The sequence below is a fragment of the Dendropsophus ebraccatus genome, chromosome 7 (assembly GCF_027789765.1).
Source record: "Dendropsophus ebraccatus isolate aDenEbr1 chromosome 7, aDenEbr1.pat, whole genome shotgun sequence".
NCBI classification, from domain to species: domain Eukaryota; kingdom Metazoa; phylum Chordata; class Amphibia; order Anura; family Hylidae; genus Dendropsophus; species Dendropsophus ebraccatus.
The window spans coordinates 118,215,886-118,287,974 of NC_091460.1; positions in this window are offsets into that span (position 1 = coordinate 118,215,886).

Genomic DNA, 72,089 nt, shown 5'->3' on the forward strand with positions numbered 1-72,089 from the left:
TTATTTAGAGGGCTTGACAATAACTAACAGAGACAGTTTGGATTCCTGTCGTCAGCATAAGGTAGCAGTGTACAGAAGCTGAGCATTATCTTTGCTTTTATACTGCCATTGGATCTTTAAATAAACATACATTTTAGTCATTCAACATAACCAGAGAAGGCACTATTCCAGACTGTTTATGTTGAATTGCTTTTTTGTATGCTCTTCTTGTGTTGTGGGGATATTTTATTTAGTTTCCTCATTAAATGAACTTTTAACCCTCTAAGTATGTAGCCTATTTTGGACTCCAGGGCACAGCCACAAATCAAGCATGTGCCACTTTATGTTGTAAGAACTTTAGAATGCTTTTACTTATCCATATATTTATGAGATTTTATTTTATTTTACTAGTAGATTTAGTTTGATGTCTTTTTATGTTTATTTTTAACACTGTCTGCGCCATCCCCGCTCTCTAGCTGATGCAGCGTCTTCTGAACGTTACTAGTGATGAGCGAATACTGTTCGATCGAATAGATATTCGATGGAATAGTAAGGTATTCGATCTATTGAATACCTTAAATTCGCTAAATATTCGATAAATATTTGATAAGCGTTCAAATCTCCCAGCTTCCGTTTTTTACCTTCAAGTGGTCGAATAGATGTTTTTCAATAATCGAATACTTGTTCCCATAGACTTTAATGGGATTGAATATTCGGGAGATATTCGTACGAATATCGAATATTCGAATATTTCACTATTCGCTCATCACTAAAGGTTACACGTCTACTCCAGAATGAATGGCAGCTGGAGGAGGGGGGCAACAGCCTTAAGATCCTGCATCGGCCGGAGAGAGAGCAGGACAAGCAGAGGCTGCGTGGGGCGGGCGCAGACAGTGTCATAGACACACCTCTGTCAACCCAGGGATAAAGAGTGTTTTGTTTTTGTTTTGTTTTTTCTGGATGTTGTCTGAAAAATATGGATACAGCCAATGACTATATCCATGTTTTTTACATAGCCTTAGGGCTTTATCCAACTTCAGCAGCCACCGCTAATCAAATGCTGAACGATTGGGTTCGGATGGACTCGAGCATGCTCGAGGTTCGCTCATCTCCAGACGGTATGTATGCACTCGTGTGATCTGCACTGGGACACCCTTTCTTATTAAGAACATGTATAATAGTTAAAACTCTTATAACATTAGTATTGCATTACATTATTTCATAAGCAATGGAAAGATCTCTTATCTTATATGTTAAAAGTCCCATAGGGGGACTAAATTTCTAATTGAAAAAAGTTTAATGAAAGTTTTAAAAATGTAAAAAAAAAAAAACAATTAATAAAAAAAATTAAAATGCCCCCTTTTCTTTTTTTTTTTTTTTTTTTATAAAAACAAATCTAAACTACACATTTGTAGTAAATTTAAAAATTTACAATAAATAAAGAAGCATTATCAGAATTGCTTTTATTGGAATTGGATTCAAAAGCCGTAAAAGCTACAGTTTACACCACAAAGAAAGGCTGCTTACACAGATGGAAAAATAAAATCAGTAAGACATATAAAGCATTCTGGTAACAACAGCTAAGTAATGTGAATACAGCTGTGAAAAAGGGGTCATGTGGTTCATTATAATGCTCCAACAGGCACAAAGGGTGCATTATAATGCTGTGAGGGGGCATGGGGGGGGGGTATTATAAAAGTGTGGGACATTAAGAGGAGAACTATAAGGCTATGTTGACACTACGTAAAATAACCGCCATTGTTTTCACTGGCCAGACTTTTGCGACCAAAACTACGATCGTACGGGCTAGTCGTAAAACTACGGCCGTTGTTTAATTTTGATTCCGAGCATGTTTATAAACGGGATGAAACAGGTCATTTACTTTAAATACTGTGCCCAGCCTGAGAAACCACTCAGAAATGTTTTTACATCAAAATCAAGTTTAATTCCGCAGATATAAGTTTTACGTTCGTGGCCGCATTGAAATCCACGGCCGTTGTTGCAGTATTACCGGCCGGAAATAATTTACATGTTCATATTTCATGGGGCCGTATAAACAACAGCCGTTATCTGATACGTAGTGTGAATTCAACGGCCGTAGTTACATTGCATTGCAGTTATTATAGGGACCTCAAAACAACGGCCGTAGTTTTGCGGCGCGGACAATGGCCGTTATTTTACGTAGTGTGAACATAGCCTTACTGTGTGACGCCTATTACTAATTGGTGGTACTAAAAACATCATTGTGTTAGTGTGTGTTGGCACCATTACTGTGTGGCGTACAAAAGTTCAAACTATTAAGTGCTTTCAGGAGAGGCAACATGGCGATCTTTAACTGTGTGACGCACAGGCCTCACTTTTAATTTTGCTTAGGGCCATACTCAATCTAAAAGCAGCCCTGAGTGTAGAGAGGATTGATGTTTGAAGGTAAATAATGATCACACCAAGTATTGATTTAATTTAGATTATTTTCTGTTTATTCACTTTTGCATGAATTTTGTTAACTGCTAAAATAAAACCAGAAAATAACAGCACCAAAATTTCCACATTTGCCTCAAGCTTTCACACAGTATGGTTTATAGTACTATAGCTTTCAAAGACAATATTTCTGAATTTACATAGTAGTAGAGCAAAGGAAATTTAAGCAAAACCTTTTAATCAAATGTTCTATTAATTTAATTTAATCAAATGTTAATTAATTGTTCTGAAAAACACTGCTTAAAGTTCTAAAGTTATAACTAGGGATTGTCCGAACCGAGTTCGGTTCGGGTTTGTACAAACCCGAACCCTCGGTAATGATTCCCACTGTCTGTCCGCTCTGTGGAGCGGGCGGATCCAGCGGGAGGACCGCCTGGAAAACTGGGATACAGCCATAGCCATAGACTGTATCCCAGTTTTCAGGGCGTTACTCCCGCTGGATCCGCCTGCTCCACGGAGCGGGCAGACAGCGGGAAACTGCTGCTGAGCCTTCGGGTTAATGCGAACCCAAACCTCGGCAGGTTCGGACCATCCCTAGTCATAACAAATTACTTTTGCAAATAGAAAAAAGGAAAAATTCATTAGCAAGTTTCTTTTCAGAACAACAAATGCAAGCGGAAAGGATTAGAACAAATAGAAGATCATTGTAATAACTATGGTTTTAAATTTGTAATGTCACTGCCAAAAGGAGGCAAACCTTTACAAGCATTCTGTCTATTCAAATAGGGAATTCTACTAAACGTAACTTTTAATACTTGTTTTTGCCTTCTTACTGCACAACTAATTAGTAAATAAAGATACTTTTTTTTTTAATTATATTTTAATATTTAAACATTTAAAGCGACACTGTACCCACAATCTGCCCCTCTAAAACCACTTGAACTTTTGGGTAGCTGCCTCGGGTCTGTTCGGTAGGTGATGTAGTTGTCCTAAAAACACTCTACCATCTAGCAAGTGACCGACCGTTCCTCTGCCATAGCACAGCAGGGGCTCACCACAGAATTACTTTTAAAAACTTGCAACCCTGTGTTAAATTGGCATGTCCTAGAGTGTCCATGCCCTAGGCTTGCACCGCCTATTATATATTTGTGGGAAAATTGCAAATCTCCCTTTGCAATGCTGATGTGCTTTAAAGGGGTTGTCCAGCGAAAATCTTTTTCTTTCAAATAACTGGTGTCAGAACGTTACATATATTTGTAATTTATTTCTACTAAAAAAATCTCATGTCTTCCCATACTGCTTCTGTGTGTCCTGCAGGAGGTGTTGTTTTATTTTCAGTCTGACACAGTGCTCTCTGCTGACACCTCTTATTGAGACAGAAACTATCCAGAGAAATAGAGGCTTTCTATGGGAATCCCCACAAGATTTTAGGGCAAGAGTCCATGCTATACAGTATATACTATATAAATATATACAGTACTTAGCTTTTTTTATTGTTTTATTTCATTGGCATCATGCATATTCCCATTATGAGAAAAAATGGTAAAACTACCCTATGGTAATATGATGGTGACATTAATTCTGAGACACTTTCACATGTCCATTTCCAGCACATTAACCCTGTAAGGACCCATGACTCCCCAGTACGCAATGGGAGCCTGTCACTTAAGGACCCAAGACGTACCAGTACACCAGTGGGTCAGGCAGCGCTATGAAGTGAGGTCAAGAACTGAGCTCACTTCATAGAGCATGGGGACTGGCTGCTACCGTGTTTCCCGAAAATAAGGCAATGTCTTATATTATTTTTTGATCCCAAAGATGTGCTACGAAAAAGAATTCACGCTTCTTGTTAAACCAAAAAATTGCATTTATTATATACTGTACTATAGTTGTCATCCCAAACCAGCATAAATCAGACACCCCAACATCTCCCACCACCTCCTCCAGCGGGGGTCTTAATTTTGGGGGATGTCTTATTTTGGGGGGACGCCTTATCAGCAGTCGGGTCCTCACTGTTAATGGCAGACCAGCATTTAAAACAGTGACAGAAGCGCAGCTAATAAGGTGTAATGGGGTCCAGATCACTTTTACTGACTGCTGGGGGTCTCTTACCTTCCTCACAGCAGTCATTTTAGCGATCAATGCATAGTGTCTGCCACAGGCAGACTCTATGTAACTATCGCAAATAACACTGATCAATGCTATGCTATTGCATAGCATAGATCAGTGTCAATAATCTAATGTAAAAATGTTAAAGTCCCCTAAGGGAACTTAAAAAGTGTAAAATAAAAGAATGTAAACTGTGACTGTCACTTAAGAAAACTTTTGACATGTCACAGAGACATGTCAAAAGTTTTGATCACTTCGGGTCTGAGTGTTCAGACCTGTACCGATCAGGAGATAGAGCTGGGAGAAGTTGTGCCGATCAATTGGGCTCCATAGAGCTCCATTGTAAGTCCAACTGTTCACATGTCACATGCAGCGTGTCCCCCACCTCCGTCTCCTGATCGGTACGGGTCTGAAAACTCAGACCTGGACCGTTCAAAATGTCTCGAAAGTTTTCTGAAGTGACAGTGACACTTTAACATTTAAAAAAACATGACATAGCCCCTCCTCCACTAAAAGTTTAAATCACTCATTTTATCAATAAAAGATATAAAAATAATAAAATACACAAACATACTATATAACGTAGCATGTGTAATTGTTCTATCTATTAAAATAATATTGTCCCTGCATGGTGAACAGCATAAACAAAAAGCAGTAAAGAACGCCAGGATTGGTTGTTGTTTTTTTTTTATTACTTTTTTTTTTTTAATTAATAAACAACAAAAGTTTTACTGTTAAAAAACAAAATAGCAAAACATTAGAAAAGCTATGTAACTATGCATATTCTTGTATTCAGACTGACCTGTAGAATAATGGTATCACGTTGGTTTTACCTTAAAATTCATTACGTAAACATGGACACCCCCCCCCCCCCACACACACACACACACACACACACACACACACACAAAAAAATTGGCGGAATTGTATTTTATTTCCATAAATAATATTTATTCATCATTAATTTTATGGTAGATTGAAAGGCGCCATTACCAAGTACACTTCTTTCTGGGCCAAAAAAACACAAGCCCTTCCATGGCCCTGTAGATGGAGTTATGGAGTCTTAAAAGGCGAGGAGGAAAAAAAGGAGAAACACAAAATTGAAAATTATTGTGGGTATTACGGTATTATGGCATTTTAGGCTCTGTCCTTAAGGGGTTAATACAATTTCTAAATGAAGCATAAAAACATAGACAGGCTATGTTCACACAACGTCAAAAATTGAGAAAAGGCGCCCAATTACAATATAAAAAAAGTCCGTTTTTGCCACAATTTAACTGGACTGCTATGGCAATGCATTGAAGTCAATGAGAAGACGGACTTCCAAAGCACACAGTGTATTGAATAATGGACGTTTTTGCTGCGGACGTCAAAATAATGATCATTATTTTTGCACGTCTTTTGCAAACACCGGACGTTTCTTATTAGTTGTTTACACACAGTTTTTCTTTTTTCACTGTTCTTTCTCCATTTTTACTATTAAATTCAATGGACTTTTCAATTAAGTAGGGGGAGGCCAGGCTCCTAAATAACTTCCATTATTTTAGACTCAAAATGACGGACGTAATTTTAAATAGAGCTGAAAAAACATTGTGTGAACATAGCCACATGCTGCACATTTATGCATAATAAAAAAAAAAATACTTATCAGCTTATTTCAGATTAATGGCTTTTTTATTTTGTTTTTTTGGAGAGAAATAGCATCAAAAGCTATGAGTTAATTTATTGTGATCTATAATGGTTATCCTTCTAGAATGCTCATCAAGCTCCGCAAGTGCCATTCTTCTCATTATTTAAATTCAAATCAAGCAAATTACACACTCATCAGCAATGATAGGCTATTCTGTGAGCCTGCAAACTCGCCATATTAATAGATATTGTATTGAATATGGGACATAAAAATCATGAACAGCAGAACAGCCTGATAATGCAGAACCATTTGGATGTAATTTGAGCCCCCCCCCCCTCAGGTAATTTATTTTTTATGTTTTATAGAGCTCAAAACAATGTGCTACATGTCCAGAGAGATAAAAATTAAAATGAACAGAATGCCAAAAAACTATATAGCTACAAGATCATTACTAAGAGTAAGAAGGATCATTGCAATAGACTCCCAAACTCCTTGAGCTCTAAAATACCTGCATAATGCTTGCTCCAGAGCCACTACCCCACTGATTCTCTACAGGGATTCCAGGTACATCATTCCTGCAGGGAAATAAACAATATATATATATATATATATATATATATATATATATATATATATATATATATATATTAGAAACATGTACTCTGTGCCATGGGAAGATCACAGATAACACTGATCAATACTAAGCAATGGCATAGCATTAACCAGTGTGTGCAATCTAATGATTGTATGTAATAGTCCCCTAGGGGGACTTAAAAAGAGTAAAATATATATATATATATATATATATATATATATATATATATATATATATATATATATCATAAGAGAGCATGAATTCCCATCTACACACATATGATACTAATAAAAACTAGAGATCATGGTGCACAAAATGACTCTCCAACCAGCCCTGTAAGTGGAAAAATAAAAGCATTATAAAGATGCAAATCCAACCTCTTGGGCCCTCAATATCACAAAAACAAGACTTTTCTCAGTGTTGTTGTTTATGCAACTGCTTTAATGTCGTAGTATTACCACAGCCACACAGGATCATGCTGGGAGTTGTAGTTCTACCTTAGCCACACAGGATCATACTGGGAGTTGTAGTTTTACCACAGCCACACAGAAGCATGCTGAGAGTTGTAGTTCTACCTCAGCCACACATGAGCACTAACACACATATACATATACTCACCCACACAGCAGTAGCAGTGGAGGGTGACACTCTGAGCAGAGGATCATACTCCTTATCTGTCTCCATCAGGCGGGGGCAGGGGCGCCGCAATGATGAGGCGACCTGAATCGTCTGCCTCAGGCGGCGCCACCAGCTATCTTCATGGGGGCGGCATTCAGTGGCAGATTATAATATGAGCGGTTCGGGCGGCCGCCCACATTATAATCCGCCACTGACTGTACCCAGGGCCGCTTTAACCAGAGGGCACATGGTGCACGTGCACCGGGCCCACTGGTTAAAGGGGCCCCCCCCGAGCAGGCCGGCCGTTGCTATGTGCGACCAGTGCGGTCGCACAGGGCTCCAGCCACCAGCCTGTCAGGGGGGAGCGCCATGGATGGGTAATCTACTTACCCCTCCATGGCGCCCCCTGCAGGCCCCCCCTGTCCGCCGCTGCCCCCGTCCGCTGCTGCTGCGGCGCTTCAGCGCTGCAGCAGCAGCGACACTGACAGAGAGAGAGCCATTGGCTCCCTCCCTGTCAGTCACTCACTCTTGTGGCCGCACTTCCTGCGGTCACAAGAGGCCGCGCTCTCCCTCTAGCGCCCGACGTCACTGGAGCGTCGGCGCGAGGGTAAGGGGAGTGCAGCCTCTTGTGACCGCAGGAAGTGCGGCCACAGGAGGGAAGAGAAGAGGAACGCGTGGACCTAGGTGAGTAAGTGTTTGTTTTTTTCAATGTTATATGGGAGGGGGAGCTATATACTATTGGGGAGCACAGGGGGCTATATACTATGGGGGAGAACAGGGGGCTATATACTATGGGGGAGAACAGGGGGGCTATATACTATGGGGGAGAACGGGGGCTATATACTATTGGGGAGCACAGGGGGGCTATATACTATGGGGGAGAACGGGGGCTATATACTATTGGGGAGCACAGGGGGCTATATACTATGGGGGAGAACGGGGGCTATATACTATTGGGGAGCACAGGGGGCTATATACTATGGGGGAGCACAGGGGGCTATATACTATGGGGGAGCACAGGGGAGCTATATACTATGGGGGAGCACAGGGGGCTATACACTATGGGGGAGCACAGGGGAGCTATATACTATTGGGGAGCACAGGGGAGCTATATACTATTGGGAAGCACAGGGGGCTATATACTATTGGGGAGCACAGGGGAGCTATATACTATGGGGGAGCACAGGGGAGCTATATACTTTGGGGAGCACAGGGGGCTATATACTATGGGGGAGCACAGGGGGCTATATACTATGGGGGAGCACAGGGGGCTATATACTATGGGGGAGCACAGGGGAGCTATATACTATGGGGGAGCACAGGGGGCTATACACTATGGGGGAGAACGGGGGCTATATACTATTGGGGAGCACAGGGGGCTATATACTATGGGGGAGCACAGGGGGCTATATACTATGGGGGAGCACAGGGGAGCTATATACTATTGGGAAGCACAGGGGGCTATATACTATGGGGGAGCACAGGGGGGGCTATATACTATTGGGAAGCACAGGGGGCTATATACTATTGGGGAGCACAGGGGAGCTATATACTATGGGGGAGCACAGGGGGCTATATACTATTGGGGAGCACAGGGGGCTATACACTATGGGGGAGAACGGGGGGCTATATACTATTGGGGAGCACAGGGGGCTATATACTATGGGGGAGCACAGGGGGCTATATACTATGGGGAGCACAGGGGAGCTATATACTATGGGGGAGCACATGGGGCTATACACTATGGGGGAGCACAGGGGAGCTATATACTATTGGGGAGCACAGGGGAGCTATATACTATTGGGAAGCACAGGGGGCTATATACTATTGGGGAGCACAGGGGAGCTATATACTATGGGGGAGCACAGGGGAGCTATATACTTTGGGGGAGCACAGGGGGCTATATACTATGGGGGAGCACAGGGGAGCTATATACTATGGGGGAGCACAGGGGAGCTATATACTATGGGGAGCACAGGGGGCTATATACTACTGGGGAGCACAGGGGGCTATATACTATGGGGGAGCACAGGGGGCTATATACTATGGGGGAGCACAGGGGGTTATATACTATTGGGGAGCACAGGTTAGCTATATACTATTGGGGAGCACAGGGGCTATATACTATTGGGGAGCACAGGGGAGCTATATACTATTGGGGAGCACAGGGGTCTATATACTATGGGGGAGAGCACAGGGGGCTATATATTATGGAGAGCACAGGGGGGCTATATACTATTGGGGGAGAACACAGGGGGGCTATATACTATTGTGGGAGAGCACAGGGGGGCTATATACTATTGGGGGAGAGCACAGGGGGCTATATACTATTGTGGGAGAGCACAGGGGGGCTATATACTATTGTGGGAGAGCACAGGGGGGCTATATACTATTGTGGGAGAGCATAGGGGGGCTATATACTATTGGGGGAGAGCACAGGGGGGCTATATACTATTGTGGGTGAGCACAGGGGGCTATATACTACTGGGGAGAGTGCACAGGGGGGCTATATACTAATGGGGGAGCGCACAGGAGGGCTGTATATAACTGGAGGAGCACATGAGGGTCTATATACTACAGGGACACCTTAAAACTATGGAGGCACAGAGGGGTGTAACTATGTAGGGGTACAGAGGGGTGTAACTACTGTATAGGGGTATAAGGGACCTAACTACTGTATGTGTTGGAGCCTAAAATATTTGTCTGGCAGATTCTGGAGAGAAGATTCACAGCCAGGAGAAGACTTCAAGGTGGCCCAGGCTGGATGGAGAGAAAAAGAAAAGGTGACAGACTCTGATCGGAGAAGACGCCTCCGGTGAGTCACTGGATGTAACTGCACTCTGTTATAGGCTTGTACTGATAGGGGTCATGGTATGGCGGTATTATGTAATGGTATCAATGGTGATATCTTTCTGTTTTGTTTAGTGCAGTTTTTATGTAATATGTAATCACTGTATGGTGGAAATAGTGTTATAAGGTAACTACTGTATGTATTGGGGCTCTTGATACAGTGTGGGGGCAAATTCAGTACATTATACAATGTGCAGAAAGGTAAGGGGGGGCCCACTCTTGAGGGCTGTGCACTGGGCCCACCAATGTATTAAAACGGCCCTGACTGTACCATGTACTGGAGCCCCCCCGCCCCCGGGCAGTATCTGTAATGAGATGCTGTGAGCGGGGGAGACTGTATTCATAAGCGCCGCGCTGTACTAAATCAGCCGCGCGGTGCTGATACTACAGCGCGGCGCTTATGAATACAGTCTCCCCCGCTCACAGCATCTCATTACAGATACTGCCCGGGGGCGGGGGGGCTCCAGTACATGCATTCCACGTCCGTGATCCGTCAGGATCACGGAACGTGGGAATGCAGCCTTAGTCCCCCGGCTGATGTGCGGCTGCCCGGGGTGTCCCGTCCTGTCCCCGGCAGCGCGCGCATCAGAGAGCTCCCCGTGCGCCGGAAGTCACAGGCACAGGCGCACGGGGAGCTCTGTGATGCGCGCGCTGCCGGGGACAGGACGGGACACCCCGGGCAGCCGCACATCAGCCGGGACCAGACCAGAGAGGCTCGACGGGGGAACGGAGGGCAGGTGAGTTGTGTGCTGTTTTTTGTTTTTGTTTTATCTGCTGTGCAGGGGGGGGGGGGAGAGGGGGACCATCTATAAGGTAGGGGGGGGGAAGGGGGCCATCTATAAGGGAGGGGGGAAAGAGGGGGACGATCTATAAGGGAGGGGGGAAAGAGGGGGACGATCTATAAGGGGGGGGACCATCTATAAGGGAGGGGGAGAGGGAAGAGGGGGACCATCTATAGGGGGGGCCATCTATAAGGGAGGGGGGAAAGAGGGGGACCATCTATAAGGGGGGGGCCATCTATAAGGGAGGGGGGAAAGAGGGGGACCATCTATAAGGGGGGGACCATCTATAAGGGAGGGGCGGGAGGGGGACCGTCTATAAGGGGGGGGAAGAGGGGGACCATGTATAAGGGGGAGAGGGGGACCATCTATAAGGGAGGGGGAAAGAGGGGGACCATCTATAAGGGGGCATCTATAAGGGAGGGGGGAGAGGGGGACCATGTATAAGGGGGGGAGGGGGACCATCTATAAGGGAAAGGGGACCATCTATAAGGGAGGGGGAGAGAGGGAAGAGGGGGACCATCTATAAGGGGGGGGAAAGAGGGGGACCATCTATAAGGGGGGGGAGAGGGGGACCATCTATAAGGGGGGGAGAGAGGGAAGAGGGGGACCAACTATAAGGGGGGGGGAAGAGGGGGACCATCTATAAGGGGGGAAGAGGGGGACCATCTATAAGGGAGGGGAAAGAGGGGGACCATCTATAAGGGAGGGGGGAGAGGGGGACCATCTATAAGGGAGGGGGGAGAGGGGGACCATCTATAAGGGGGGGAGAGGGGGACCATCTATAAGGGAGAGGGGACCATCTATAAGGGGAGGAAGAGGGGGACCATCTATAAGGGGGGGAAGAGGGGGACCATCTATAAGGGGGGAAGAGGGGGACCATCTATAAGGGGGGAAGAGGGGGACCATCTCCTAAAAGATCAGCACCCTCCTCTCCTGACATCCTCTGTGCTGCTGGGACTTCTCCTATAGGATTAGCACCCTCCTCTCCTGACATCCTCTGTGCTGCTGGGACCTCTCCTATAGGATTAGCACCCTCATCTCCTGACATCCTCTGTGCTGCTGGGACCTCTCCTATAGAATTAGCCCCCTCCTCTCGTGACATCCTCTGTGCTGCTGGGACCTCTCCTATAAAGTCAGCCCCCTCCTCTCCTGACATCCTCTGTGCAGCAAGGGACCAAACATTATGTTTATTGGGGACAGCAGTGGGGGGGGGGGCAGTAGTGGATTATAATGTGGGCGGATTGACGGGGGGGGGGCGTCATTCTATAGTTCGCCTCGGGCAGCAGAGAGGCTAGAATCACCCCTGGGCGGGGGATGGTGCCAACTACAGGAACATGTCTGGGGGAGAGAAGCTTTCTCCTTGCTGTGTCTCAGAAAGGCTGCTGTGCAGAGGCGGGGGCCAGATTAAATAATTGTGCCCCCTATAATTAACCACCAGATGGCCCCCTAGGCCATCACCTACTCCTGCCTACCCTTTGTCCTGGCCCTGATCATCGACAAGGATTGGATCTTGGATTTCTTACAGAACACACTGTGATAGGTCAGAACATATAATCAATTATAAACAATGAACCCATTATAGAACTTTCACTTTCAGCTGAACCTGAGTAGTGTACTAAGAAGCAGTTAGTAGTTTCACACTACAGTTATCTATCATAGTGCATACACATATACAGGATAACGACCTATACCTGCTAGAAGACAGTGGACCCATCACTGGGAAACTGCAATAACACTTCTCCTCCCCTCGTGTTTTGCAGCTAAGAGTGTCACTGTTGTTGTAACTTCCTAAGTCAAAATCAACAGTAGATGTGATATAAAGCAAGTTTGCAATTTACATTTATTTTTTTATTTTTGTTATGATGGAAAATTTGGAACTTCCTGTTTTTTGACAGTTTTTTCTTTGTCTTTCAAAAAACAGGAGACAGTCAGAAAACAGGAAGTGTATCCCAGGTTAGCTGAGCGCTCACAGAGAGAAGGCAGTCATGTGATTGTTGGACACAGTAAACTGTGACTCTCTGTACTGGCTGAGATTCCTGTGTGTAGTCTGTTTTTTTTTTTTTCAACCAGCACAAGTCAGAAAATCTTCCTTCTGGATTTCTGGTAAGTTCAGCTTTGTTTTACAGCATGATAACAACTAAAAAAAATAATGAATGTATATTGCAAACTTGCTTTATATGACATCTACTGTTGATTTAGATTTTAAAAATTATAACAACAGTGACAATTTAACCCCTTAGGGACCAAGCCTGTTTGGGCCTTAATGACCAGGCTCATTTTTCAAAATCTGACCTGTCTCACTTTATGCGCTTATAGCTCAGTGATGCTTTAACGTATGCTAGCGATTCTGAGATTGTTTTTTCGTAACATATGGTACTTTATGTTAGTGGCAAAATTTGGTCACTGTCTTGTGTGTTTTTTGTGAAAAACATCAAAATATAATGAAAAATTTGAAAATTTTGCACTTTACGAACTTTGAAATTCTTTGCTTCTAAAAAAAAAAAGGCACATGACAAAAATTAGTTAGTAAGTCACATTATCAATATGTCCTCTTTATTCTGGCTTCATTTCGTAAACATATTTCACTTTTTTAGGGTGTTACGGGGCTTAGAAACGTATCAGCAAATTATCAAATTTTCATGAAATTTCCAAAACTGATTTCTTTAGGGACCAGTTCTTTTTTGAAGTTGATTTAGGAGGCTTGTATACTGGAAACCCCCATAAGTGACCCCATTTTGGAAACTATAGTCACCAATGAGATATTTTTTGTCCGTGAAATGTATTCTTGTTCATCACAGTATGTTATTTATCTCCTAGAATGCCCATGTCACCTGCAGTATGTGGGACGCACCATTCAGACGGTGCGGTGCCGCATGAACAAGCATCGAGCTAATATTAAAAATTCATTTTTATTGCATAGTGTCTCTCGACACTTTTTTCTTAAGCATAATTCTGACCCTAGTAGTTTGAGACTCACTATTTTGGAACGTATAGGAGAGAATGTTCCCAATAGATACAAGCAGCTCATTAATAGGGAATCGTACTGGATTTTTAAACTTTGCTCTTTGTCACCAGATGGCTTAAATGAGACACTAGAAAATACGAAGGTATAATTTTTTAACTTTATATACTTATTTTTAAATATATATATATATATATATATTAAAAAAAAAAAAAAATATATATAATTTTTTTTTTCAAATTTTTTTTTTTTCAAATTTTTTTTTTTTTTTTTTTTATACATTTTCTACACATATTATTTTTATTTATATACATATTCGTTTTATATACTCTTATATATTATTGTATTTCAATGCAATGTAGTATATAGCTATATGCCTTTCTTTATTGGTGTTACAGGTGTCTGTGTTGATTGAAGTGGGAGGTTCTGAGTCCTCCCCTTTTGATGTCATCTTGGTTTGTGATATATAGTGCTGTTCTGTTTTATCAGTATCATGACTCTTGAGAAAGGAACCGGTGCGGTTCCGAAACGCGTTGAGTCTCCACAATAAAATATATTTTTATTACTCACTGTGCCTCGATCTCAAGTTGGACCTGCGCCCCATAATCTGTGTAGTCTGGAGTTGGAGGTTGTTTGCATCATTTTGGAAACTAGACACCTTAAAGAATTAATCTAGGGGTATAATGAGCATTTTAACCCTACAGGGGCTGGAGGAAAGTATTCACAATTAGGCCGGAAAAAAATGGAAAATAGAAATTTTCCAATAATATATTTGTTAAGATTAAAGTATCTCATTTTCATAATAAACATGAGAGAAAATGCACCCCAAATTTTGTAATGCAGGTTCTCCTGAGTAGAACGGTACCCCATATGTGGGCGTAAACCACTGTATGGGCACACAGCAGGCCTCAGAAGGAAGGGAGCACCTATTAGCATTTCCAGTTCAGATTTTGCTGAAGAAATTTCTGAGCGCCAGGTGCGTTTGCAGAGCCCCTGTAGTGTCAGCAGAATAGAACCCCCCCAAAAGTCACCCCATTTTGGAAAGTACACCCATCAAAGAATACATCTTGGGGTGTGGTGACATTTTGACCCCACAGGTATTAGAGGAAAGTATTCAAAAGAAGACAGTAAAAATGAAAAAATAGAATTTTTCCAATAATATGTTTGTTTAGTTTGAAATTTCTCAATTTAACGAGGAACAGGGGAGAAAACTCACCCCAATATATGTAAGGCAGGTACTCCTGAGTAGAACGATACCCCATATGTGGGCATAAACCACTGTGTGGGCACACAGCGGGGCTCAGAAGGGAAGGAGCGCCAATTAGCATTTCCAGTTCAGATTTTGCTGAAGAAATTTCTGAGCGCCAGGTGCGTTTGCAGAGCCCCTGTAGTGTCAGCAGAATAGAACCCCCCCAAAAGTCACCCCATTTTGGAAAGTACACCCATCAAAGAATACATCTTGGGGTGTGGTGACCATTTTGACCCCACAGGTATTAGAGGAAAGTATTCAAAAGAAGACAGTAAAAATGAAAAAATAGAATTTTTCCAATAATATGTTTGTTTAGTTTGAAATTTCTCAATTTAACGAGGAACAGGGGAGAAAACTCACCCCAATATATGTAAGGCAGGTACTCCTGAGTAGAACGATACCCCATATGTGGGCATAAACCACTGTGTGGGCACACAGCGGGGCTCAGAAGGGAAGGAGCGCCAATTAGCATTTCCAGTTCAGATTTTGCTGAAGAAATTTCTGAGCGCCAGGTGCGTTTGCAGAGCCCCTGTAGTGTCAGCAGAATAGAACCCCCCCAAAAGTCACCCCGTTTTGGAAAGTACACCCATCAAAGAATACATCTTGGGGTGTGGTGACCATTTTGACCCCACAGGTATTAGAGGAAAGTATTCAAAAGAAGACAGTAAAAATGAAAAAATAGAATTTTTCCAATAACATGTTTGTTTAGTTTGAAATTTTTCAATTTCTTGAGAAACAGGGGAGAAAACTCACCCCAATATATGTAAGGCAGGTACTCCTGAGTAGAACAGTACCCCATATGTGGGCATAAACCACTGTGTGGGCACACAGCAGGGCTCAGTAGGGAGGGAGCGCCAAGCATTTTCAGTGCATGATTTTCCTGAAGAAGTTTCTGAGCGCCAGGTGCGTTTGCAGTGCCCCTGTAATGTCTACAGAATAGAACCCTCCCCCCCAAAATCACCCCATTTTGGAAAGTACACCCCTCAAGGAATTTATCTTGGGGTGTGGTGACCATTTTGACCACACAGGTATTGGAGGAAAGTATTCAAAACTAGACCGTAAAAATGAAAAAAATTGAATTTTTTCAATAACATGTTTGTTTAGTTTGAAATTTCTCAATTTCACTAGGAACAAGGGAGAAAAAGCACCCCAAAACTTGTAACGGAGGTTCTCCTGAGTACAATGGTACCCCATATGTGGGCATAAACCACTGTATGGGCACACAGCAGGGCTCAGAAGAGAAGGAGTGTCATTTTAGTTACAGGCAATATGTGGGTGTTATTTGGGGTGGTAATAGACAATCTCAGGGTGTTTACTGGCTATCTGAGGTGGCAGCAGGCAATCTGGTGGGGTTATGGGCAATCTGGGGTGGTTACGAGCAGTCTGTGCCAATCTGGGGTGGTTACGGTCAATCTGGGGTGGTTACGGTCAATCTGGGGTGGTTACGGTCAATCTGGGGTGGTCACAGGCAATCTGGGGTGGTCACAGGCAATCTGGGGTGGTCACAGGCAATCTGGGGTGGTTACTGGCTGTATGGGGTGGTTATGGGCAATCTTGGGGTGTTTACTGGCTATCTAGGGGTGGTTACTGGCTATCTGGGGAGGTGACGGGCAATCTGGTGGTGTTCACTGACTATCTGGGGATGCAACTGGCAATCTGGGGTGGTGACGGGAAATCTGGGGTGGTGACGGGAAATCTGGGGTGGTTGTGAGCAATCTGTGGTGGTTACAGGCAATTTGGGGTAGTTACAGGCAGTCTGTGGCAATCTGGGGTGGTTACGGGCTGTCTGGAATGGTTATGGGCTATGGGGGGGGGATACGGGCAATCTGGGGAGATTACGGGCAATCTGTGGAGATTACGGGCATTCTGGGGTGGTGACAGGCAATCTGGGGTGGTTATGGGCTGTCTGGGATGGTTATGGGCTGTCTGGGATGGTTATGGGCTGTCTGGGATGGTTATGGGCTGTCTGGGGTGAATACGGGCAATCTGGGGTGGATACGGACAATCTGGGGAGGTTACAGACAATCTGGGGAGGTTACAGGCAATCTAGGGTGGTTACAGGCAATCTGGGGTGGTTACGGGCAATCTGGGGTGGTTACGGGTAATCTGGGGTGGTTACGGGTAATCTGGGGTGGTTACAAGTAATCCAGGGTGGTTACGGGTAATCCAGGGCACTTGACTTTGGTGACAGGCGTAAAAAAGTGCCGGCACCATTTGGAACAAGCGATCAGTGGTATATAGTATATACCGCTGATCACTTGTACTAGGACCACACCGGGTGGTCACCGATCATTGCCCCATGCTCTCCGCCACCTCCTGTGGTGGAAAGAATGAAGCTTGGATCATTTTTAGGAATCCATCACTGTGAACAGAGTCTGTTCACAGTGATGACGGCGGCCATCTTGGATCAGATGGCCGCCCAGGGAGGGGAGGGTCAGTGGCCAGGTCACTAGGGTTAATTCTGGGGATGGGGGGACATGTTTTCATCTCCTCTCACTGTGGATTCACGGTGAGAAGAGATGAAAGCGTTCAGCTGCGCTGGCAATGCCTGTTACCGGTAGCCGCCTTTATACTGATAATAACGGCGATCACCGGTGAGGGGACTGGCCGGGACTGACCCCACACTCTCCCCCAACCCCTCAGCTACCTCCGATAGCTGAGAGGAGGGGGCTGCGGGCATTACCGGCGCCGCTGCACTATTCTGCACCATCGCCATAAAGAGCTGATGGCAGAAAAATAGAGCCCATTAGTGATCGCCGTAAAAATCCGTATCGGCGGTCACTAATAACATAACACATGTATTCTCTGGGTCGCTACGGTTACGGCGATACCACATTTGTATAGTTTTTTTTAACTATTACCGCTTTGGCGCAATAGAAACCATCTTCCTAGCCAAAACCCACAAAAACTGTCCCTGCATTGCAAGATCCATAGCGTTCTCATCTTTTGCGCAACAGAGCTGGTTTTGGGCTTATTTTTTGCGGGAAGATCTGTAGTTTCTATTGATACCAAGTTTTATATGTATATGACTTTTTGATCTCTTTTATGACGTATTTTCTAAAGTGGATTGATAAAATACAGCTATTCTAGTACTGTTTTTTTTATTTTTTTTTTACAGCGTGTGTCGTGCAATATAATTATTGACATAGTTTTATAGATTGGGTTGTTACGGACGTAACGATACCAAATATGTATAGGATTTGTGTTTTTGATCACTTTTATGTAATGTTTTATAGTGTATGGGGAATGTAATGCATCTTTATTATTGGGGGGGCTGGGGGGGGGGCTGTGTTGTGTTTGGTGCACACTTTTTTTCACTTTTTTTTACTTTTACACTAGTGTACATTACTGTACACTAGTGTAAAATACTTAGATCACTGATACAATACATTGCAGTACCTGATGTACTGCAATGTATTGTATCATGCCTCATGCTGACAGGCAATAGCCGCGGCCACCCCTGTCAGCATCAGGCATCTCCATGGTGACCCCGGGGACCTTCATTAGGACCCCGGAATCACCATGGAGACATCGGGACCCCGGACGGCGCCGCGGGACATCGCGATCATGTAAGTGAACCACGGCGCCGTCCGGGATCCACCGGGACCCGTTAGATGCCGCTGTCATGGTTTGACAGCGGCATTTAACAGGTTAAACTGCCCGGAGCGGAGAATCCTCCGCTCCGGGCAGTTACAGGAGGGTGTCAGCGGTCACACTGACCGCTGATCACCCGTCCTGCAGCCGCCGTCGGGCGGTAATTTATTCCGATGCGCCCGCCGTTAAAAGGCGTACGCATCGGAATAAAGCCCATTAGTGGCCGCCGTGAAAAGGCAGCATGGCGGTCACTAAGGGGTTAAATTATCCAACAAACATGTTGGGCGGCTAGCACATTTTCTTATGCTGCAGCCATGTTGGCTGCTGGTTTAGCAGTGATTGGCTGGCTGCATCAGGTGACCTGCGTGTATATAGACACAGGTCACCTAATGGTCTGTTCATTTGTGTTCTGTTAGATGAGAGGGAGAGTTGCTGAAGCACTGTTCACACTGTAGGTTGCACACTGCATGTGGTTTAAGTACAGACAAAAAAACAAAACAAAAAGTGCAACAGCAACCCACAGGTGCAAGTGCTTACCATACATACAGAAATGTGGTCCTTTTTTTGAACCACGGCCTGGGTTCATGTGCACAAAACTGGTATATTTCCAGGCACTAGCTCAGCATAAAGCCCTGCTCGGTATTATGCTGAGCTGATGCCTGACAGCTAACTGCTCCGGAACGGTGCCGAAGAAAAAGGTAAGAAACATACCTTCCTCCCCTGCATCTCCTGTGCAGTAGGAACATATCAGCAGGTTAGATTCATCTAACCTACTGATAGTTCCCCTTTAACGTGAAATTTAAAAAAAAGTTTATATTCATCACCACTAAAAAGTACAATTTCTGCCATATAAATCAAAGTTTCACAAAGCAGAAATAAAGTAAATAAATAAAACTGTGCTCAAATTCAGAAGCAAAAGCAAAAGAAATGTAGCTGACCATTAAGGCCTCTTCAGTTGTGATCATTAAGGAGTTAATGACAAATTCTAAATCGTGATCTCATAATTATCTCTCCTCTGAAGAACCTATTAACTACCACTTGTTCTATTTTAAACATCATTTCCCTGTAGTCTTTTTAAATCCACAACCACTTGCACTCAAGTACTAAATTGTTCAAAACAAGGTTAATGACTTGCATTTTTTTTTCAAATTCATTATAACTAATTGAAAGATTATGTTTAATGACCACCAACTATGGCCCTATGGTATCGTTCAATTTTATTATACTAATAATTCATAAACCAATTTTAATTTTTTCGAAACTCATCTCTTAACCCTGTAATGCATTTCTGTACATCATGGTGTGCAGAGATTTGGCGCACCATTATGTACAGTGTTGTTATGACAATTCAGTGGGCTCAGAAGCCGCTGATGGTGCCGGCCGCTGCAGTTTAACCCTATAGATGCAGCCGTCAGTACTGACAGCAGCATCAATAGGGTTGACAAAAGGAGGGTGCTCCCCCTGCAATCATATGTGTGCCAGAGCAGCTGGAGTTCAAATCATATTAAGAGCCTAAAAGGCAAAGGAGATTACAATTGTCTTAAAATAACAAACATGATTCTCTTTATTCCTCTACTGCCATAGCCCTTGTTCTTCTTATTCCTCTACTGCCATAGCCCTTGTTCTTCCAACTTGTCTTTGCCTAACTGGCTGCCATGATGATGTGCCTGACATTAATGCTGCAGCCAATCACTGGCCTCAGCAGTTTTATGCTATACACAAATAAAGAAAGAAAGAAAGAATTTATATATTTTTATTATTATATATATTTATTTAACTTATAACATAATTTTTCATATGTTGCCGCCCATAAACAATTAATTCCATACTTGTTATTATCTATTCAGTCTCCTTCCTCCAATTCTGAGCTGCTGCTTTCTGCTGAAGACACAAAAACGGTGTGAGATTTTCTCTCTGTCTCCCCCTCCTTCCTCCTCCCTTTAGACAGCTGTAAACAAGTCCCTGGGATGCTGTATCTGCAACTGTCAAGCTTCTTTGTAAGGAGGGTTAATCTGAGGTCAAGTTACTGATGAACTCACTGTGATTATCTCTCTGGCATTAAAAAATTGGTACAACGTTGCAGATTGGGACTTGCTTACATCAGCCGTCTTTGAATGGAAGGGGGAGGAGGGGGAGAGGGAGAGAAAAGCTCACACACAGTTTTCTGTGTCTTCAGCAGAAAGCAGCAGCTCAGAACTGGGGGAAGTAGACTGAATAGATAAAATAAGCATGGAATGAATTATTAGTCTCACCATGGGCAACATACTGTATGAAAAGTTATGTTTGAGTGGAAACTGTGCAACTTATGTAGAAAGTAAACAAAAACCAGTGAAGAGATACTGATCAGCAGTGCTGGAGCAGCAGGGAATTTAAGAGAGAATGGATGATACTGTTACTTTAAAGCACTTCAGACATTCATTTATTTATGTGTTTATTTTTTCAGAACTTGGAAAACTTAGCAAAATCTCAGGATACTTTCCAGCTTTAGCAATACCCAGTTGATACTTGGCATTAGCATATGGCGTTATACATAAATAAAACGTCATTTTCTCAGTTATGCTTTCGAGGTGTCAGAAAAAGTGGTAGTCCCTTTAAATTTTACCACCTTGAAAGTGTTATGACACCCTTGCATGTGCTACCAATATTTCATTATTTGTAATCACTAGGCATATATTGTCTATAAAATAATAATAATTATTATTATAATAATAATAATAATAATAATAATACTTATTATTATTATTATTGCAATATTTCTATGTTGCCTTTATACGAAGTTGAGAGAAATCTTCATTGGATTTCAATGTAGATGAAACTAGGTAAAAATTCAAGAAATTCCAAAAAACTGTTTGCATCTGCTTGACAAATTATCTAATATGTGTGAGGATATATTATATATATAAAAAATTTTTCCTAATATCCATTTACATAAGGCAAAGTATGGGGCTTCCTGCAGATGTTTCTACTTCTTTATTTGCAGCTGGTTAATACAGCAGTGTATTTATATCTCTTTGTGCAGGATGAGTGCTAGAACACGTTCCCCACTCAACAGTGTGGGAGATGTGAAAGCCAAGAATATGTTAATTAGCATGCCATGATTATATGGGATCACAGAGAAGAGCGATCCTGAAAATAAGCCATTAGTATTAGTTCTATTGGATATTTTTAACTAAAATAACAATGAACACATTTTTACTAGTATGTATAATACTCTAATAGGTAAAATGTAATAATGTAGAGGAAACTTTTCATCACTTTCATGCTGCCTGAACTACAAGTTATCAGGGTGGTCTTCAATGGCTTCACCCTGCCACACTAGTTTTGATTGATAGAGCTTACCTATATCCAAATAAAGACAGATCTATCATTCACGGCTGTTGGGGAAGGGATAAGCCTCTGGACACTATTCCAAGGACTCGTGGCTCAGGCAGCATGAAAGTGATGACAGTTCTATTTAACCCCTTAACGACGAATGACGAATATTTATGCCATCTCGTCACTAGGGGAGTTCAGAGGGGGGCCGCGCCTCAATCCCAACTGCTATCTGCAGCCCGGAACCGCAGCCAATCTAAGCAGGTGCGGCCAATCACTGCACCCCTTTAATTGTTCCTATTCCGTTGGATCCAAAAGTGTTTCTGTTTAGGTTTCTAGACAAGGTATTATGGCAGTGTTGTTTCAAACAACTGAAGTTTTATATCAATTCTAATATATTCTGTGTAACACATATTGCAAGCTTGCCGTACAGAGAACAGCAACATTCTAACACTTGGATGCATTTTACAATAGACTCTATGGCTATGTTCACACTACGCATGTTTGAGGCTGTATAGCAACCAAAACAAGGAGTGGATTGAAAACACAGAAAGGCTCTGTTCACAAAATGTTGTAATTGAGTGGATGGCCGCCATTTAATGGCAAATATGTGCTGTTATTTTAAAACAACGGCTGTTATATTGAAATAATGGAAGTTATTTACTGTTATATGGCGGCCATCCACTCAATTTCAACATTGTGTGGACAGAGCCTTTCTGTGTTTTCAATCCACTCCTGGTTTTGGTTGCTATGAGGACCTGACATGAGGACCAAATACAGCCTCAAATATACTGTGTGTGAACCCAGCCAAAATCTGCATCTGTTGCTTCCATAGAAATGGAATATGTTGACAGTTTTCCATTTGGTTTGAGTCATTGCCTTGCTTATGGTAATTTTCTATGCAATTCAACGATGCATTCACAATCTTGCTACAATTATGGGTGTATGTCAAATTGAGATTCCTCATGCTGTGATGAATCTCTTTGTTTCTTTTACTATCATGGAAGCCATTTATAGCAGGGCAGTAATATATCATTTGAACTTTCCTTCTCAATCATTTTGATTCAAAATAATTAGACAGAGATTTGTTTTTTAGAATTTCAAAAATAATTTTTGTATGATGACGCAGGGTGGCAAAAAATACCAGATGTAGTTTGCCTTGTGACCGCATTGGGAGCACATATAGAAAGCAGTAAAACATATGCTAGAGTGCACAATGTCATTGAAATTGGTTTTGTCAAAATATTATAAGCGTGCTCTGTGCTTCTAGCATAGTAACAGACAAAATGAAATAATGTATACTAGAGATGAGGGAACCTGGAGCATGCTCGAGTCGATCCGAACCCAAACTTTCGGCATTTGATTAGCGGTGGCTGCTGAACTTGGATAAAGCCCTAAGGCTATGTGGAAATCATGGATATAGTTATTGGCTGTATCCATGTTTTCCAGACAACCTTAGAGCTTTATCCAAGTTCAGCAGCCCCAGCTAATCAAATGCCGAAAGTTTGGGTTCGGATCGACTCGAACCCAAACCCGGTTCGTTCATCTCTAATGTATACGTTGCAGTGAAATGATAGAAGGGATTTAATCAAATTCGGGAAATGATGAAATGATTGCACTGTTCCATCATTTCCCTAGGAAATGGATCAAATCACTGACCCCTTTAAGGGAAATGATGGAATGAACTCTATCATTTCCCCTGCAACATAGAATTTGCTTACCGTTTCGCCTCTCTTCTCCCACCAGCCTGTCTGCTCTGCTTCCCGTCCACCTCCGCCGCCTCTTTTCTCCCCGTTCCACTCATTTTCCCTGCTACACGCCTCCTTGCTCCATCAGCCCGTATGCTCCGCTCCACATCCGCCGCCGTATGCCTGCTAGGAGGTGTGTCGCTCTTTTCCCCCGCCCCCCTCCAGTCCTGTCCGCTCCGCCCTGCGACATGCCTCCTGCTCCCCCGGCCTGTCCGTTTTTCTCCCTGTCCGCCCCAACGCCAGGAGGTGTGCCGTTCTTCTCCCCGTCTGCCCCCAGTCCTGTCCGCCCCACTGCCATATGCCTGCCGGGGAGGTGTGCCCCAGCCGCCTCTGCTGCCATATACCTGCCGGGAGTTCCCATCCGCCCCCGCTGCTATATACCTGCCGGGGAGGTGTGCCGCTCTGCTCCCCCAGCCACCTCTGCTGCCTTATGCCTGCCGGGAGTTCCCATTCCCATATGCCTGCCGGGGAGGCGTGACGCTCTGCTCCCCCATCCGCCCCCGCCACCATATGCTTGATGGGGAGGTGTGCCACTCTGCTCCCCCAGCCGCCTCTGCTGCCTTATGCCTGCCGGGAGTTCCCATTCCCATATGCCTGCCGGGGAGGCGTGACGCTCTGCTCCCCCATCCGCCCCCGCCACCATATGCCTGATGGGGAGGTGTGCCACTCTGCTCCCCCAGCAGCATCTGCAGCCATATGCCTGCACCTCCCCCTCACCCTCTATATGAGGTGGCTCATTTACGGAGGTGGCCAGTCGGCTGTATGTGAAAGAGAGAGCAGGATGGCAGCAGGCAGTCAGAGCAGAGCAAGGAGAGACTAATAGAACCATATAGGGACAGAGAGAAGAGCATAGGAGGGCTGATTGTGGGTGATTGTTAAAGCTGCCAACCAAGTGTCCAGTTTACCAAGTAACTGGGTGCCTATAAGAAGACACCGTCCATATTATTTACTCACTGAACACTGTAAACTCCTATTGAGTCCAATTTACTGGGATCAGTGAATCGAGTGTGCTCTTTACATAATCAGTGCTCGCACTCCACTCCTACTCTGTTATACAAGTTGGGTTTCGTTAGATTGGGTAATTGACTGGCTGATTGCCATTTTTTTTTTTAAATTGTGATTTTTCAGTTTTTGACACTTTTACAAGAACATGTGTTAACAAATTCTCCCTTCTGTAATAGTCCCAGTACTGTAGTTACTATAGTTTGGCTGTTTTATTGAAATTCATTAAGATTTTATTTGTGAATATTAACAAATCCGACCCAAAATTCATGAAGCTCCCAAAACGAATTTGCGGCGGCTTTGGTCATCTTTTGTCAGCAGTCCTTTCCAATGCCAAGCTATAAGCCTACTTGTTAAGATGTAAATGAGGCTTAAAGTGACACTGTCACCCTTTTTTGCATTATGACTTCTGTACACAGGTGTAAAGGGTAAATTTAGCAGCTCTCATACCTTATTTTATATCATACGTCATGGTGTTTTGCTAACTCTTAAGCCAAAAGGTTCAGATACGTATTTAAAGAAGGCGACCAATTAAGATACAATGCAATTTTATTAAACAAATGATTAAAAAGATCTATAAAAAGGATTATATACAGATGATTTATCAGAAATACAATAACCAGGTGTTCTTAGTATGAGATTGCGTACACTTTTGCATAGATATAAATACAAAGGTTAAGTACTTACAATATCATTAGTGCATAGTCACATCATCTGTCCTTCTAGTATCAGCCACACGCAAAGCCGCAAGTGGCCAAAAACAAACATCAGCCGCAAATCGGCGCAAGACAGAGAACAAATCACTACCAGTAACATAACGATACTTCATCTGTCATAGAACTTCAACTGGGGAGAGGCTTCCAGCGATCTGACAGAGACCAAGTCCTGGGCCTACACTATGGAAGCGTCCTTACCATAGGTCCAAACCTCTCTCCCAGATGGCTGCAGCTCTCAGGTTTTATACACAGTTAGAATCAATAACTTCATACACTTTAGTGCTGCCCTAAGTTTAGAATACACAGATCTCTGTCCTGTTTGTTTGTATTACCTCATGTTAAAGAATAGAATGGCCAGTTCTAATCCTTAAGAGGACAATACTCACACAATGGGACAATGCACAGATTAATCCTAAAGCAATGATATGAGGTTTTCTTGTTTAGATGATACTATGCACTATACTATATTCTGTTGAATCTCTAAGGCTGGTCAAACGTTTTGTTGGTTCTGCAAACTATCTCCATTGAAACAGTAAAAGCCTTCTTCAAACTTGTTGGATGACCTAGAAGTCTCATGTATACAATCATCTAGGTCATCCATCAGTGAAGGACCTTTAAAGATGTGAAATGGAGAATGACACATAAAATGGCCGCCAATATGCTTCAAATAGCCACCATTTATACCTAGCATTACACATGGTTCTTGTTTCAATAAAAAGTGATCTTTTATCATCTGCAGATTGTGCTACCTGGGCGGGGCTTCATGGCCACAGCGCCACTTAACCCCACAAAGAGGGGGTGACAGTGTCACTTTAAGTGCCCAGTGGTATTGCCCAGCATGGTAAGAGCCAAGGGTTAGCTAACCCATCTCTAACCCATCTTTTTCTTACTTCTCCATGTCCCCTGCTGTCCTCCAGGCTTTACCTCGCTCACTGCAGCCACCGCTGAAGTTTCTAAACCCATCTGAGCAGTGACCGGCTGCTCAGCCAATCACTGGCCAAGATGGGATAGCGGAGGCCAGTGATTGGCTGAGCAGCCTGTCACTTCACAGATGGCTTGACTCGTGGCTGGGGTAAGCAGGGTAAAGCCAGGAGGACACAGGGCCCATGAAGAGGTAAGAACTTTATTATTTTCCATATACTTTCATCAGCCGCCGACCGCACACTTCCTATTACACAGTGGCTGATAATTTTTTTTCAAGTAGCTGAAAGACAATGATCAGCTAATGATCGGCTCTTCAGCTGATCGTTCACTTTATTGCTCGGGGCGATATTTGCCGGATTCTGCCGGATTCAATTATCTGCTCTGATTGAGCAGATAATTGCCCCGTGTATTAGGATCCATGCTCCCTGGGTACTTGAGTCTCATATTAACAAGAATCTTAAACTGGAAAGTATTATTGAGACAAAATGCTCGAAATCATGATAAGAAGCCCCATCTATTTAGGTGCCTATCTACACCTCTGTTTTGCTGCTTGCCTTAAAGGCAATGGAGATCTTTGCACTGATTTCTTTTTAGTGGTAATTTATTTCCTGTATACAAAATAGAGCAATTTTCTAAGTAGTCTTCATTAAAAATGTCCTACCATTTAGCTGCTAACTAAAAAAAAAAAAAAAGTCAGTCGGAGTCAGATAACAGCACAACAGAGATTGTAGAAGCAAGATTAAGCACATTTCTGAATAAAAACCAAGCCCAGACTAGTCCATCAGATTGCTAGATATAGAAGCCAGCCAGCATCAAAACAGTAGTGTAGATAAGCACATAATAGATACGGCTTCTTATCAGGACTTTGAGCATATTTTTAGTTTATCTCCATACAACTTTCCAGCACTAAAGACCCTATTACACGGAGCAAATCTGCCCAATCAGGCCGATTCAGCAGATTATACCTCCATGTAATAAAGACAACGATCAACGATCATATATACTACTGACCTCACCATAATAGCACAACACTATTCACTGTATAAAGTAATTGTAATACTGACATAATATCATATTCTATACTAAGGGGACGTGTATAAGTTGGAAATAGATACATAAGCACTATTCACGATTCCATGACGTATGTAGGGTGGTGATGCCAGTACACAGCACTATAACTATACATCCATAGCTGGAAACAGGTTATGCTGATGCATAGAGAAAGAGTTCTATATTTGTTATGCTCATATATGTGCAGACACAAACACTCAATTATAATAAACACACCCACACATGACATTGACAGTGAGTCATGAACCTATATAAGTGGTAGTCACCAAGATGGAGGTTGGGTTGGATCAGGGCTGTACAGAAGGTATGAGCCCTATGTCACAAGAAGGATCCAGAGCCTTCAAGGAGAAGGTTGTGTCGCATGGAGAATCCATGAGGGAAGCGTGAAGGAAGGAATGTCCCCAGGATGCTTGAGTGAAGCAACAGCTGCCTGAAGCTCGTTTGTAAGACAAACCCTTCACTTCAAAGGACTCTCATATGAACTATGGACACTAGACACTAAGGGCTGTAAAACATTTCTCTGATATTCTTTTCTATTCAATTCTGTAACTTTCACTACTTTTAAAGAAGAAGCAATAAATCTCCATTTTATAAAGAAACCTCTCCTACTGCGGCGAGCCATAAACTACAGGTGCCAACGCCATTTTCTAGACTGAAGAAATGATCAATGACTGATCATTGTTTTAAAACATGTTGGAAAATCATCGGCCACCAACTGTGGCCAATGGCTGATGAAGAGTAAAAAAAAAATAATAAACTTTATTCATACCTGTCCATGTTCCCTGGTGTTCTTCAAGCTTTCTGCCCGCTCCTCGCAGCCACCATTAGAACTTTAGAGCCTGTATCTGCAGTGGCAGGCCATTCAGCCAATCACTGGCCCAGCACTGTCCTGTCTTGGCAAGTGATTGGCTGAGTGGCCTGTCACTGCAGAGACAGATGTAGAAGCTTTCACGGCAGTTCCTGACTGATAGCAGGAAAAAGCTAAAGGGTCACCCGGGAGTGTGGAGAGGTAAGCATTTTGTATTATTTATATGGCAACGGCTTCAAAGAAATCGCTAATGGTATATATACAACCCTTGTTGTGCCATAGTCGAACCGTGTAATAGGCTCTGTAAGCAAGTACTGATGTAGAAGATCGACACTCGCTTATCTGGAATATTGTGCCATGTAATACAGCCCAAAGATTCAACTTATTTTGCTAATAGACTCAGTTACCCAGGGGGCGTCTCTAGCATGGTAAGAGCCCAGCCTTAGGGTCCTATTACAAAGGGCGATTATCTGCCCAATCAGGCAAGATGAGGCAGGTATTATCTCGCGCAATAAAGACAACGATCAGCCAAGGTGTCGGTCATCAGCTGATCGTTGTCTTTCAGCTACTTCAAAAATCAGGCAGCTGATGAAAGTATATACAGTAGCAAATATTAAAGTTATTACTTTTCCACGCTCTTCAGTGAGCGTTCCACGGTGGACTTTCACAAACTGAATGACACTTGTCTGACACTTTGTAACTGAGTAGCTATCACCTTGAGGCCTTCAATACAGTCATGGCCAAAAGTTTTGAGAATGACACAAATATTATATTTTTACATGATCTGCTGTTCTCTGGTTTTTATGTGTGTTTGTCAGATGTATTTATCACATACAGAAATATAATTGCAATCACATTATGAGTAACAAAGGCTTATATTGACAGTAAGAATGAGTTAATGCAGCAAGTCAATATTTGCAGTGTTGACCCTTCTTCTTCAGCACCTCTGCAATTCTCCCTGGCATGCTCTCAATCAACTTCTGGACCAAATCCTGACTGATAGCAGTCCATTCTTGCACAATCAATGCTTGCATTTTGTCAGAATTTGTTGGTTTTTATTTGTCCACCCGTCTCTTGATGATTGACCACAAGTTCTAAATGGGATTAAGATCTGGGGAGTTTCCAGGCCATGGACCCAAAATCTCTATGTTTTGTTCCCTGAGCCATTTAGTTATCACCTTTGCTTTATGGTAAGGCGCCCCTTCATGCTGGAAAAGGCATAGTTGATCGCCAAACTGCTCTTGGACAATTGGAAGAAGTTGCTCTCTCTGTGAGAGAGACGATTCCCTTGGCTGAGAAGCAACCCCACACATGAATGGCTTCAGAATGCTTTACAGTTGGCATGAGACAAAACTGGTGGTAGCGCTCACCTCGTCTTCTCCGAATAAGCTGTTTTCCAGATGTCCCAAACAATAGGAAAGGGGATTCATCAGAGAAAATGACTTTACCCCAGTCCTCAGCAGTCCACTCCCTGTACCTTTTGCAGAATATCAGTCTGTCCCTGATGTTTTTTCTGGAGAGACCAGGCCTTGCTCCAAGAGTCTCCGCCTCACAGTGCGTGCAGATGCACTCACACCTGCCTGCTGCCATTCCTGAGCAAGCTCTGCACTGCTGGTAGCCACATCCCACAGCTGAAACACTTTTAAGAGGCGGTCCTGTCGCTTGCTGGTCTTTCTTGGGTGCCCTGGAGCCTTTTTGGCAACAATGGAACCTCTCTCCTTGAAGTTCTTGATGATGCGATAGATTGTTGACTAGATGCAATCTTTCTAGCTGCAATACTCTTCCCTGTTAGGCCATTTTTGTGCAGTGCAATGATGACTGCACATGTTTCTTTAGAGATAACCATGGTTAACAGAAGAGAAACAATGATGCCAAGCACCAGCCTCCTTTTAAAGTGTCCAATGGTGTAATTCTTACTTAATCATGACAGATTGATCTCCAGCCCTGTCCTCATCAACACCCACACCTGTGTTAATGGAGCAATCACTGAAACGATGGTAGCTGGTCCTTTTAAGGCAGGGCTGCAATGATGTTGAAATGTGTTTAGGGGAATAAAGTTCATTTTCTAGGCAAATATTGACTTTGCAAGTAATTCCTGTTAAGCTGATAACTCTTTATAACATTCTGGAGTATATGCAAATTGCCATTTTAAAAACTGAAGCAGTAGACTTTGTAAAAATTAATATTTGTATCATTCTCAAAACTTTTGGCCATGACTGTAGGCTAAAATTATAGCAAAAGTGTTCCTGACAATGTTCTGAGAATCCATCAATAGAATATAGAATGCTATATGGCATACCGTAGTTTACCCTTTTGCACTGGATACAGATCTTATTGAATACATAGATATATGAATGAGCGTGTAACGACAGTTTTCAGTATTAATAGTAAACAATTCAATTCTGCACTTACAAACAAAATTCAGAAGCCTACAATTATATTTGAAAGCTCACTAAGCCGTAAATAATTCTTATCTGATCCATAGCCATGCATGACTATTCCTGTTTTGACAATCACCGTAAACACAAAACTGTACATATATAGCGGTACGGTTTTCCGTACAGAAGTGCAGAAAGTGCTTACTAATTGAATTTTTATTATATATTTTTGGATTTGTAAGGTATTTTATAAGGTCACAGTCAGGGTGTATGCCTATTAGTAAATCCATTAGACTAGGGCCTACCGTACAGCAAGCACAGATATCTGCCCCAGCTTTGGAGTAAGTGTACATGATTTACACTTGGTAGCAGGTATACATCACGATAAATCAGGTGGTGGAAGAGCCACCACGCCTCCTCCCTGCCTTGCTGTGCCCCCTTACCTGCCCATCAGGCAAGCCATATTGGTGCTAGAGATGAGTGAACTTGCCGGATTTCTGGTTCATATGAACCAGAAATCTCGGCGTCTGATTCCCGCTCCCAATGCCAATGGCTGTATCCCAGTTTTCCAGGCGTTCCTTACGCTGTATCCACCCGCTGCACGGAGCGAGCAGACAGCGGGAATCAGACGCCGAGATTTCTGGTTCATACCAGAAATCCGGCAAGTTCTAATTGGTGCCATATATGAAGAATCTACAACATGTAACTTGTGTAAGTCATGTAGTTTTTGTGTGACAGATTTGCATGAAAAATTCTGATGCCTGTGGAATCCCCCTAATGGGATGAATTAGATCCAAGTTTCTCCCCACTAGACCGCTAGTTCCGACCAGTTAGCCTCATAGACTTGGGAGTGTATCATGCTGCTGCCATGCTTTATCTCCAGATCACAGAGGGTCTGACCAGTGAGACCCACTATGATCAATGATTCTTGTTTCATGAAATGTTATATGTAATGTATGCATCAAGGGGTAGTCCAGCGATTTTTTTTTTCTTTCATATTAACAGGTGTCAGAAAGTGACAGAGATTTGTAATTCACTTCTATTAAAAAAAAAAAAAAAAAAAAGTCTCTTCCAGTATTAGCTGTAAGTGGTGTAATCTTTCCAGTCGGACACAGTGCTCTCTGCTGCCACCTCTGTCCATGACAGGAATTGCAGAGAGCAGAAGCAAATCCCCGTAGAAAACTTATCCTGCTCTCCAGACAGAAAATAATTCTCCACTTCCTGCAGGACGTACAGCAGCTGATAAGTACTGGAAGACTTGAGATTTTTTTAATAGAAGTAAATTACAAATCCCGGGACTCTCTGGCACCTGTTCATCAGAAAGATATTTTTTTTTTTTTTTTGCTGAAGTAAAGGGGTTGTCCAGCGAAGATCTTTTTCTTTCAAATCAACTGGTGTCAGAAAGTTATATAGATTTGTAATTTAAATCTATTAAAAAAATCTCCAGTCTTCCCATACTTTAGGCTGCTGTATGTCCTGCAGGAAATGTTTTATTTTCAGTCTGACACAGTGCTCTCTACTGACATCTCTAGAGAAGGAGAGGCTTTCTATGGGAATTAGAGATGAGCGAACCTGGAGCATGCTCGAGTCGATCCGAACCCGAACTTTCGGCATTTGATTAGCGGTGGCTGCTGAACTTGGATAAAGCCCTAAGGCTATGTGGAAAACATGGATATAGTCATTGGCTGTATCCATGTTTTCCAGACAACCTTAGAGCTTTTTCCAAGTTCAGCAGCCCCCACTAATCAAATACCGAACATTCGGGTTCGGATGGACTCGAACCCGAACTCGGTTCGCTCATCTCTAATGGGAATCCTTATAGAAAATCTCTCCTGCTCGGGACAGTTCCTGTCTCGGCCAGAGATGTCAGCAGAGAGCACTGTGTCTGCCTGGAAACAAGACAACATTTCCTGGAGGACATACAGCAACTAATAAGTATGGGAAGACTGGGTATTTTTTAATAGATTTAAAGTACAAATCTATATAACTTTCTGACACCAGTTGATTTAAAAAAAAATAATAATTCGCTGCACAACCTCTTTAAAACTAGAATATAAAAACATATCACATTATCTTGGCTTTCTATTCAATGCAATGCTCTTAGTATCTACAACACACCTGAGTGGGATGCATTTTCTCGCCGTTTTGATTCCAACACCTACTAATATTGATACGTAATTCAGTTGAGAGCTTTTGTGTCACCTAGCATATTTTTTTTGCCTCCATTAAAGCTTTTCATTAATAGTGCATCTCTCCACATTTGAGGGTTTCACAGCATGTCGCTCCGTCCTTTGTCTACACCAACTACTTCAACTCAAATGGTTCCCCCATTACAGTTCTCAAAAGAGAGGAATAAAACAACCAGATGATGTAAGTAAGTGCTCCTCTAAACCCGACCTGCCTCCTTTAGTGTAAGAAAGCCTGCAGTACTTTGCTGAAATGCATAGACCATCATCTTTTCTAATGTTAGTCATCAGCTTGGCTTTGAAGATAGAAAACTAATAGTGCGCGGTAGTACCCATCTCTATAGTTGTCAAACTGTTTGAAGATCTAATGTAATTTACTCTTATTTATCTATCCATTACCTGTATTGTTTGCAGGTCCCTTAGAAGTTTTTATTTAATGCTTGTTAAGTTTATAGCTGTTCATTTTAGTGTTATTAAAAAAACTCCATCCTAAGTACTCTCAGATAGTTTCTGACTTGTTTACTACTGCAGACTGAGTTAAGAAGACTCTTGTGTTTAAAATAATTAATCCATTCCCGTGTATCAAATTTTGGGAAAATTTGTAACTCTTGCAGTCCTATACCCTTAGGGTGCGTTCACACGTACAGGATCTGCAGCAAATCTGCAGCAGATTTGATGGCACAGATTTGAATCTGCAGCAGATCCGCAGCAGATTTGAGGGCCAAGAGTTACTTTGCATTTAATCTGCAACTTCAAATCTGCGCCATCAAATCTGCTGCAGATCTGCTGCAGATCCTGTACATGTGAACACACCCTTAGGGTAAATTCAGACGCGCGGATCCACCAGGAGTTTCACGCACGAAATCCGCAGCTTATCCACAATACACGTATTATTCTGATTATTATTAATACGTGTATTTATTGCGGATTATCTGCGGATTTCGTGCATGAAACTCCAGGCGGATCCGCCCATGTGCCTTCACACACACCGGATCTGCAGCAGATCCGCAGCAGATTTAATGGTGTAGATTTGATGCTGTGTTCAGTTATTTAGATCAAATCAGCTGCGGATCCGCAACAGAAAATTCACTGCGATACGATGTGTGTGAAGCTACCCTTAAAGGGGTTGTCCGGCGATAAAAAATTATTCACAGAATAACACACATTACAAAGTTATACAACTTTGTAATGTATGTTATGTCTGTGAATGGCCCCCTTCCCCGTGTTTCCCCCCACCCACGCTAGACCCGGAAGTGTGGTGCATTATACTCACCGCATGTCGTGTCGTCCACGGTCTCCGATCGTCAGCAGTGACGTCTTCTTCGGGAGCTTGGCGGATCTTCCCGAGTGCCGGCCACCCTCTGCAGCGTCATCCGAAGCTCAGCCGCGATTGGCTGAGCATAACTGTGCTCAGCCAATCGCGGCTGAGCGGCTGATGACGCGGCCACGTCATCAGCTGCTCAGCCGCGATTGGCTGAGCACAGTTATGCTCAGCCAATCGCGGCTGAGCTTCGGATGACGCTGCAGAGGGCGGCCGGCACTCGGGAAGATCCGCCAAGCTCCCAAAGAAGACGTCACTGCTGACGATCGGAGACCGTGGTCGGCACGCGACAGGTAATGTATAGCGCACCACACTTCCGGGTACACGGGTGGGGGTGGTGGGACACGGGGAAGGGGGCCATTCACAGACATAACATACATTACAAAGTTGTATAACTTTGTAATGTGTGTTATTCTGTGAATAATTTTTTATCGCCGGACAACCCCTTTAAGGCATTTTACTTGTACAGTGTTCACTTTGCAATAAGACTGATTATGCTATCTTTACTCTCTAGGTCAGTATAATTACAGTGATAAAACATTTTTTTTGGGAAAAAAAAACCCATAGTTTTGAATTGCAACATTCTGACTTCTAACCTTGTCGTTTTTTCATCTACAGAGACGTATAAGGGTTATCGGTACCAGACCAGGTGGGTGGGACATCTTATTAGCTATTTATTTTGTTTTATCTGATAGGTGATATCACCAGAAATTTACGCTGTTTACGCCGATCACTGTGCAGGATCAATAATGGTTTATTATAATAATTCAGACAATTCCAGTTGTGGCAAAATAAAAACTTAAAAAAAAAATTTATTTTAATAATGGGAAGGGGGTGGTTTAAATTTCAAACATGAAAGTGTTTTTTTTGCACTTTTAAAATCTTTTTTTCTTTTCACATTTTTAAAGTTCCCTAGGGGACTATATTATGCAATCATTAGATTGCTTATACTGATCAATACTATACTTCTGCATAGCTTTGATCAGTGCTCTGCTGCCACGGAAGTTAAGTAAAAACCACAGGCAGCCCTAGCAACCAATGGCCACAAACCCCCCTCCCCAGTTCTTTACTGCAGGAGTGCCCGGTAGCTGTCAGGACTCTCAGGGCATGCTGTGATCAATATTGATTGCGGCATGCACAGGGATACATTTTTTGGTAGCAGACTTACATACAGCTGACATCCGTGGCACATAGCTCCTCAGCTCCTCAGCTAGCACTATATGTAAAGACTGCGGTCATTAAAAGGTTAAATGCAAATTTATGAAGCTGAGAAGACATATTACACAAACAGAACTTTCAATCATTGCACACTAAATTAAAGGAGTTATCCAGGATAAAATTTAGGTGCAATGTCTTGCGATGGACTTACCTGTCCCATTTTGCCACTGCCGACGAGTTACGGGTCGCCCGCTCTTCACTACTGTTAATGATTTCAAACCATCCTGTCATACGTTGTTCCCACTGGAAATGGAAGCTCAGTATAGCCATAATAGAGCCTATGCTGAGATTCCATTTCTGTTGGGAATGGCACATCACCAGATGTTTCGAGAGCAGGCAGTCCAGAACCCGGCAACGGGACAGGTAAGTATATATCACTAAGATCTCCCCCCGCAATCCTGGCAGCATAGTTAAATGTAGTTTTTATCCCAGTCAACTCCTTTAAGTGTATTCCCTTTCCTACAGTCCAGCTTCCTGTCTGCTTCTAATCAGACACCATCTTGAATTTTATTTTGCAATGTCTCAGCACTCCATCACATGGACAGCCGGTGCCCTGTATGATCTCAACCTGCTAGGAAACAGCATATTTATCCTTCCCTCCCTAGATAGACCATAGACCTACAGAAAGAGAGGCTATTGCCCTCAGAGCACCCGCTGGCCCGCCCCTCCTAATATTAGCACTGCAGTGGAGAGCACCGCCCCAATATTTAATAAGAGGAGTGACCACTGAGACAGATCGGTAGCCCCACCTCTAGTGCACCAAAGAGCCTCATTAACATATTCAACAAACTGCTGATATGACAAAAACGGCTCAGAGGATAGAGGTAAAAATCTGCCTTCATTCTCAGCGCCCTGTGCCCTAAAGGGACATATCAGAAGGTTAGATGCTTCCAACTTGCTAATAGTTTTCCTTTAATTTCCTGGGGCATTTCCCAGTTAAGAATGTCCTTGCTGGTGGTAGGGTGAAGGCCAGTGATGTTCTATATACAGTGTAGACCAAGTCACCTGGACTCAAGGAGTGCAACTTAACAGGTAACTTAAAGTGTAACTGTCATTTCAAACAACTTTGCAGAGAGGAAATAGTATAAGCGAATATAAGAAACTTTGTAAAAGATTTTATTAGGCAAAAGAGCTTCCTTCTGTTCTCACAAGGCTATTACTGTTCCTCCTCCAAGGGGGATGAGTGAGCAGGAAGAGTTGAGAAACAGCTTGTGCAGTTTGCAAGTGTTCTGGCAAGAGAAAAGCCTGGAGGCACCGACTGCTTAGTGCTGAAGGTTTGATACAGTGAGGTAGGATTACAGGATCTTGTTTTAGGCTATGTTCCCACAACGTATGAGACCGGTCACGGAACGGCCAGTCTCTGCCCGGATAATCCTGGCCGGTACTTAAGTACCGGGCGGATGATCTTTCCGCGCGCCTGCATCAGAACCTCCCAAAGCACACAATGAAGCAAGCGGCCGGAGCCACTCGCTTCATTGTGTGAACTGACAGGTCTTTCTGCTGCCGCAATTCACTGAATTGCGGCCGCAGCAAACTGACATGTCAGTTATTTGCGGCCCCATATGGGATCCCGGCCAGAGCGTATACGACGTGTATACGCTCTGGCCGGGATCCCACAGAAGATAAGGCTATTTCCACACCTCACAAAGTACGGTCGTACTTTTACATAGTGTGAACACAGCCTCAGTGTGTATATAGTGCATAGGAGGCAGCACAATGGCTACTCTGTGTCCACACTGCAGCTGAGCATAGGAAAAGCAGACCAGAAAAAGAGATGGATAATCTCTCATCTCATAAGCAGGGGAAATTGGGGGACCAAGCAGAGCTGTGCGGGTAAGTATAGGCAAGTATGACTTTTTTCTTCTTTGTCACCCCAGGTGCCGCAATACAGAAAAAAAAATAATAAGGTTATAAAGCTTTAAGCAAAAGGTCATTTTCTGATTACTTATTCTCTTTAAGGTAAAAAGAGTGAGAGAGATAAATAAAAAGAAGGGATAATAAAAAGAAGTAGTTTGATGCTCTAAAGATTAGTGTATGAGGTGTCCATCCCCAATTGTCAGACTCTGAGCCTAGTGCGCAACTTCACAAACTCCCAATATCTGTTCATACCAACATCTTGGTTCTTCCTTTGGCTCCCATAGGTTGGACACACCTGTGCAGCTCTCCTGGAACCAATGTTCTACATGACGATCCTTCTCAAACTGCAAGACGGTCGGCAAGTCGACCAGAAGAACCTTACGTACCTGCAGACAGCCAAATGCTCCAACCCATCCCAAGCTAAATGGCCAATGTTTTTTCTTTCTTTGATTTCCAGTTACATTTCTGATCAGCAGATACAAATGTCAGAGCCAATGCGCTGTTATATAACTTTGTTGTTGTTGATTGGGTGGAGCCACAATATGTTATTGACCCTGGTCATCTTGTTACCATGGCTCCAGTCTCTATTAAGAATATCTTGTCTGGAAAGACGTTTGTGCCATCCGCCAAAAGGAGATTGACTCCACTGTATTTGAGACCACAGCTCCCAGTATGACCTGAACAAAGGGAGATATTGTTTTACCCATCATCACTGTAGTCCTTACAAGGCATACAAGGCATAGGCCACTTTCATAGGCGGAATATATCATTATACATGCAAAAGATAAACAGTTGTAGCATAAAGTTTAAAAAAGGGAGGGTGGGAGGAAAATTTTCCCCTTAGAGAAGTTATGAAATCATGTTTTTTTGTACTGGCTGTGCTAAGCTGCTGCATGCATGCCTCCCCCTTCTCTACCACTCACTACCCAGTGGGATTCAGGTACAAGGCACATTGGTGAAAAATAAGCACTGTACCTGTAATGCCACTGCCTGTTACGCTGCCAAGTCTGTACTGGTTACACGGACAGGTTGGAGTCTTGCTTCACACCAACCAGTCCATGCAATCCATAGAAATGGAGCCTTCCGGCATCTTTGTTCTCCTGGCCTGTGCTCAGAGTTTCCACACAGTGGCTCTACTGGATTTAAAGGGCCAGTGTGTCTCCTCTTTTTTTTTCCTCCACCTTTCCTGCCTCACCTTCTCCCTGGAGATGTCAAGGGAATTTCATGAACCAATTTTAAATAATAATAGGCTTACTAGTACATAATATTTATTAAAGCTTCAACAATGCATGTGTCTTATTATATGAATAATCACACGGGATCCAGCACAGGTTGTCACGTCACATGATCTCATCGCTAAATTGCACGGCTTGGCATCAGAGCGACAGGATTCTCACAGTCTTTTGTGCAGCCAGTTTAATGATTGTTATTGACCACAGTCTAATGGTGCGTTTACACGTAACGATTATCGTACGTGTAAACAAAGCGAACGATCAAACGACGAACGATACATCGCTCATTTTGATATTTTAACATGTTATCAAATCGTCGTTCGTTGTTCGCAAAAAATTCGCAAATCGTTCCGTGTGAACAGTCGTTCGCCGATTTAACCAATGTGTGAGATAGGCTTAAGCGTTCGCAAAACAATCGCAAAACGAATTTTCCGTACGATATATCGTACTGTCTAAACGCTGCTCGTTATGAAAAAAAAATCGTTACTCCGACATTGTTAATCGTACGATCGGGCCAATTATCGTTATCATGGTGATCATTGTCTTCTAAACTTGCCTCTGCGATACACTTGAAGACATCAAGCCTTTATGGGACCAGCTGGGTTGCCAACTTCAGGCCCAGCTGCAACATATGTGGGCAGATATGAGGACCTCTATTCTCAACCAGGCTCATACTGATCCTGACCCTGATCTACAGTGTACAGACCAGGCCAAGAAGGAGAATCAGCATCAGTGCTTACAGTTAAATATGACACTTTGACTAACAGAGCAAAGAGCCAGCAAAGAGGAAGGCAAAAAACCTTTATGAGGCAGAAGCCAATTGTCCCATCATAGGGAAAAAAGTTCCTTCCCGACTCCAAATAGCAATCAGAGTAATCCCTGGATCAACATTCTCTCACAGGAAACCTAATGCCCATAATTTGTCATATTATATGTTTCAATAAAAGCCTCCAGGCCTCCCTTAAACTTATTTAATGAATCAGAAATGACAACATCATGTGGCAGAGAGTTCCATAGTCTCACTGCTCGTACAGTAAAGAATCCACGTCTGTGCTGATGGTGAAATCTTCTTTCCTCTAGACCTACAGTAGGTGTAAAAATATCACTACAAAGATCTCTGTACTGTCCATTCACATATTTGTACATTGTGATTAGATCGCCCCTAAGACGTCTTTTTTTTTTTTTTTTTTTTTAACAAAAAACCCCAAGCTTGATAATCTGTCATTGTCCTGTATCCCTCCCATTCCCCTAATGACTTTGGTCACTATCCTCTGCATCCGCTCCAGTTCAGCTGTGTCCTTCTTATATACCGTTGCCCAAAAATGTATACAGTATTCCATGGGTGGTCTGACCAGTGATTTTTTTTTTTTTTTTTTTACTCTTTATTTTCATACAAAATTATTATACAACCATATAAAACATAGTGCACATTTTTCTTCCTATTTCTTTTCCCTTATCCCCTGATTGGTGAGGACTAATTCAACAATGACAGAGAAATTCCTGTATCTTTATCCTTCGCATTCCATACCACATAATGTCTCGCTGGGGGATGCCCCCCTAGATTGCCTGATTTTATTACTAAACTAACTTTTCATACCTCTACTACCCTCTCCACCCCTTACTTATACCTCTATCCTATTCTCTTTCCTATTCTCGCCATCTCCCCCAGCAGTTAGCCCAGACCAGCGCCGCATCATCTCTTTCCACCAACCATCTTTTAATACATTCAATTATCTGACAACCGCTGAGTACACAACATCCGACTGTGATTTATAAAGAGACAAAACTATGTTCACATATTTAGCATCTATGCCTCTTTTGATGCATCCCATGATTTTATTAGCCTCAGCAGCTGCTGCCTGGCACTGATCACTAAAGTTGAGTTAACTGTCCACCAATACCCCCGGGTCCTTTTCAGAAGTATTTTTACACAGTGTTTTATTACTTTGGACACAACTGCACTTACTGTATTTTTACGATCTAAGTGCATACCCTTACATTTATCCACATTAAATTTTGTCATTTATCTGCCCAAGCCTCCAGCTTCACCAAAATCCATCTGTACTATTATATTATCCTCTTCTGTGCTGATTACTTTACCCAGTTTAGTATAATCTGCAAAAATGGAGATTCTACTCTGTAGTCCCTCTACAAGGTCATTAACCCTTAGAGGACCGGGCCAAATTAAAATTTTAGCGTTTTCCTTTTTTCCTCCTTGTGCTTAAAAGGCCATAGCACTTGCATTTTTTCACCTAGAAACCCACATGAGCCCTTATTTTTTTGCACCACTAATTGTACTTTGCAATGACAGGCTGAATTTTTTCATAAAGTACACTGCGAAACCAGAAAAAATTCAATGTGAAATTGAAAAAAAAACGCATTTCTTTTATTTGGGGGGGGTTTCATTTTTACGCTGCTCGCCCTTGGGTAAAACTGACTTGTTATATCAGTTCCTCAAGTCGTTACGATTACAACAATATGCAACATGTATACTTTTATTGTATCTGATGGCTTGTAAAAAATTCAAACCATTGTTAACAAATATATGTTCCTTAAAATCGCTCTATTCCCAGGCTTATAGCGCTGTTATCCTTTAGTCTGTGGGGCTGTTTGAGGTGTCATTTTTTGCGCCATGATGTGTTCTTTTTATCGTTACTTTGATTGCGCATATGCACTTTTTCTGGCTTTGATGCGACCAAAAATGCGCAATTTTGCACTTTGGGATTTTTTTGCGCTTACGCCGTTTACTGTGCGATATCAGGAATGTGATTAATAGATTGGGCGATTACGCACGTGGCGATAACAAACATGTTTATTTATTTTTATTTATATGGGAAAAGGGGGGTGATTCAAACTTTTATTAGGGGAGAGGGACTTCTAGTTTATGCCCACTGATCTCTCATTGAGATCTATGCTGTATAGTTATACAGCATAGATCAATTAGATAGGCACTGGATTGCTTCCGGCTGCTGCAGCCGGAAGCAATTGAGTGCTGAGCCGGGATCAGCACCATTACGGTGCTGACCCCGGCCTGTAAAGGACATGTGGATCGCTCCTCTGGGACAGAGGCGATCCACCCCACTAGACACCAGGGATGGCTGCATACAAGTAATCAGATGCAGCTGTCAACTTTGACAGCTGCATCTGATTACTTAATTAGCGGGCACAGCAATTGGACCGCGGCCCTGCTTTAACACCCGTAGGCGGCCCTGGGTACGGGTATGCACAGGGTCATCTAGGGGTTAATAAATATATTAAAAAGAAGAGGACCCAGTACTGAACCCTGTGGTACCCCACTAGTAACTGTGACCTAATCTGACTATGTTCCATCAGTGACCACCCTCCGTTTTCTATTATTCAGCCAGTTAAATACTCATTTGCATATAGTTTCTCATAGTCCCAGCATCCTCTTTATGGACCCACCTTTCACGAGGCATTGTATCAAATGTCTTTGAAAAGTCCAAATACACAACGTCCACAGCCTCCTCCAGGTCCACTATAACTGACCGATCAGATTAGTCTGGCAGGACCGATTTCTCATAAACCCATGCTGGTGCTGCGTTATAAGATTATTTTCATTAAGATACTTCAGTATAATACAATCTCTTACAAACCCCTCAAATACTTTACCTACTGGAAGGCCTAACTACCAGAGGGTGATTACCTGTATTGGAATGCCTACAGGAGTGATATAACCTACTGAGGGGATAACTAATGGGAAGACAACTTCTACAGTGGGATGCCTACATTGGGGGTGCTACCCACGAGGTGACTACCTACAAAGGGATGTCTACATGCAGGATATCTTCTACTGAGGGGGGGCTAGATGCAATGAGAGGCCTAATTCTATAAGGTGGCACAAAGGGCCTAAATACTAAACGAGGACACGGAGGAACCTAACTACTATGTGGGGTTACAGAGGGTGTATAGGAAACTACTATATAGGATATAGGATACTACTATATAGGAAATATCATGTGCTGTGCCCTTCAGACTTTAGGCTGTGTTCACACTCTTCCATGTCTTTGCACACAGGCTTCCTCCTGTTATAAAACAGTGGAGCTTGCAACAAACTGAAAATCTGTCCACAGCCCCCTGCATGACATTGTGTACTGTTATGGTACCATCGGAATACTGTAGTGTTTTTATGACAATTTTGCAAAACTCAACCGTACCACAACAGTACCACAACAGTATGCACTGTTATGTAGGAGGCAGTGCCAGGTAGTCAAGTGCAGCTCGGGTGACCTGAAGCTCTCTGTTTCATAACAGCGCATGCATTGTTATGAAGAGGCCTAAGCACTTAGAGATTCGTGAAATTTAGGCTGGAGACTAGTGAAACGGCTGTCAGAGGGCTGAAGAGGGCTGAGGATGGGTAAAGGTATATTTGGGAAGAGTTACGGCCAAGAGTGGTTAGAGGGAGAGGAAGAAATCATCTGTAAGTGTAAGAGAATAATCCTTCCACAGGAAAATAGTAAATTAATAGCATGTGCAGTTTGAGGAGATGGGGGATGCTTTCTACTGGAAAGTAGGGGCTAACAGGGGAAATTACCTACAGGGGGTGCTTAATTTAGGTGATACTACTGGCAGAGGGGCGTTAACTACCAGGGGGATTACCTACAATGGAGTGCCTACTAAGTGTTGGGGGTAGCTACAAGGGAGATTACCTAAAGGGGAATACACAACATGATGGATACTACCTACTGGGGTCGGATTACCTATAAGGGGGATGTCTCATGGAGAACTAAATACTAAAAGGGGCACAGAAGGGATTTTGTATACAGGTGAGGATGGTGCTCGATCGAAGAGGCTAAAATCTTTATCTGGCAGGTTCTGCATGAGGCATCACCATCTTTTCTGATGGCCGGCCTAGATGAAGGGGAAAAGGGGAAAAGGGGAAGTGAGCAACTCTGATCAGAGATGACTAGAGATGAGCGAACCTCGAGTATGCTCGAGTCTATCCGAACCCGAGCATTCGTCATAGCGGGGGCTGCTGAACTTGGATAAAGCCCTAAGGCTATGTGGAAAACATATCCATGTATTAATGTTTTCCAGACAGCTTAAGAGCTTTAACCAACTTCAGCAGCCCCCGCTATGCCGAATGCTCGGGTTCAGATAGACTCGAGCATGCTCGAGGTTCGCTCATCTCTAGAGATGACTTACTGTAATGTTTAATATGGAGTGCAAAGCATATGTACCATTAGTATCTACCTCTAAATTGGTCAGTGTAGGGAGGACATACTGGTCTTTGTACAGTGAATTCATATTAATAAATTTATTGGATGTCACTATGTGGTGGTAATAGTGGTGGTCAAGGTGTGGCAATAATGTTTATTTCCTATATGGTACTATAAGTCTTGTTGCTGGTATCGTTGGTCTTCTTGATATACTGAATTTTTGTAAGGGTGACAATATTTGTTTCTTATATTTAGGGAGTTGTTAACAAAAATTAATCCAGGATAGAAGCGGGTCAGCATATCGATTCTCAATGATTCTTTATTACTGGGCCCCCAGCATCAGCTCCACTGAAGGGCCCCAGGTACCCCAGTCAGATACCGCTGTAAATTACCCCAACGGCAAAGTACCAGTCTATTCAGTCCAGTGCAGTTTCTTTTGCGCTAGGGCATGACATAGAAAAGAGGAGTGAGTGCTGCCCTGTGATTGGCCAGAGATGTACTGTTAAGAAAGTCTTGTGCATTCTGCTGAGAAACAACCCAATTCTGGTCCCCCTCCCTGAAATAGAGTGAATGAGAAATAGCTATGTACCATTTTAACATGATATATACATATATTTTAGAGCAAAATAATTATATCCAAAGAAAGGAAGAAAACACAAACATCAAAAATAGAGGAAAATGTAGTTTATATTAAATGAAGATGTCTGAGATAAATTTTTAAAAAATTATATATTTTTTTTTCTATTTTGTATTCAGAAACAGCACTATTTTTTTTTTTTTGTCTATGTAGTTTAACTGGCATCAGGTCCAGCCCTAAATTGAGCTGAGCTAAAATAGCTACAATACTAGACACAACTTATACGAGACAAAATTGGAGCTGTTTCTGGAAAAAAAAAAAAAATCTGAGTCTTTTATCTATTATAATCTCAGATCTTTATTGTATTCAGAAACAGCACTATTTTTTTGTTTATGTAGTTTAACTGGCATCGGGTCCAGCCCTAAATTGGACTGAGCTACAATAGCTACAATATTAGACACAACTCATACGAGACAAAATTGGAGCTGTTTCTGGGGAAAAAAAAAAAAAAAACTGAGTCTTTTATCTATTATAATCTCAGATGACCTCTTTAACTTCCTCAAGAGGGTGAATTCTGTTTTTCCTTTTGTTCTCTAATAGATTTCTCTGCTGTATGTGTTTGTGTATTCAGTTGTTTATGGATCTAATCTGGGAATACGTCTATATCATGAGGAGCTTGCTAGTAATTGATGTTTTTGTCTATTTTTTTTACTTCCAACAAGTTAAATCATTGCGTTTGTTCTTAACAACTCATACAACTGATGAAGAACGGGGAATTCAATTTTCTTTAAAGTTTACTGTGTGTTAATGCAGTGTATGGTTTGGATTTTGACAGTCTATAGAGGTACTGTATTACAAAGTCGATGAGAACAAAAGACTTACACATTATTATACATTGCAGGACTATGAAATATGCTCTACAAAATATTTCAAGCTGAGTAAACGACAATATTCTAAATACATATGGGGAATTAAGTGAAGACAAATTGTAAAGCGTGTGATTTAGGACTTAACAGGAAAGTGTTACTTAGGAACAGGGCAACTTCTAGAATCTCAAAAAAGTCCCTTCTTTTTAAAGGACAACTCTGGCAAAAACCTTTATTTTAATAAGTTATTATGGAAAATTAGACAAATGTACATTAATTATGGGAAATGCACATATACTGCTATTTCCCTTTAATTTAGTAGATCAAGCAGTCTTCAGATGCCCTAAAAAACTGTGACGTCACGAATCTGGTGTAATTTCTATAGAGTGTCAAGCGCACTATATGTAAAAGCCTATGGCACTGTATTGTCTATGGAGCTGTATGTAATGGAGTGTTAGATGGGGTTACAGTACGCTATGCTTTATTGATTGAATACGTTTATAAAATACTTTGGGGAGCAAGTGTCCTTGTTTCCCACAGTATTCCATAAACATGGATGGCACCGAGCAGGGAGAGAGAGAGGTGTCGGCACATCTAACTACCTCTCCCCTTCCTCTCTTCTCAATGCAGTGGGCACATACACACTGTACTACTCCTCCCATCATGTGCTCATAGTATGCAAAAAACAAGCATAACTCGAGTGCTGTGTCACTTTAACAAAAAACATAATTTTGCTATATTTATAGTTTAAGTAATACAAAGATATAATCCAGTCCCCATCCCTGCACCAACATACACCCCCAGTCCCCCTACCACCCCCATCCCTTCACCAGCATACACCCTCATTCCCCCCTGGCCCCTCATCCACTCACCAGCATACACCCTCATTCCCCCCTGGCCCCTCATCCATTCACCAGCATACAGCCTCAGTCCCCCTGTCCCCATCCCTTCGGCAGCATACAACCCCCCACCCCAGTCCCCCTGCCAAGCAGGTCTGGTCACCACGGATAAGCAGGAGCCTGGTGACACAGGGTGGTTGCGCTTTAGGGTGGTTGCGAAGGAGCGTGGCACAGTTTGTATAGGACTATGGACTAAACATCATTATTTTAAAAATGCCAACTAGCTGCACACTGCTGGCTACGAAGGTACTAATGAGGGTGGGTATACCATAAGAGAGTGAGTGGTTAATTTTATCACAGACAGTGACTAAACCTCCAATAATTAATTAAAGTGGAATAGGGGTGTGACTTACAATTCCTTCCATACTTGTTATTATCTGTCCAGTCTCCTTACCCCAGTTCTGAGCTGCTGTTTTTTGCTGGAGACAAAGGAAACTGTGTTTGAGCTTTTTTTTTTTTTTTATTATTAAAATTTTTATTGAGAAACTTTTAGTTTTACACAAACAAACAAACAAGGCCAAGGAACAATTGGCTCCAACAAAGAAAAACATACAGAAAGTATATATAATATACAGAAGTACAGTCTTGCAGAATTTGTTGGGTAGCAAGTGAATCAGACAGCTATTGAGTATCTCCATAAACAGAAAGTGGGTGCCATCTGCAACACATCATATAAGTACTAATGAATCAGCTACAGATAAACCCCTTTTTTCGCCGCTATCTTGCATGTGGGGATGCACACCACTTGTCTCAAGTTTTGTTACATTTTGTTACACAGTTTGTTCTAATGGCAATGGATTGTTCCATACTGTAGTTAAATTAGACTGCTTCCTTTATTTCATCAAGCGATTAATTATCCGTAGTGTGTTTGAGCTTTTCTCTCCATCTTTCCTTTCTCCCCTCTCCCTTCCAAGACGGCAGATGTACACAAGCCCCTGGCAGGCTGTATCTGCAACTTTGTCACTTCTTTGTACTGCTGGGGGGGTGTAATCTGAGGTCAAGTTGCTGATTAACTCACTGTCATTAACACTCCCAACATTACAAAGAAGTAACAAAGTTGTAGATAAAGCAAGGGTTGACAGAGAGAAAAGCTCACACACAGATTTTTGTTTTTTTCAGCAGACAGCAGCAGCCCAGAACTGGGTGAAGGAGACTGAATAGATAATAACAAGTATGGAAGAAATTGTTAGTCTCACTATATCAAAAGTTATGTTTGAGCAGAATACCCCTTTAAAAACCCAAACTCAAAATATAATAATAGTAAATAAGTACACTTTAAACTTGGCTTGCAATGTTTGGCTACGTTCACATTGCGTATCTTTTCTATTAATCACGACCATAGTTTCAATTTGCAACAACGGCCATGATTAAAACAAAAGATACATTGCATAGAAGTCAGAGGGAATCCTGGCCAAAGTGTATTCACATGGTATACACTCCGGACGGGATTCCAACCGGCCGCATGACAAACTGACATGTCAGTTTGTGCTGCCGCTATTCATTGAATAGCGGCTGCACAACACTGACAGCTCACACAATGGAGAATGCGGCTCCATCCGCACTCTCTATTGTGTGATATGTTGAATTGGGATGCGGGCACTTCACAGATGCTCCTGCATCCCAATTCAACATAAATGAAGTTCATCTGGCTGGTACTGCAGTACCGGCTGGGATGATCTTCACTGGCACTGGGCTTTTTGTGACCCACAGAACGGCAGGTGTCATATGCTGTGTGAACCCGGCCTTTTATTGTTTCCAAGAACATGGTTTAAATTAGCCCAATAAAACGTCTACATTCCTATTTAATTGGACGACTGATGGACGGTATTACACATTGTATTACACAGTCTGTTTCATGGAGCACTCAAAGGTGTAAAATAATGAAGCTGGTCATTATAGCCACAGTTTCATTTGTCTTCATTCTCTGATTGATTTTGTGCTTTGATTTATGCTAAATCTTACGAAGAAACTCAGGACAACTCAGTCTGCTAATATATTATATATCCATTAAGTGTCATTAATGTCAATTTACTAATGTGTTCTTTAGGTATAATTTATGATTCTTCTTTTAATTAAAGGGGCAAACAGTCTCCTGTACTCACTTCAAATTACTGGGTACAGTCAATGAACCTGCAGCCTTAAGGAGTCTGGTCTGCAGTAAAATGTTATTTTTCTTAATAAGGTTATGTTCACACTGAGTAAAACAGGAGTGTCTATGGGATGGCCGCGCCCCTCTGCTCCCGCCGCTCTCCATTCGAAAAATTGACATGTTAATTCTTTGAGTGGAGAGCGAGGGAAGCAGAGGCGCACAAGCCATCCCGGAGAAACAATGTGTGACACTGAGGCAGGTGGGATTCAAGGGCAGGGAGCTCCGCCGTGAATATTCCACCAGTTTTACTCAGTGTGAATGGGCCCTAAAGCTAGATGTCCCACGACATGGGAAGTCCCATGACCATAAAGTGACCTCCTGGGGCCTGGCTTTCTTGCTAGAATAGAAATGATGGACCTCCTGCAATCCAGCTGTTGCAAAACTATAATTCTAATCATTCCTGGACAACCAAAGCTAAGCTGTCCAGCCATTTCAGATTTTTAGATAAACAGTTTTTCTTGTACTGTATTATTGTAGTATAGAACAATCAGTCTGAACAACATAATCTGATTTCTGATTAACTATGTGACTGGTTTTGATTATATAAAATATTTCATTTAGGAAATACAGGGTATATACATCAATCTGCCACACCAAGCTAAACCGCCTAGATGCTAGGAGCGTCTTTAAGTCTGTATTGCCATCTAGAGTATCGAATTGGCAAAAATGTTAAAACTTAGAGTAAACGATCAGGAACAAACATATAAAAAAGAAAAAGTTGGCGTACAGGGTGGATATTTTATGCCGCAGCTTGACTCTTCTTGACCTTCTTGGTACGAGAGATCTATCATTTATGGACTGGATTGATATAGTGATGTATAGATTGATATTTTGAGTTCAGTTCCTCAGCCCGGTCAGAAGATTTAGAGATGTTTTATTAGGATGTAAGCAAAGGCAATCTCTCATCTCATTTTTTATACTCATGTGCTCATGATTTTATGTGGATACGATCACTGAAGAGAAATGATGTACTAAATCAGTCACTTTTTGTAACTGACTGTCGAAAGGAAAACCTTAGAAGTAAAAAAAATTGTGGACTTACTGTAAGTTATGAACATTTGTGTTGTCTTTTTTTTTTTTTTTTTAAGGTTTGGGTTTTTTTTGTTTTGTTTTTGCACAAAATCACAGCTATTGATATTTTTAACTCTTTAGAGACATCCCTTGTGCCTTTACAGCAGATATGCACACAGTGAATATGGGGCAAGCTGTAAGGCTGAGCTTACTCCATACGTGTCGATTGCCAGCTGGTAGCCAAAACCTTCACTCATTGTCAGTGACTGGTATCTGATTTACCTTTAATGTTGGTCATGTAACCCCTCTAGATGCAACTGTCAATTGCCACTATGGCATCTGTGCAGTTAGATGACAGGTAAAGGTCCTGTTGTGTCTGAATTCGTATGCCCATGTGCAATGCAATAATAGGGTGCCAACCAAAATTCATGGCTAACAGGGTCCTTCTTAAGGCCTTCATGGCCACCAGGATATCACTCATATTACTGCCTGCAATATAGAAGTTGTAACAGCAGATTGTGAAAATGATGTTACCCTGCAATGCATAGCTATTGCATAAGCGATCTGGCCATACAAAAAAAAATACACATAAAAAAATCCCACTAAAAATACTAAAAATGTAATTTAAAAAAAGCTCTTGTGCAATATTTCAGCTTGCCCCTACCTCCCTTAAAGGTATTGTCTGAATTATAAAAAAAAAAAAAAATACAGTCTGTTATTGTCTGAAAAAATGCTGTACTCCCCTGTTTTATCTCCAGTATTTCCAGTGCCACCGCTCCACCCCTCCCTCACATCTCTGTCTGCTTCCCTGTCGAGATGAAGTGCCTGTATGCCTTGTAGTCAATCACTATCCTCAGAATTGGATGGCACAAAACCCCTTAAGCCAGTGATTGGGCATGTAATATCCAGGGAAGTAAAACAAAGGTGGCATGGAGGACCAGCGCAGCAGCATTGAACATGGCGAGAATAAAAAAGGTAAGTATAGCGTGCTGAAGAAACTAATTTAATGGTGCCCCCTAATGTACTGTGCCATTGTCCCCTCTAATGTATTGTGCCACTGTCCCCTCTTATGTACTGTGCTACGATCCCCTCTAATATACTCTGCTACGGTCCCATCTAATATACAGTACTGTGCCACTTTCCCCTCTGATGTACTGTGCCACTGTCCCTTCTAATGTACTGTGCCACTGTCTTCTCTTATGTACTATGCCACTGTCCCTTCTAATGTACTGTGCCACTGTCTCCTCTAATGTACTGTACCACTGTCTCCTCTAATGTACTGTTCCACTATACTCTCTAATGTACTGTACCACTGTCTCCTCTAATGTACTGTTCCACTATACTCTCTAATGTACTGTGCCACTGTTCTTCTCTAATGTACACACACACACTACTATGCATCACACAGGAAGTGCCATTGTGAAACCCCTATTGCTATACCACTGCTGCTCACATATTATGACTATAATAGTTCCAAGAATGGAATTCTTAAAAAGAACAGATGTCACCCCTAAGTTGTCGTTTGTTTTTTTTTTGTTTTTTTTTTTCTCCTTTAAAGACACATCTTAAATGTGGCCTATAACAGACAACACCCACGTAGAGGCCCACAGTGACCCAAGTATAACAATGTGTATCAAAAGTCAAATAGAGGATAGCGCCCGCACTAAAGGTGAATGCGGTTCACGTCTGGATACTCGGGCAATGTAAAGACATAAACGAATCAACTGAGGTGGCAGACGGGGTGCAACAGAGGAGAGGAGGGCACAATTGGCATAAGCAAGGAGACAATAATCCGATGCACTCACCGATCAGATGCAATCTTGAGTAGTTTATTGATATCGTATCATACCAAGGAGGGGGAAGGGTGGAATAGGTGCGGGAGCGTCTCTGCAGTAACAACAGTTTCACGCCGCAGCGCTTTGTCAAGTACAGAGTACGTCACTACCGGGATGGGAGTGTCTTATATACAATTAGTATACACATGTGTCGAAACAGAAATACAAAGTGCAAGTGAATAAACAAATAAAAACAAATCTTATAAAGAAGAAATCTTACAAGAAAACACTCCAGTCGTTTCTTTCATTTAGCCCGTTTGGGCCAATAGCGTCTAATTCCGCTATCCAGACCGCTTCTCTTCTGAGAAGCCTCTGGTGTTTGTCACCCCCTCTGTCTTTCGGATCTATCTTTTCCAGACCTAGGAAACGCAAGCACTTTGCGTCTCCTGCATGGACCGTGTTCACATGATCTATTAGGCGGGGGACACCTTTCCGCGTTCTAATAGAATACATGTGTTCTTTGAATCGGGTCCATATAGGTCGTTTTGTCTTCCCTATATAGAAGCGGTTGCACGGACATATGATGCCATATACTATGAATGCTGATCTACACGTGATTAAGTTATGGATATAACAATCTACGCCATTAAGCTTGATGTAGTCGGTGGTAATGAGTTGGGAGCAGTAGTTGCAAGTCCCGCAACGCTTATTGCCTTTTAGGTGAGTATGGGTCAACCATTCACTGCCAGTTTTTTTAGAGGCTGTGTTCATATTGAGAACATCGCCAATGGTGCGATTTTTTCGATAAGTGATTAGAGGGCCATGTGCAGCAATTTGGCCAATATCCTCATCCTGCTCAAGTATGTGCCAATGTCTACGCACACTTTGGGCTATGATGTTATTAAGTGGAGAATTTTGAAAGGCAAAGGTAAATCTTTTTTGCTGTGTATTAATATGGGGTTTAGTACTAAGTAAACTATCTATAGGTAGCATGTCAACCTTCTTTCTAGCCTGGGCTATGATCTTGGGGGGATATTGTCTTGCTAATAGTCTGGATTCTAAATTTTTAGCTTGGCTGGAGAACGATTGTTCTGTGTTATTTATTCTTTTTAAACGGACCAATTGGCTGAATGGAATCGAGTTCTTAACACTAGCGGGGTGGGAACTGGCGTAATGGAGGACTGAGTTGCAAGCTGTTTTCTTCCTAAAGACGGATGTCAAGAGGTGGCCATCTTTTATATCAACTTGGACGTCTAGGAAATCTAGGGACATACCCCCCACCTTGTATGTAAACAGCATATTTACTCCATTGGAGGAATTGAGGAACTCCACAAATTGTGCAAAACTGCCGTGGGATCCCTCCCACACAACGAACACATCGTCGACATACCTGAAGTATGCCTTAATGCTGCCGATGTGCGGATTGCGGGTACTGAAAACAAGGTCATTTTCAAGTTTGGCCAAAAATAAATGTACAATGTGTATGCATCTGTCCATAGAATATAACTAGAGATAAGCGAATCGGGTTCGGGTTCGAGTCCATCCGAACCTGAACGATCGGTATTTGATTAGCGGGGGCTGCTGAACTTGGATAAAGCTCTAAGGTTGTCTGGAAAACATGGATACAGCCAATGACTATATCCATGATTTCCACATAGCCTTAGGGCTTTATCCAACTTCAGCAGCCCCCGCTAACCAAATGCCGAAAGTTCGGGTTCGAATGGACTCGAGCATGCTTGAGGTTCGCTCATCTCTAAATATAACTCAAAGTGGCTTGGACATCTTGTACAAGTGACAGATGCAAATTTATACTATTTTGGGTGGCAGGTTTTCACAATTTTACTCTTGCTTGCATGTACCTTAGGTATGTTTCTTTTTTTCTTGTGGAAGTGGGTACACTAAGGGTACCAAACTGTATCATTTACATATTGATTAAAGGGGAGATTTAATGAAAATGGAGGATGAGGAGAAGAAATTTACCTTCCTCCTCGGGGCTCTATGTGCTTCTAACGCTCTGATAGTTTTGCTTCAAAACATACATGCACGTTATACTTGTACTAAAAGGAATAATAATAAAAACTTTACTTTTTTTTTATAAAGAGAGTTGAAGTGTCATCACTCAAGAACGGTTCTGTTTGGTTTTCTAATGAAACGAAGGTGGTGAACTTCTAGAGCCTGTATGGTTACAATATAGTATCATTCAAAACATATCTCCAAACACAATAATGTTCAAATACTGAACTTGTACAATGTAGCTTGTTCAATACAAAAAAATATATTTTTTTTTCTTTTATGTTTCCTGGCTTTGGGCTTGAATCTAAAGCACTAAGTGCATCAAATCCATGTCTCTCTTCAGGGTGCCAATTGTCCTACAGGAAAAATGTTCTTATCCATGCATTGAATCTGATGCTCCTGGAATGTTTTGTTCTTTCTGCATTTACTAAATAAAAGGACTGTACATTATAGGTAGTATTTTATTTGGCACTAGACCACATGCCTACAGCCAGTGTTCAGAAGCTGTATCTCATTGAGAAGTGCTCTGAAGTGAATTTGAAAGATAATGGCTAACAAAGCAGATTTACAATGCAACAAACTTTTTAAACAACAAAATTTAGATGATAAAAATATACAGGGTTAGCGAAATTAAACTTCTCTAACTCAGAGTACTCTGGAGGACGTTATGTTGCTCAAAATTAGACTAAAATTGTACAATGGGCAGTTCAGATTATGCACTCGTCATTGATTTAATACAATTTTTTTGTTCAAAAAGTTGTCGATAGGTGGAACTGTGATAGTAACCTTATTTTATATATATGTAAATTGTGGCTTTCAGAGATGCACTGGTTTCACAGGGGCAAAACAAGAGTCCGTGGAGTCTCTGTTGCGAGTCTCAAAACACCAGATAGCCAGATATCTCTAGCCTGTCGCAACCGAGTGGGACTTAAGGGGTTATTTATCAGGGTGGTGTGGTGCTCTCCCCATCATGGAGGCACCCCGTGGCAACAGGCTAGAGATATCTGGCTATCCCGTGTTTTGAGACTTGCAACCGAGACTCTACGGACTGTTGTTTTGCATATTTAAATTTTGGGGGGCATCAGTGGAGACTCTTGATTGAGTACTTCATTGGAGTTTTTTTTCACTGTTCTCCTTGATTTCAGTGGTTACTGTGTTTTGTTGGTTGATTTGTCATTGCCCCAACTAGACAGAATCCTACTCCACACTGACGAGGGGCAAATACCCTGTAACGGCTGTCTGTGGATGGAAGCCTGCCTTGGCAAGCCTTTGTCATGATCGCAATACTCGCACCTTGAGTTAGACATTGACAAAAAGGGGCCAGCCTGGTATTTTCCTATTTATGTTCCAATACTCGCAACCGAGTGGGACTTAAGGGGCTATTTATCAGGGTAGTGTGGTCCATGTTACATACTCCTTTGTATGGCTATGTTCACACATCGGGTTTTTGCGGCCAATCATGATAATTATTTGCAGCTGCTATTAACAAATGACGGCCATCGGAAAAGTGTGAACATAGCCAGTTATTCACAGTTATTTATTGAGAGGGTTAAAGAGAAACTTACAGTAGGTTAGAAAAACCTAATATGATCTAAAAGAGGGGGTACAATGAGTGAGTGACGGTACACCTTTATTAGCCTCCTCCACTATACTGCTTTTATGTAAAATAAGGTGGTGCACTGATCTGCCAACTGGATGCTGCACAGTGTTCGATGAGGAAGCAGCGAAAGTGTAAAGTACCATCCCCAGTGCATGAAACTGCCTCATTAGCATAGATTCTTCTATCCCGCCATTATATACCCTTTAAGTGTAATGGTCACATGTACCTGTCTTATTGGCAGCAGTCCCTTTGGAGAACATACAAAGCCTCCAATTGGGCAGGTTCACATCTACAATAAGTCAAGTTGGCAGCATTACATGCAAAAATGAAGCTCTTTATTAGGCTATATTATACAAAATAGGCAATGTTTTAGCTCTAATAAGATATATTGAGCCTTGAGCTTTTTTTCTTTTTTTTTTTTTTTTGCATGCAGTATTAAAAAAATAAATGGCTCGAGTTTTATAAAAATAAAAATATAATTAGAACTGATTTATGTATTCACTGTATTTCACACTATTTTCTCCATATATCAACAGTAGAGTTGAGGGCAACATTGACTCTGACAGACAAAGGAGAGATGAGCAATCGGCTCCTCTGTCTGTCAATGTCATTCTCTTTTGTAAGAATGGGGCCATGGACCATAGCCCAGGGAGCTGTGTATTGTAATATGATGTAGCATTTACCATAGTAACACATTTTTAATATATGTTTCAATTAACAGAGATACAGTTATCTTTATTGATTGAGCATGGAGTAATCCTTAGATATAAGCAATATACTATGGTGTATATATTACATTTGCTGTATTTCATTTAGGGTGCTCCCATTTAATGGAAGATGATCAATACCAAACAAAAGGTCTATTCATCACATTTATGCCTTTCATGTGACAGCCCCATTGTCGATAAAATGGATGAAGGATGTAATCAAATTATATTTTTGTACACTGGATATTGCCTGTCAAGGATCTTCCACCAGGACATTAATTCAACATACAACACATTCAAACTTGAGAAAAAGTGACACACTACAACAGTACATTATACTCTGTGTATCTACTATAGGACTTTGACAACTGTACTTGTACAATTGCTATTTGAACAGATTTTAAAGGGACTCTGTCAGTACCTGGGCCCTTCCTCGTGTGCTGACAGTGTGCTGTAGTTGGCAGTCCCCTAGTGAGCACGGTGCCTTTTGGTAATTTTCTGTGCAGGTCCCCTACTGTAATGAAGAGACAAAGAGGAGTTGTGGCTCAGCGTTTGTGCCGCACTCTGGCACGCCTCACTCCTCCTTTCTCCTCCCTCTTCTTCATGAACAATCAATGCTGCTTGGCCTCCTGTTCACTCAGCTGTCAGTCAGTATCTGCCAACAGAGCAGTGATCTGCAATCAGATATAGTTGATTCTGTGGTGAACCCCCGGATGGTGTTATAGTGGAGGGACGGCCGGTCACTTGCTAGGTATTGTGGTGTGACACCACTCCTGTGGTGGGTGGCCGAGATACAGCCGGACCTTATTATGTTGTCACGTGACGCCAGTGCCAAGTGGGCACACAGGTGTGATGGCACGCCTGCTTTTAGTTGATAAGGCCGGGTGTACCCTTTTTCCCTGTGGTCGGTGTCCTGCCGGGTTGCTACCGGGTCCCTTGGGATACAGTCACAGATGGCCAGACCGGTGTAATGGCCCTCCTGGATAGTAGGACCCGCCACCCACAGAAAGGGGAAGTGTCCCAAGGTTACGGTGTATATGCTGTGCAGGTGGTGATGAATAATCACAGACTCTGAGATAACGTTGAGTTGGTTTATTACTTGTAAAGGTGCAGCAGGTAATACAGTAGATCTTTGGTATACACTTTACAAAAGTTTCAATAAACACTTGCGCATAAGACAACCATATCTGTGAGATAAATTCTGAGTAGGAGATAGTTGTGTTGGTAGAGTTGTGCTGAGGTAGAGTAGCAGAGAGGAGGATGCCGTGAGAGTCTCAACCCATGTAGAGATGTGCTCTGCCGGGATGTTGGAATACTTGTAGAAGAAGTAGAAGAACACCTGTGTTTGTGTTTTGACCTGTGCTTTAGTCTTCACACCACCTTATGCCCACTAGCGTTGGCTGAACCGTACTAATGGGTGACACAAGTACCAGACCTTGTTACCTGGGTTAAGCGGAATGCTGAGGGTTCTCTGCTGACACCCGCGCTGCGAGATGGAGTTCATAGGCTTACTGCAACTTTGCTCCACCCAGATCAGTTCTTAGCTCTTTGGCTCTATAGTGGATACTATCCTGGACTGTGACTTCTCCTTGTCCAAGACGTGGGTTGAGGTTATCTGTTGGCTGGTCCTGTCCTAAGAGGCTTAACACTGCATAGTGCTTTGTGGGGGCACTTAAGAAAAAAGTGTCCTACCCATGCGAGGCACTGGCTAAGACTGGCCTAAACTGTGGGGACCTGGCAGACGGCCAGGGCCCAGATGAGACTCCTGTGGAGAGCTATCTAGCTTGTGTTCTTCCTCCACACTGTCCAGAGCGGAAAGCTCTTGCTCCTCCCCCACCAAAGGGGCTAACTTCCTCTACAGCATGTATAATGCGCCGTGATTGGGTGAACAGAGTGCAACGGAAGAATATAGATGATAGGAGGGAATAAAGCAGAAATCCTACTGGTTCACTAATTCTAATATACATAAACACAATAACCCTTTGTGATCCTTCAGCTGTGCAGCTTCCATACATCAACACAGCGACATCTAGCGGTCAAACCTCAATACTACTTTTACTTTTACTAAGACCACAAAAAGCATACACTTTTGCAAAGGGTGTGAATAATAGTAACACCCCTAGTGGGACACCACAAATCTCCTAGCCTGTGTTGGAGCTGTTTTCTAGGGGTAAATCACCTATCTAGAGGCCATAAAATGTTTGTGGTCTTTTTCTGTCGACAATCTTCTATGATTCTATGTTTTCTTTGGTTCAATTCCCCTAGTGGAAAAGAAATATTGCTATTTTTTTTTCTTTCTTATTTTTAACCCCTAGATGACCCTGGGCATACCTGTATGTCCAGTGGTCACTAGGGGAGTTCAGAGCGGGGCTGCGCACCGACCCCGCTCTGAACCGCCGCAATCCTGGGTGCTATATGTAGCCCGGGACCGCGGCTATTAGTCCGATCGTCGTGCCCGCTAATTAAGTATTCAGATGCAGCTGTCAAAGTTGAAAAAAGACCCCCTAAATTTTTAAAAAAAGCTTTTCACCACACATTGAATATTTTTCTGGTTTTGCAGTATACTTTATGCAAAAATTTAGCCTGTCATTGCAAATTACAATTAGAGACGCAAAAAATAAGGGCTCATGTGGGTTTCTAGGTGAAAAAATGCAAGTGCTATGGCCTTTTAAGCACAAGAAGTAAAAAACGAAAACGCAAAAATTTAACTTGGCCCGGTCCTCTAAGAAAAAAAAAAATACAAAGAACTCCCAATCAAGTCCAAATTTGTTACAATAATGAGAAAAATAAAATAAAAAAAACTAGCTATAAATATTTTTTTTTATTGCTTCTCATCATTGTATTAAAAAAAAACTAATTTGAAAACTGGTTTATTGTTATGTCTGACTGATTAACATAAAATAGAACTGTAATCCGAGTACTACACAATCTTAGGGTACAATAACGCAATTACGTGAATCAATTATTGACCCACCAACACCCCCCCCCCCCCCCGCACGCACCTGCTACCCCCTACTCGATGTTTGTGTGTGTAATAGCAAAGACAGCGAGAGGGAGCATAATAAGGAGCAAGCGAGCACTTACTTGACAGGTCGGCACTCGCTTGCTACTAAACATTGAAATTCTAAGGGCAACACTGGAGAATAGGATGCCAGCATAAACCACAGCATGTTTCCATCAGACCCAAATGTGTTCAGCATAGTCTAAAAGTTATTTTGTGTCATGCCCATGTCTGTTCGGAACTGGCTCAGGGTATACGGCCGGGACTGCGCCTTTAGTCCTGTTTTATTTTCACTTGTCTGAACTCTGTCTGAATACTGCTCTATTTCTTCTACCTCAGTAATAGATTTTCTTACCACACCCAAATTCCCCATGTTATATTCCACTGGCCACTTAACATATAGGGCTCTACTACAACAAAAGTTTTCTGACCAATTTATCTGACAGATTTTTTAAGCCAAAGCCAGGAATGGATTTGAAAAGAGGAGAGATCTCAGTCCTTCCTGTATGACCTGTTCTCTGTTTATAGTCTATCCCTGATTTTGGCTTCAAAAATCTGTCACATCAATTGCTCAGATATCTGTTGGTGTAATAGGACCATTAACCTTTGTTTTGCTCTTGATTGACACCCTGCCTTTCCACTTATTTTTTTACTTTTTCAGCCTGGGTTCTGGGTCTCTGATCCAATCACATGCTTGACTGGACCCCTGGCCTCCTACACATTGTCATAGGTGAGGGACTGTCTTAGTTGTTGTCTGCAGTCGCTTAGGACTGTTTAAGGCAAGTAGGTAGGGACAGTGGGCAGGGACAAGTTCAAGGTTTACTATCTGTGTCCACCCCCTCCCATCTCTGGCCGATCTCTACCTGTGGTTGTGACTCTTGGTGATATAGGAAACCTGGTAGTATTGCACCAGTGACATTATTGCTGGTGAGCAGTTGTTTTGCTGAAGTTCGAGTCTTGGTTTTATACAGTATAGGTGGGAAAGTCTGAGGGTTGTGTTGTTTTACTAAACCTAAGAGTGTGAACACTGACAGAGCTGTTAGTGTACGTGCACACTACACAATCCCAACGAAAAATCCATTGCGGATTCCGCAGCTCGCAGTTCATTCTTTGGACAGACAGCGGAAACCGCCCGTGCATAGAATGGAGCCTATGGCACGGGCCGAAATGCACACGGCCACCAGAGTCCGCAACTGGGTGCGAGCTGCGGAATCCGTGACGGATTTTCCTGCACATACCCTAAGGCTGAGTAAACTTTGCTGTACCCAGATGGCAGATGGTGGTTGGTTAGTTAACGTTTTGTTCTGCGTTACCTGATCTAAGGCCTTATTTTTCTTGAAGTGATTTTTCATGCTGAAGAAAAGCTATTTGCATTTATAATATTATGTTCACACAATAAACTTTTATGTTAATTTGACTGGAACCTGTGCTGGTGGTCCTGAACCCCCCCCCCCCCCCCCCCCGAACATATATATTCTCTGTAATTGTACTGACCTACATAACATAATTATAATGTGATAATGTCATATTTACAGCACAATTAAGCAGCACAAAATGTAACATAAATGGCAATCTAGTATGTTTTTCCATTATCTGCCATTAAAGAGTTCATGTTGATACGTTGAACACTAAAATTTAAAAGTAGAACTTGCGCCACAAGAAAAATTTGAAACAATTATAGCTCTGGGAAAAAAAATTGCTTGAGGGGGAGGGGTTAAAATGATATAAATTTTTACAGTGAATGTTGATATTCATTTGCCTCCTATGAGTTGGATTATGTGGAGGTATCATTATAGTAATGTATAATTTTCTGACCTTACAACATGGAGTCATGCATGAAGTTTTCCTTTTATGTAAATTGTACCATGCAAATTCTTTGCGTCATGGTCTCTTTGTGTGATTTTCTTTTTGGGAGCACTTTTCAATATGAAAGCAATAAGGAACATTTATATGTATTTACTGATCACAAAGGGTTTCTAAAATAAACAGAGAAGATTATATATGATTGTTTTCTATTGGTCAAAAAAAAAATATCAATGTATTGCTATTCACAAGTCACAGTATGTTCTATTCACAAGGTAATTATTTAGAGTCAAGCCAACCTTGAAAAAGAGCTTTCGCCAGTTGTCTGACATAGGAAATGTAGTGATTGTTGGAAGAAAGAAAGTACCTATAAACCCTCTCCTTTTGTAGCATGTCAGCAAGCAAGACTGTATATTGAGTGAGGAATAACAAGACAGCTAGCAGCATGGAAACAGACCGAACGTTTCATTGCTCTTATCTTATTATCTTCCTTTAGAGTTCCTTAAAGGGGTATTTCCCGAAAAATTATCTTTTCCCCTATGCACAGGATAGGGGAAAAGTAGGAGATGGGGGGGGGGGTGTTCCGACTCCTGACCCCCTGGCGATCTCTGTATCGGACTCCACCAGCTCTGCTATGAATAGAACCCGCGGCTCTATTTATTCCTATGTCAGGAAGAGCGTCAGAAAGAGACGAGTAGATCACTCTTCCGACGTACTTGTCTCTTTCTGACGCTCCTCAGGAATAAATAGAGCCACCCCAAGGGTCTATTCATAACAGAGCTGTCGGGGTCCAAAACGGAGATCACCGGGGGAGTGACCACCTACTTTTCCCCTATCCTGTAGACAGGGCCGATTCTGGGGTTTCTGCCGCCTGAGGCAAACCTCAGGCGGCCGCCCCGAGTGATGGCCGGCATCCCCCCCCCACAACCCCCCCCCCCCCCCGCAGCCAGCCGCTCACCTGTCCCACGCCGCAGCCGGCCCGCGCTCTCCGCTGTCTCCACATCCCGTCAGGTCCCGCGATGTCACCCTGCAGCTGTCACGGACCTCCAGGCTGTGGTGAGTGAGTGGGGTGATCGGATCGCGCAGAGCGGCCCCGTGCGACCCAATCACCCCAGCGCGTCCCCCACCGACCCCGGGCACTCACCACAGCCTGGAGGTCCATGACAGCTGCAGGGTGACATTGCGGGACCTAACGGGATGTGGAGAGCGCGGGCGACGGGACAGGTGAGCGGCCGCTGTCATTTTTGTTAAGTGATACTTAACAAAAATGACAGCAGGGGGGACATAATGCCGCCCCCTGCTGGACCGCAAAATCTGCCGCCTGAGGCGGAAGGCTCATTCCGCCTCATGGCAGAAGCGGGCCTGCCTGTAGATAGGGGAAAAGTTTATTTTTCCCAGAATACCCCTTAAACTAGATCTCAGAAAAAACGTTTAAACCTTGGAGTTGTCTCTTTTGTGTCTTCTTAGCACTTTGTTGTACAAACAAAATGCCACTTATTGCACAGCTATCCTAAAGGGTTCCTTTACACAAAGAGATTTATCTGACAGATTTTTGAAGCCAAAGCCTGGAATGGATTTAAGAAGAGGAGAAATATAAAATTTTTCCTGTATGATCTGTTTATAGGCTGTTCCTGGCTTTGGCTTCAAAAATCTTTCAGATAAATCTTTCTGCGTAAAGGCACCCTAAACTCTTCTATAACAAATCTGATCCTGTTTGCTAGGTTATGTTATTTTGTAGCGCCTGTTTGCCGGCAATCTGTTTAGCAGGGTGAATTGTGATATGAGTTATAAATATAAATGAGAGAACCAAATACCGCAAACCAAGATTTGTTTCTCTAACTATCCCTACTGGGTGACTTATGCAGGGCCTAAAAACTTCGACCTGTGGACCCAAAGACATCTGGGCATCCAATAACTTCTGAGGGCACACACACACAGTTCAGAGTCTGTGGATGTAGAAGTGGCAGCCAATATGGTAGAAGATACCCTCTCTGGTTCAGGGGAATGACTGCCACTACATGTGGAGGTGAGATGGTGTGTCCCAACTTTGGGACTGCCCCTGAAGCAGAAGGTGAGATGGTGTCTGCCAACTTGGGGACTGCCACTAGAGGAGAAGATAAGATGGTGTCTGCCGACTTGGGGACTGACACTAGAGGAGAAGATGAGATGGTGTCTGCCGACTTCGGGACTGACCCTAGAGGAGAAGATGAGATGGTGTCTGCTGACTTGGGGACTGCCACTAGAGAAGATGAAATGTTGCCTGCCGACATGGGCACTGCCTTAGCAGTAGAAGGGATTGTCGAGGTGGATTCAGCCGCTGAATGGACGGCTTCTGCCTCTGTTAAAGGTGTCAAACACAGATACTCAAGCATCTCCAGCAGGGCCTGCTCTTGTGGCTCTTCCTCTCTCTTATCAGTTTTCTTGCTGATGAAGGAGGTTCCCAAGGCAATACACCCAACCAGGTGATGGCAGCCACCGACCATCCTCATGGCCCTTGCATAGGAATGTATTCCACCTCCTCACCAGGTTAGGGTTGTAAATATAGACCACCTCTTGTCAGAGTGTCGACTCCAATGCCTATGTCATATGTTCCTGACACATCCTCTCATTTTATCAAATTCCTGGATCACAGCTTCTCTCTGTACAGGACTCTTCTCCCAGTTTTGGCCTTCAAGATATCTTTGCACTGACCACTCCTGCTCTTTCTTTTCTCTCAATCAGCTCCTATAGTTCTGAGGTGGACAAGAAATAGTAACTTCTGCCACAGGAGTGGGTGTCTGGTCTCTCAGTGTTCTGGGCCTAAGCCACTTGGAGAGGGCTCAGGCAAGCTTGATGGTCTCTAAGGTACAGCAGCATGCTCAGTATGGCTTGGAGACCTCAGAGGGACTGTAGCACTCTAAGGCATGCTTGATGGCATCTCTGGGACACCTGCATGCTCAGTATGGCTTGTAGACCTAAGAGGGACTGTAGCACGCTAAGGCATGCTTGATGGCATCTCTGGGACACCTGCATGCTCAGGATGGCTTGACGGCCTCAATGGGACTGCTGCACGCTATTAGAATGGTGGTGAATTGCCTGGAACTAGCTATTCATCCCAGCCAGAGTTAATAGCCTCCCAGTAGCTGAGTGGTAGTGTCAAGGAAGCAGCTTGCCATGACACCATGTCTTTCCTGCTCCTCAGGACACCCCATAAGGACTCATGAAAGCCAGGGCTCCCCATCCTCTTCAGGACACCCAATAAACACTCATGGACTGCTGAACTCCAAGTAAGCATCTCGCTCACGACCACCTGCACCACACTACCAACCTGGCACCATACTTTTCTCTACTGTGGTTTCACTTTCATGCAGGGGAGGAAACAAAGGGGCAGAGACACAGGGATTTAAAGGCAGCTTTCGATTGGTGTTTAGCAGGCTTTTACGCCATCAGTTTTAATTTTTGTGGGGAGGTTATGCCGCAAAATTGAACACAGAAACGCACGAAACAGCCGCTTCATCCATAGAGAGCCATGTGACATTAAAAATCACTTATTTCTCAGGAAAGTATACGCTGTTGTAATGTTGTTCACTTAAGGCAGGCATGTCCAAAGTCCAGCCGGAGGGCCATTTGCGGCCCACGTTCCGAACTTTTAAGGCCCCCCAGGTATCCAGCTTGCTATTATCTGCCTGTGTTATAAAGCATATAGCATGTAGCATGTAAAATGGTCGGCCCTCGCACATGTTCACTTCATCAAATTTGGCTCTCTTCGAAAAAAGTTTGGACATGCCTGACTTAAGGTAATGAGAAGTATGGCTTTCTAATAAGGCAGTACCTATGAATGACACCATGCATAATGCTTGCGTCTTATATGACACCTGAGCAATGACTAAACATTGTGATGAGTCACAATAAATATAATGTAAACAAATGGAGAATTCCTTTGACAGTTAATACATAGTCATTTGTCACTTCCCCATACGATGCGCTGGTAAGTGCTATTTTATATGCAACATCACACAAAGTTACGTTTGTCATACACACAGTAATGTAATAAGAGTGCAGATTGCTTATAATATATTGCTATAACCCACAGCAGTCTGACGTAAGCAAGTAACCACTTACTAATGTACAGGAAATTACTGGATGGAGGTAATGGTCCATGTATTGCTTATTGAGGACATGCAGTTAGTGAATATGTTCCTTTCATTAAGTACTGTCAATTTTCTATTAATATCGTGTAATTTTTCCTATATATCCCAATTTCCTCAAGGCAATAAAGTAATAAAATCAACTTAAATGCCTAAAAGCCAGAGATAACATCTGACATAAATAAACATCAGTGTCGTTTTTGCCTGGGTCATGTTTTTCATGGCCCTATAACTGGATGACCTGTTCAGATCTTACACTTAATATACCAGGTATAAATACACTTATTATGTACAAAGACATCTACATGTCCTCATTACAGGGAACATCAGTCATGATAGTACATACACACCATAGGCCACATGTTTCAAACATTCGAAACATTAGACTTTCTTGTCCAAAAACTCCAATTTTCTAGTTTTTTTGTTTGCACACATCTTTTTTTTTGTCTTAGGCTATTTCACACTATAGTATTTGGGTCAGTATTTTGCATCAGTATTTGTAAGTAATAACTGAGGGGACATTCATACATTACGTGATTATGGTCCGTGAATGAGTGAGACCTAAGAGTCGGTATAGAATTTGGAAGAGGTGCAAATCTTTCCATTATAGTTTTTCTCTGTGTGAGTTCCCCTAACACTGATGTAAAAGACAAATCAAAATCAATCGTATGAGAGTGGCCGGAGTTATATAGCCAGCCTGATATTGAATTGATTGTTAGTAGAGACGATTGAACCAAACTTCCCAAACTAAATTTTTTTGAAAGGTTCATAATGACTTTGTAAAAATGGTGACGGCACATGTTGCAGTACTGTTAAAGGGTGGGTGCAAGGGATTAGCCATAATCCCTTGCAGTCGGCCAATTGGTAAAAAGTACACACACACACACCCACCACGTCACACTTCCTCCTTCAGTATATATACAGGAGCCTGCCATTCACCTCTTGTACAGTGAACAGAACATTGTACAGTATTCAAAGAGAGAAAATGGGAGATGCAGGGAGAAAAAGGTTATAGAAAGTTTAGTGGAAAGATAGAGGAAAGTGTGAAGGAAGTAGCAATGGAATCTGTGTAGCCAGGAAACTGCTGGAGTCACTTTGTGTGCTAGTGCAGTGGCCACCGCTGTCCACAGCTCTCCTGGGTGATTTTAACCCTTTTAATCACCTGTCCGGTTACATGTTTATTGCTTTATTAAAATTGTGTCAAGCAGCAGAATACCCATGATTGTACGTCAGTGATCCACCGCTGAAGGTTTAATGTAATCCTGGGAACCACCTGTCAGGATATATATCTTTAATCCTTTATTAATACCATGTCTTCCAGCATAATAACCGTAATTGTACATCAGTGATACACCACTGTCGGTTTAATTTAACCTCATCAATCCCCTTTCAGGTCATATCTTCAGTCGTTTAGTAAAAACATGTCTGGCAGCATATTAACTGTCATTATACGTCAGTGAGCCATAAACATCCTACTGCTTCCACCATTAATGAATTACAGATACACTTACAAAACGTGTGAATGGAGCTTTACGGTTTGTTTACAAAGTTATAATGGCTGGAACAAGCAGAAACACTCCTAACAAGGCACATGTCACTTTATTTTAAGTACACCTTTGAAAGTTGCATTGTTGACGTTCATTCCATTGAGATAAATGGAACAGAAACTTTTTTTGCTATGACAACAAAATCGATTTTATGCGGCAAGAGTCCCTATAGTCCCACTACTGTAGCTTCAATTGTTTAGCTGTTTTAGTACAGTTTATTTAAGGTTCGGCTTGGACAAACCTGAACTTTACTCCGAAGTTCAGCAAACCTGCCAAACTGAACTTCTTATATCATATGAGTTTGTAAATTCTCCAGTACACAGGGGAGTAATGATCAAGACCATTGCATTTATATACCAGGCTTAACTAAAGGACTGCTTCTCCCAACCACACTGAATGTATTCTGAGGTGCACACTTCTCTATCAATCCAGTTGTTTGCCTTGTTTGCACTAGGCACAGCTTTGATAAATTTTTCCCTTGATAGTCTTTGTTATGATAAGCAGAAGAAAGGGGCTTTTAATGCTTTTCCAGATAAAGAGGAGAATCCATATAGGCATATACTGCTGCCCAACCAATCAATGGATACTGATTTTGATGGTTCCAGTTGTCTGAAACCCACAAATTACATTTTAATGTCCTATTGTCAGGACAGGTCAGGGAACACATAGGTGACGCAGAGACAAATGCAGCCCTGAGGCTGTCCTACACCCATTGTCCCTGCCTACTTGCCTCAACATGTCCTAAGTGACACGGGACAACTTAGAGACGTTCCCTACGTTAATATAGGTGGAACAGAACACAAGACACACTTGAGACGATTACGATACAAGGACGAATATACACAATGGCGGGTGGTCAGCAAGCTAGGGTCAAACCAGGAGCAGCAGATGCTAGGCAATAAGGTCAATAAGGCAAACCAGAGTTTTAAAAAAAAACTGAGGGCAAAAATACAGACCAAATCAGGAGACAAACACGTAGTGAGGGACACAAGGCAAAATCAGGTTTCCAATAGATAAAGATAGCAAAGCACAGTGTAGGAAGTGAGTATAGGCACACTTAGTATACACTGCAGCAGGAAGCAGGAATAGTGAGTGACTGAGTTTTAACCCCCTTAAGGTCAATGATATGTAACTTGTATTACTTTTATTTTATTTGTCGACTTTTAAAAAATTTAAACCTTTAAAAAAAACCTAAATGTGTTTAAAATTGCTCTATTCCCATCATTATAACACTTTTATATTTTGGTCTATGGGGCTATGTGAGGTGTCATTTTTTGTGCCATGGTCTCTGCTTTCTATTGGTACCTTTGCATATAAGCGACTTTTTGATCACTTTTTATTACATTTTTTTTTTTTATTTGATGCAACCAAAAATGCATTAGTACTTTGGAAGTCTTTTATGCGCTTACGCCGTTTACTGAGCTAGATCAGGAATGTGAAAATATAATAGTTTGGGCAATTACCCAGGCGGCGATACCAAATATGTTTATTTATTTATTTGTTTATATTTATAATATGGGAAAAGGGGGGTGATTTGGACTTTTATTTGGGGAGAGGATTTTTTATTAATAAAAAAAAAACATTTTTACTTTTTTTTTCTTTTTTTACTTTAACTAGAAGTCCCCCTGGGGGACTTGGATATACACAGCATTAATCTCTCATAGAGTTCAATGCTGTGTATATACACAACAATGATCAATGAGATCAGTGATACATTGCTCTGGCCTGCTGCACACCACAGCAATGTATTGCCGAGCCAGGATCAGTTAGTGTAACGCTGAGACCCAGCCCAAGCAGAACAATGCATCTCCCCCACGTGATCACATCGTGAGGGGGGAGATCCGTCCCACCTAGACACCAGGGACATGAGGTACAGAGCATTTAATGCAGTTGTCAGGTTTGACAGCTGCATTTAAATGCTAAATTAGCCAGCGCGGCAAAGCGAACCGCATCAGCTAATAGAGGCGCTCCTTGGCTGCAGATAGCAGCCGGGAGCGTCGCAGTTCAGAGCGGGGTCCCCTCTCTTAATTCCCCTTGCGCTGCCATGATGTACAAGGTATGTCATCGGATGCGAAGAGGTTAAAGGAAACCATGTCCCAGCCTCAGAGATGATTGGAGCAAGGACTTAGGAGGATAGGGCTTTCAATCACCCAATCACCCCAAGGCAAAATCAACCCATGGTAACACTAGAAATATGCAGAATCATCCCAACTGCGTGGCCCGTAACAAAGGACGCCCCAGGGTGCATCCCGGAGAGAGGCAGCATGGTGGCTGCTTACACCTATACTGAGAACTAGACTTCCTTGTGCATTCCCGGAAACCCCCTTTAAATTGTACCTGTCATTTGAAAAAACTTTTGATTTGTCACAGAGACATGTCAAAATTTTTGATCAGTCCAGGTCTTAAGACCCGTCCCAATCATGACAATGGTCTTTTCCTGGCTTTGTTCTCATGATAAAACCTTCTGATACGTTCAGACCCAGACTGGTAAAACCTTTTGACATTTCTCTATGACAAACATTTTTTTAAACGACAGCGACACTTTAACTATTGTAGTTATGTAATGAGGGAAAAACATGATATCCCATAGTATATTGTTCTTGTGTACACAAAGGTTTTATTTGTATGCAAAACTACAAATTCTGGTGGCTTGTGATGTCTTCTTCTCTTTCTCATCTCCAACACAGTTGGCCCATAGACTGGGCCACAGAATAAATTACCTATATAAACGCTAAATATAATTAGAATTATTTTTAATAATGACTACAAGTAGGTAGTAGGTAGGAGTAGGTAAATAAAGAAGTAGACTACTTACAGCACATCATTCCTTCCACTCCACTGCCACCTAAGCCACCTTCCTACTTACCTACTTTTCCTACTATAAAATGGAGCTTTTATTAGGACAAGAGTGAATGAAAAACTATTTTGGTCCAAGAGATACAAGAATTAATAAAGTCCAGATGATTAGATATGGATGGACCCGGCTTGTTTGAGCCCTTCCATTGAGGTATGTTTACGTAGGTTAGCTCTGGTTTGCTCATACAATAGGTTTATTGGTTTCCTATGAAACTTGCTTTAGTTTATTTTAGATAAGAAAATCAGATTGTCGGCCTAATAATTTCAGAGACAGGAAATTAAGTGAATGGTTACAATCTCTGTACAGGGCTGCAGAATATGTTGGCGCTATATAGGTAACGGAAAATACACAATAACTATAGGGATGATGCATGGATTACTAGACAGAGAGATTAAGAGATATTTTATGTCTGTTTTTATATGAAGCTGTATCTCGTGTATTTTTATGTAAAATATATTTCTTGTTCTTGCAGAAGTAAGATTCTCAAGTCAGATTGCCAGTGCATGTAAAGGACACAGTTAGTCATTCTTTGAATAAATTATTTGAATAAATTCTGGTTTGCTGGGATTTCTCAATTCACAGCTAGAAGAAATGCATTCACTGGTTTCCAGCAAGGAATTTCATGCTCTGTTGGCCAACTGGGAGTTTGTATGCAATGATAATATTAGACTCCCATAAGTATCACCGGTGTGATGCTGTAATTTCTGATTGAAATTCTGATCAAAAAGGGATTATTGCAGTGGACTTTTATTAGAATATATTAGAATTATGCCTTCAGGAGACATATTTATAATATAAAAAAGTACACAAGGTTGCTAAGTAGTAGAATTTTATAAGGCATGGCAAATGTCCATTGTTGCAAAACAACAGACGTTGTTAATGATCATGGGCAATAATAACGGCCATTGTTTTGCAACAACTGACGTTATTTGCCCTTATTTTAACATTGTGGGAACATTAGGGTATATGCACTCTACAGAATCCGCGCATAGAACTTCAAGCAGATTCCGCCGTCCGCCCGTCCCATTGACATGTCAATTCTTTGGGCAGATGGCAGAATCTGCCTGAGCATAGAATGAAGCCTATGTGACGGGCAGAACTTCAAGCGGGGGCGTGTGGCGGAATCTGCTTGAAGTTTTACGTGCGGATTCCATAGTGTGTGCATACCCTTATAATGTAATTCCCATAGTGTTTGCATTTTTAAATAGATAAGTACATACAACAAATGGATTTAAAATTAGACTATATATAGAGAGATCAAATGGATCTAAACTAAATTATAGGTAATAGATAGTATAGAATAGTGCAAAATTTCAGTCCTTCCATTTGGACTTTTCTCAAGCAGACTTGCCAGACAAATGGAAGGACTGAAATGTTGCACTTGTTATCTTATGAGTGAATAAACCCTGCATGATTTTGGAGACTGCTGCAGTCATTTTTTCTGTATAGACGGAGCCAAAATAAATTAAAGATAATACATAGACAGCTAGAACGGACAGATCTGAAATAGATGATAGATAGCTCTATCATAGAAGGCTATGTTCACACAATGTCTTTTTATAGGCAAGAAGTTGGCCGTTTTTTGATAATGACAGTTGTTATCATAATTATCATGATCATTTCATACAGCTGTCATTATAAAATAATGACTGTTATTTCAAAAACAATGGCCGTAATTTGCCTGAAAAGATGCTGTTGGATGTCTGCTAGATCGGCTCTTGCTTACTGAGACTATGCTTGCAGAGAATATTACACAGCTTGTTAATCGTGAAGCCAGGACTACATGAACATCACGAACAATGTCCGTGCAGGCCTTGCCTTTAATCAACCGTTGGCCATGTATCTTTAATTATATTATCTACTTCTTTTGCAAATATTTTATTCGCATCTCACCCCTTTGCGCCATTTACACCAGAGAGGTGGGAAGGGGGGCGGAATGGTGCTTTAAAAATGCCAGCAAAATCTACACCTGCTCTGAGCTGGCATAGATTTCAGTGTATGCGAGCCTCTACGGGATCTATGTAGAAGCATTGCGAAATTCTGCAAGCCTCTGTGCCGCTGGGACATTTTTAAGACCGGAGCAGTAATTGTCCCCCATAAAGTTTAAAGATAAGGCAACTCTTTGCTGGAAAAGAGTGGCCACCTGAGCTTGAGAATCGCACAAATTTAAAGTGTGCATCCTAGAAGTCCAGTGATTACTAAAATCCTTAAGCCTACAGGGGGAGGGGGGGGGGGAATTTATTGCAAGAAGGCACTTGATTGGCTATGGGACATCCGCTGGGCTCCAGGATCTTCAGAGCGTCCATGTCACAACACGGCTGATGGACTGGCCGTTCAGCGGAATGCCGCTCCAGTCACTGATTGGCTGAGTGGCCAGTTCAGCAACCGGGACAGGCATTTTTTGGCCAGGTTGTGACGTCATCACAACTCGGGGGAAAAACTACTTCCAATGCGGGCACGAAGAGAGGTAAGTGCTTACTTGCAATCAATTTCTACCTCCCCCTGCTGGCTGCCGGATATTACCAATTCACGGACTTTACGTTTAACGGACCAAATGCAGTCACTAGTAGACTATGTTCAGTCCTCAAAAGACTTGTGCAAGTACAGTACATCGCAATATACATCACCGCTCTTCCGCTATACCAATGTATACCCTGATATGTGAACACAGCCTAATCCTCAAAATGATGAATTTCCACCAGTAATCTTCTAATGGTTTCAAATTTATATACAGTACTCCATATTGCTTTTTGTAAACTATCAATCTTGCACGAAAGTAATAAGTGCCGTGACGGCTATGTGGAGCCCTATAAAGCACAAGCATTTTAAAGGGTACATAAATGACACTTTTATGACTGCCTGTGAAGACTAAGTATACCATTAACGGGAGATTTTCCTAATTCATTTGCTCCCAAGGCAGATGACAGACAAAACAGTTAATCAGATTGTGTATAACCAGGCTTTACAGTGACACTTACATTATCAATTCTGCATTCTATTCTTTCTTCCTAGCTCGGCTTCAGGAACAAAAAAAAAAATAAAAACATTCAGCTTATTATGCTTGATGGAAGTGTTGACTGATGGCCAGCCTGCTGCTTTACAAATGACTTCTTCATCTGCCTTATCTGTCTAGGATGCTGGAGTACCAGGCATGGTTCCATCTGCACAGTATACATTGCATGCTTAAATGGAACACATTAAACGCTTTGGATAAGAACTATGGAGTTGGCCCGAGTACCGATTTGTCCTCATGGAAAGCTGCAAATGAAAGGAGTAATTGTAGATGCTTACTATAAAAATAATCGGAACAATTCTGAATGTCATGGCTTCTGCTGCCACTATACATGAATTAAAAAAAATAGTTTATACAGTAACCCTATGTCATAGTCCATCTATCCTGTACAGGTGTGCACAGCGGGAG